The sequence below is a fragment of the Salvia splendens genome, chromosome 13 (assembly GCF_004379255.2).
Source record: "Salvia splendens isolate huo1 chromosome 13, SspV2, whole genome shotgun sequence".
Classification (NCBI taxonomy): domain Eukaryota; kingdom Viridiplantae; phylum Streptophyta; class Magnoliopsida; order Lamiales; family Lamiaceae; genus Salvia; species Salvia splendens.
Genome location: NC_056044.1, coordinates 3,429,891 through 3,500,796, shown reverse-complemented (window position 1 = coordinate 3,500,796; position 70,906 = coordinate 3,429,891). Strand labels below are relative to the sequence as shown.

Below are 70,906 nucleotides of genomic sequence, written 5' to 3'. Positions count from 1 at the left end.
GTCATCAACGGTAGTGATGGCCTTCCAGAAGTCATTCGCATTGTGACTGAAGCTAAACGGCTCTCTATACACCTCCCCTGAAAATCCAAAGATCTCCTTGAATTGTGCCATAGTCACTGTGTACTCAGCATTCCTCATACGAAACTTGATGGCAACTATCTCCCTCCTGTTCATGATTACCTCAAGGGTAGATAAGAACTCCAGTGTAAGCCTCTGATAGGAGGGGTTCCTCTGTGCCATGAAGAGCCCATTTAGTTGTCCCTCTTCACATAGCTCATTGAAGCACTGCTCAATGCCCAACCGTCGGATTGTGATAGGGCATGGATATCTAGCTACCCGGTAGGGTAGTTGTGAGAGTTCGGCCCATTTCTTCTTCTCTGCGGCATTCAAATTAACTCCAGAGTGGTTGGGTGCCATCGTTCACTACCTAAAAATTGAAAGTATTAGATCAATTCGACAAGAAACCAACAAGTTGCATTAATGAAGACACTCTCCCCCAAACATACTCTATACTAAAAGAACTTCTCATTCATACATTTATCAAGACTAGAATCAACCCCCCATTGTGTCACACAATGTCTCTTCCACAACAATAAACCTCAATCAAGCTTAACTCAAACATTCCACCAACATGCATCACTTAACTAACATTGCATCTATGTAGACATCAACAAATCAAAGCATGCTAGATCCCCACACTCAATAACCACAAGCCCATGAAGGAAATTGCACAATTCATGCTCAAAGCAACCATTCAAACCAAATTCATCCTCTAACTAGCAATTAGTCAAGAAATATCCAAATAAACGAAAAACATGCTAGTTTCCAACCATCGATTCACCAATAATCATCTAAACACCGAGCATAAGCAAGAGAAGAATGAAAACTCATACCTTTCGGGCTTAGAGTGATAGGAAACAAATGTCTCCCCTTTTTGCTTGTTCTTGAGTAAATCAACCGATTAATCGGTTCAACCCTTGAATTAGATGGATTGAGAGGATGGTGTGTGTGTGAAATCAGTCTATGTGGAAGATTTGAGGGTGGAGGGGCGAGAGAGAATAGAGAGGAACGAGAGAGAATTGGGGCTAGGGTTTTGAAAGTATAAAGACTGACCTCTGATGCGGTTTTTTTTAAACCCGTCGAAGTAAACGCTCGGTCGGGCGATTTAAAATTCAATAACGCCCGGTCGGGCGAACTTTCTGGATTCACGACGCTTTCAAAACGCCCGATCGGGCGATTTTAAGTTTATCAAACGCCCGATCGGGCGAACTTTCTGGACAATCTCGCTTTCAGCAATCGCCCGATCGGGCGAATTTACACTTTGCACAACGCCCAGTCGGGCGAACTTTCTGGACTCCGAGTCCGTTTCGCCATTTCTTCAGTTTTTGTCCGCTTTTCACCAATCGAAGCCTATTTTCCTGTTCCACTTAAAACACACAAAACACACCAAAAACAAGAACAAAATAAAAACACACCAAAAAACATAAAAGCAATAAATTTTACCTACTAGGGGTTGCCCCCCCATAGCGCAATTGTTTAACGTCATTTGCCCGACGCTTTGCAAGCTCCACTACTCAATCAAGGCAACCACAAAGACCTCGTCTTGTTGTTCCTTAGTAAAGAACCTCTTGAGATTTTGACCATTTGCCTTGAACGTGCTTCCATCGGGTCCTTTGAGCTCCATTGTGCCATTGCTCATGACCTCCTTGATAGTGAAGGGTCCCGACCACTTAGATTTTAGCTTGCCCGGAAAGAGTCTCAACTTGTGGTTGAAAAGCAACACGGCATCCCCCTTGTGGAATTCACGCCTCTCAATCATCTTGTCGTGATACGTCTTCATCCTCTCCTTGTATATTGAGGAATTAGCATAAGCTTCATTCCTAAATTCATCAAGTAAATTGAGGTGAAGCTTCCTTTCCTTGCCGGCCTTGGTGAAGTCCATGTTCATTTGCCTCACCGCCCAATATGATGAGTGCTTCAATTCAACCGGGAGATGGCATGATTTCCCAAAGACCAATTGATAAGGTGACATCCCGATTGGCGTCTTGTGAGCCGTCCTATACGCCCATAGAGCATCATCAAGCTTGAGAGCCCAATCTCTACGGTTAGTGTTGACACTCTTTTGCAATATTTGTTTGATCTCTCTATTGGCCAACTCGGTTTGACCATTAGCTTGTGGGTGATAAGGAGTTGTCACCCGATGCTTCACTCCATGCCTTGCTAAGACCGCCTCTAGCCACCTATTGCGAAAATGAGACCCTCCATCACTTATGATAGCCCGAGGTACGCCGAATCGCGTGAATATGTTCTTTTGAACGAATTTAATCACCACCTTTGAATCATTGGTTTGGGTAGGAATGGCTTCCACCCACCTTGATACATAGTCAACGGCTAGTAGAATGTATTGGAACCCACTAGATGGAGGAAAGGGCCCCATGAAGTCAATGCCCCACACATCAAACAACTCGACTTCAACAATTGATCATTGACATCTCCTTCTTCTTAGAAACACCCCCCATTCTCTGGCACTCGTTGTATCTTCTCACGTAGTCTTGGCAGTCTTTGGTGATGGTTGGCCAAAATAGACCACTTTGGAGCACTTTCATAGCAGTCCGGTTAGCTCCAAAATGCCCCCCACTAGGTGCGGTGTGGCAATGCATAATAACGGACTCCCACTCCTCTTGAGGGACACATCTTCTAATCACCATGTCGGCACATCTTCTAAAAAGACAAGGCTCGTCCCAAAAATAGAACTTCACGTCGTGGAAGAACTTCTTCTTTTGATAGTCCTCAAGTCCTTCGGGAATCACCTTAGCAACAAGATAGTTCACAATATTGGCATACCATGCCACTTGACCCTTGGCCACATAAAACAAGTGCTCATCCGGGAATTCTTCATTGATGGCCAACTTCGACTTCTCATCTTCATTCTTATGCTCTAACCTTGACAAGTGGTCCACCACCACGTTCTCACATCCTCTTCGGTCTCGGATCTCCAAATCAAACTCTTGAAGGAGCAAGATCCACCTAATTAGCCTTGGCTTTGCGTCTTGCTTCGCAAAGAGGTGCCGGATTGCGGCGTGATCTGTGAAAACAATGGTCTTGGCCCCTATGAGATAAGGTCGGAACTTGTCAAAGGAGTAGACCACTGCTAACATTTCCTTCTCAGTAGTGGTGTAGTTAGCTTGAGCAGGGTCCAACGTCCGACTTGCATAATAAATCACCCGGAATAGCTTATCTCTCTTCTGTCCCAAGGCTGAGCCCACCGCCACGTCACTCGCATCACACATTATCTCAAAAGGTTGAGACCAATCCGGCGAGATGAGAATGGGAGCGCTTACCAGTGCTTCCTTCAGCTTCTCAAAAGCCTGCAAACAATCAGGGGAGAATTCAAATTTCACATCTTTAATCAAAAGATTACAAAGAGGTTTAGCAATCTTCGAGAAGTCCCTGATAAATCTTCTGTAGAACCCGGCATGCCCCAAGAAGCTCCTTATTCCCTTCTCATTTGTTGGTGGAGGCAGTTGCTCAATAGCAATGATCTTTGCCCTATCGACCTCCAAACCACCTGCAGAAATTCTATGCCCAAGTACAATTCCATCTCTAACCATAAAATGACATTTTTCCCAATTGAGCACAAGGTTAGTCTCCTCACACCGCTGCAGCACTTGAGATAGATTGTCAAGACAGTTATCAAAAGAACCACCAAATACAGAAAAATCATCCATAAACACTTCCATAATATTCTCAATCAAGTCATGAAATATGGACATCATGCATCTTTGAAAGGTAGCGGGGGCATTACACAGACCGAAAGACATTCTCCTATAGGCAAAGACACCGTAGGGGCATATAAAGGCAGACTTGTGTTGGTCCTCGGGAGCTATAAGGATTTGATTGTACCCTGAATACCCATCTAGGAAGCAGTAATACTCATGCCCAGCTAACCTATCCAACATTTGGTCAATAAAGGGAAGTGGGAAATGGTCTTTCCTAGTAGAAGCATTTAGAGCACGATAGTCGATACACACTCTCCACCCGGTGACCGTCCTAGTGGCTATCATCTCATCATTCTCCCCCTTCACTACAGTCCTACCCCCCTTTTTGGCTACCACTTGAGTGGGGCTAACCCACTCACTATCAGAAATAGCATATATAATACCGGCATCTAACCACTTTATCACCTCCTTCCTCACCACATTCTGCATAATAGGATTAAGTCGCCTTTGGTTTTGGACCTTAGGCTTATAACCCTCCTCAAGATGGATCCTATGCATACAAACTGTTGGACTTATTCCCTTCAAGTCCGATATTGACCACCCAATTGCCCCTTTGTATTTCCTAAGAACCCTCAATAATTTATCCAATTCAGAGTTTGAGAGGGATGATGATACAATTACCGGCAGGGTGTCATTTTCTCCCAAAAATGCATACTGCAAATGTGGAGGTAGTGGTTTCAACTCCTCTTTCATGTCTCTATCTTCCTTCTTGCCCTCTTCTTCTTCATCCCTAAGAGGTAGGAACTGTTGACGGCGTGATCTGGGCATCTCCTTGCCTGAATCTAGAGCACCTACAAACTCAATTAATTCAAGGTTAGTACTCAACAACTCAGGAAGATGGGAAGAATAAATTGAATTAAAAATACTCCCCTCTAGTTGATCTTGTGAAGAGTTGATGTAGGCCATACTCCTAACACAATCATCCACCACGGTCACTACGTTGCAATGCTGCAAGCTTCCCCCTGTGTCTGTATCATGCCCCTTCAAGGCTTCATAGATAGAAAATTTCACACTTTCACCATTGAAGCGAAATGTGAGCTCCCCATTATCAACATCGATCAAGGCCTTCCCCGTGGCTAGGAAAGGTCTTCCTAAAATGAGCAGTACAGCTCTATCCTCCTCCATGTCCAATATCACAAAATCAGCTGGGAAGACAAACTCGTTCACTCTCACCAATATATCCTCCACAATGCCCATTGGATAGGACACGGATCTATCAGCCATCTGCAGCGTGATAGTGGTGGGCTTCAAAGGACCAATCTTCATCTTGTTGTATAAGGATAATGGCATGAGGTTGATGCTTGCTCCAAGGTCACATAGGGCATTTCCCACAAAACAGTCTCCAATCGTGCACTCTATAGTAAAACTCCCTGGATCCTTCATCTTGGCCGGGAGCTTCCTTTGCAGAATTGCACTATAATTTTCCGTCAAATTTACGGTCTCATATTGTCTCCATTTCTTCTTCTTGGAGACCGCCTCCTTGAGAAATTTAACATACCCAGGCATTTGCTGAAGTGCCTCAATCAGTGGGATGTTAATCTGTACTTTCTTGAAGATGTCCCAGAATCTGGAGAACTGTTCATCGTTCTTCCTCTTTTGCAACACTTGGGGAAATGGTACTCTAACCTCCGATGGCTTGACTAGTGTGCCCACCTCGGGTTGAACTGCGGTTGATGATGTTTCAAGCTCCTCCGCTTTCTCCGCTTCTACCTCTTCTAGTGGCTCAGTCTCGGGCTCAACTGTAGGTTTTTGTGAGATTTCTGGCATAGAAGGACCCTTATAACTCTTTCCGCTTCTCAAATGAATTGCCTTGCAATCCTTGGGGTTTACTTTTGGCTGTCCTGGGAACTGCCCCGGGGTATGCTGACTGCTCACAGCTTGAGCAATCTAACTCATCTGCGTCTCTAGGCTCTTCATATGTACTGCCATACTGTGCATATCATTCTCAACCTTCTCAAGCCTTTGATTGGAATGCTCCATGTTCTTGTGTGACTGTGTCATGAATGCATTCAATATGTCCTCTGTACTTTTCTTCTGCGGCTCAGTGATCATTCCTTGAGACACTGTGAACCCCGGTGGTGGCTGCAGGGCATTGTTGGGGTTCCCATATGATAGGTTAGGATGCGCCTTGTTCCCAAAATGATTATAACCTCCACCCCCTTGATTGGGGCGAGAGTTGTTATAATATCTGTTACCCCCTTGGTGTATGTAGCTCACATCCTCTACACCCTCTTGCTGCTCATGCACAGCCGGTCCCATCCCCATGAGATCAATCTTCTTGTGGAGGAGCTCCATCTGTTTATACATGTTGTCTATATGGCTGCTCTCTGCTGCAGAGGCTACCTTGTGTACTCTGCTCCTCTCGTTGTTCCAGCCTTCATCATTAGGAGTCACTCTCTCAATTACTTCCATGGCTTCTGCTTCTCCCTTCTTCAGCAATGACCCTCCTGCGCTCAAGTTCAGTTCGCGCTTTGCTTCAGGAAAACACCCCCTGTAGAATGCTAGGACTTGATGCGTCGGATTCAGCCCATGATTGGGGCACCTCTTCATCAGCCCCTTGAATCTTTCCCAAGCTCCTCGGATACTCTCTTGGGGAGTCATCTCAAACGAAATGATCTCTGACTGCCTCTTCAATGCCTCACTCGGTGGGTAGTATTTTTCTAAGAACTTTTCCACCATGGCATCCCACGTGCGAATGGAGTTGGGCTCCATACTATCCAGCCAATCCTTGGCATCATCCTCCAGAGAGAAAGGGAAAACCCTTAATCTGATCTGCTCATCTGTAACTCCATTTATCTTCGTCGTGTTGCAGATTTGGATGAATTTAGTGAGAAGCTTGTTGGGATCCTCTGTGGCTCGGCCTCTAAAAGCATTGTTCTCGGCCATCTGCAGTAATCCTCTCCTGAGTTCAAACGTGTTGGCATTAACATTGTTGCCAACGGGTGGGTTTGCCACCCCATGATAGGCATACATGTTCTGGACAGGTACCACGTTTTGCCTTTGATTTAACTGCCTTTGCAGGTCTTCGAGTTGTTGTTGAAGCTGAGCATTCGTTGGAGGAGGTGGTGGAACATCATTCCCCTCTACGTTCTCCATCAGAATAGGAGAATGTGGCTCAAACTGAATAGGGGAGTGAACTGGTGACGGAGTAGGTGACGGTGATTCTTGAACTGGTGAAGGTGATCGTCTTTGGACCGGAGAAGAGACTCGGATCCTTTGATTTAGCCTTCTCAAAGTGTTTCTCCTTCTGTTGGATGCTTCGATCTCAAGATCGATAGGCTCTAAAGGTAGACCCCTAGAGCGTGTGTGCATACAACCTGAAACAAGAAAACTCAATGTGAGAGCTCAAAAATAAAATAAAAATTAAAGCAATAAAGTCTAAACTAGTAATCTCTATCTTCACCACGATATTGAGCTAAATTAACACAAATTGTCCCCGGCAACGGCGCCAAAAACTTGACTCAACTTATATTAACACAAGAAATTCCCGCAAGTGTACGAGGCAAGTGTAGCACAAAGTAAGCAAGAGTATCGTATCCCACAGAAACAAATTGTGTAAACTCAAGTACCACGAACCGATTTCAACTACTATTTAGACAAAGCAAATGTTGGTTTTGATATTTAACTATTAAACAAGTAAACATAAACAAATTAAAATCACGCAACAAAAGAAAGGTTTCAAATAAGAGAAAGAAGTAGAGTGTTGGATCCAACTACAACGAACGCAATGTGAACAATTCAACAACTTCGATTACCCAATTGAAGTCTCTAGGATTACTAGGAAAGCCGCGAGTCTAGGCTAAGCCCTCTCTCGAGGTCACCCAACCCGTTGATTAACCATTAATATTGAAGTCTCCTTCTAATACTTCACAATTAACTCCTTAAAACAAAAGGCTCAAGCCCTCACTCTAGAATTCCTTCTCTCGAATGTAAATTATCTAGGTGTTGTTCATTCTTTTATCAATCCTAATTAGGTATCTCTCGATTACTCAAAACTAGGTCAACAAACCCAATTGGTAGCTAAGCAATTGAATTGAAAAAGCTCAAGAATAACACAAAGGAATCACAAGAGCATAGGTAATCAAAAGTCCTTGAATTAATCAACAACGTTCATTGTAGTCATCACCAAAACTCTACAAGAGATTTAGCTACTCATATTCAATGCAAATTCACAAGATAAATCCATGGGAAGTGAACTAAACATAAGAAAACTAATAAAGATACTCCCAAAGGTGGATTGAGTGGGCAAATCGTCTTCGTCTTCAACCTTGCTGATGAATTGGACTCTTCGTCGCCTCAATCTACTCTCCAATGTGAAAAACTGCACTTGGGGGCGTGTCTGGTCTCCTTGGGCACGAAAACCTAGCTCTCCTTTTATACCCGGGGCGGAAATAATAGCAATTAACTCTCGCAGAACACATCGCCCGGCCGAGCGATTTTAAGTCGCCTAAACGTCCGGTCGGGCGATCTCTCGATGGCCCCGATTCTTCACATCGCCCGGTCGGGCGATTCTTCCGAGGGAGAACGCCCGGTCGGGCAAACTCTCTGGATTCGTTCCTTCTTTGCACAAACGCCCGAGCCGGGCGTTTCTCTTGTACATGAACGCCCGGTCAGGCACTTCTTCTGTAATCCATCTTCAAGCTCGTTTTCAAGTAATTTTCACCTGTTTTAGCTCCAAACACTCGACAAACTCGTCAAAATACTTATGTAGTGGATAATGGATGTAAACTCAAGTAGTATGCTACAAAAACACTGAAATGTTCACGTTAAACATCCAAAATACTTGCTAAACCACGAGTTTATCAAGACCTTATTCTCAAATTATATGTTTCATTAAAATAAATGAGCATGGATGAAATAGGAATATTTTTATTAATAGATGAAGCTGATACAGACCAAACGGGAGAACTCATCCCAAAAGATTAGTCTATTAGGAGAGAGAGCCCATTTAGTCTATATACCCCACATCAGTTGTTCTCACAACCGATGTGGGAATTGAGTCCGTAACATTCGACCCTCTTTTAAGGGCCAACGTCCTCATTGGTCACGGCCACGTTGGTCACGGCTGGTTCTTTGCCAGGCCACCACTCCGAGTTCTCGTTGGTCACGACCACGTTGGTCACGGCGGATTATTTGCCCGGCCACCACTCTGTGGGTCACCACTCCGAGCGGCCCCAAACGTACTCGTTGGTCACGACGAGTTCGTTGCCCGGCCACCACTACGAGCCGTTTGGGCTCTCAATGAGAGCACCAATTGATACAGACCAAACGGGAGAACTCATCCCAAAAGACTTGCCTGTTAGGAGAGATAGTCCATTTAGTCTATATACCCTACATCAGCTCACAACCAGTGTAGGAATTGAGTCCGTAACAGAAGCCACTGTCGGATTCCCAAAACTGGCAATTTGCCAAATTATTTGATCTATTAATAAGACTGATAATTATCTAAATTTATGTAAGTTTACTCTTCCAACAGTATAATTTCTAACTAGTGTTCACTCATCTGGTAAGGTATTTTACAAATTAATAAATCCTTTTAGCTAGAATTTGTATTTTATTTTCTCAAAAACATATTAGAGGAAGACTCTAACAAAGACGGTTTGCCTCTTATATTAGGTTAACTTTGAATTTAAATTAACTTTATATCTATAACGAATATTCAAAATTTTATTTTATTAAAGTCTCAAATATGTGTAAAGGTATTAACTCTTGTAATCGAGAATAGTAAGCGATATAAACTTTTCTACAGCTAACTTTAAGAATTAATTGTGAACTAATTTTTGATATAAACTCCTACAATAATATCAGTTTGATATAGAATTTTTTTTATATCGATTAAAAGTTGTAATTCCTATAGTTAAGACAGAATCAAGAAAACTTTGTTATAACTCTAAAATGGTTGGGCACTTTTAGCCATATATTCTATCTACCCTAAATTTATAAAATCAAATAAAATTGGAGGTGAAAATAGCTTCCTAAATTTTTAAGAATCATTAATTCTGACTTTGTATTAAGAGTAGACATCGATTACTTATGTATTTAAATAAATTTTCTCTTGACATTATGTATTCCAGAATTAATATAGCAACTATATACGTTTATTACAACAATATATAATTATAATTTAAACCCATATAATTAATTACTTTTATCAAATGCATAATTGTATATACTTATCCCTAAATACATTTATAGTTTTAGACTCATATGATTAAGAATTGGATTGGTTATGTGCTCATAATCTCCTGCATCCACTATTCTTCCTAACTGCCCCATTCTTTTTAATCTCTGAGAATGGATGCTATAGAGGAGGCAGAAGTGGAAGAGACTTCAATGATCGTTTTGTTTCTCAACTGTGCCAAAAACCTAGTCACACCTAGTCATGTTGCTGCTATCACAAAAAACTTGTTGAGTGTCTCTCATTCTGCTAAATGTATAATATTGTGTTTTTGAATTTCACCCGTTTTGTGAAGAATCTTCTCGCCAAGTAAATTATCTTGATCGGGGGCTCTACTCTACTGTTTCCTTGTGCACAAACCACCACTACATGTTCTTCTTTTTTTAGTATCTCATTCGAATTCCAAGAATATCCCTATTGCTGTTCATATCTTAGATCTTTGGCACAAAAGATTTGGCCATGGAGAATATGATGCAGCAGAGAAAGCTTTAAGAAGTTGTAACATTTCTTTTCACCCAATGAAATTCAATATCTTGTGTCAACCTGCTGCATTGCAAAAGCTCACAGACTATCCTATATATCATCTTCTTCCAAACAATAATTGGACCCTAACATTGCTCCCTCCAGGCAAAAATTTGATCGCCAATCAAACGACTATCAGATTGTACCATTGCTCGCTACCAGGCTTGCGTCAGGGATTTTCCTGGCTTCGACTTCTCTGAAACGTTTAATTCCTTAGCCTTGCTGCTTCCTCTGAGTGGTATGTATGTGAACAACAGCGATCTTGAGGAGAAGATACACATCGGGCTTTTGAAACAAACATCGAGAGCATGGTTTTTCACTGCCCTCGTTTCTTTGGGATTCTGTTAAGTCTAAAGCTGATCCCCCCCTCCCTTTATATCTATAACGAATATTCAAAATTTTATTTTATTAAAGTCTCAAATATGTGTAAAGGTATTAACTCTTGTAATCGAGAATAGTAAGCGATATAAACTTTTCTACAGCTAACTTTAAGAATTAATTGTGAACTAATTTTTGATATAAACTCCTACAATAATATCAGTTTGATATAGAATTTTTTTTATATCGATTAAAAGTTGTAATTCCTATAGTTAAGACAGAATCAAGAAAACTTTGTTATAACTCTAAAATGGTTGGGCAATTTTAGCCATTTATTCTATCTACCCTAAATTTATAAAATCAAATAAAATTGGAGGTGAAAATAGCTTCCTAAATTTTTAAGAATCATTAAATCTGACTTTGTATTAAGAGTAGACATCTATTACTTATGTATTTAAATTAATTTTCTCTTGACATTATGTATTCCAGAATTAATTTAACAACTATATACGTTTATTACTACAATATATAATTATAATTTAAACCATATAATTAATTACTTTTATCAAATGCATAATTGTATATACTTATCCGTAAATACATTTATAGTTTTAGACAAATATGATTATATTATTTCTAACTTCAAATAAATATTGGATAATTTGACATTTATATAGTACTACTATAATATACAAGAGGGAGAGGAAGAAAAAACGAGAGATTGTGAAAACGTTAATCTTCGATGGCACTCGCGGGAAACGCTAATTTGTCGATGGGTGAAACAACTTGTGTAAAATCCCCTAATTTGTGGATTGGAGAAACAGCATCGGATTTGGATTTGTGTGGTAAACGAAAAGGAGGAAACGAGATTCAGGGCGCCATGATGGCAAAGGCAAAGGAATCATCGCCATCGCGGCAGGTATCGGAATTCACAGATTTCGATGGTCTACTCGAAAACTTCAAAGATGGGTTTACGTTCGAAGAGGAAAATTTCGATTTGATGAGAGAATGTTTGGAAAGTAATGATACGGATTTGATAGCGGAAATGAAGGAAGGTCCTCCTTATGACCATCAGGCCGTTCTGAAATACATCGCTCAAGTCCGCAACAGCGGTGTAAGACTTCTTTATACTATATTTTCATTTAATTTAATTAGTTTTGCCTAATTGATTGGAATTGATATGGTAGGGTTTTGATCTGGATGTGAAACTTCCTACTTATCTTGGTAGTTTGTTGGTGGTTTTGATCCCCCTTGATCTATCTAAAGATAAGAATGAATTCCCCGGTGATAGTGATCCTGATGATGCCAATCATCAAATACCTACTGTGCGTGAATATGCTTATCAGAGAGCAAGGTTTGCTATTGATGAAATCAATGTTGACATGGTATGCTCTGCTATACGTCATTAATCATCAAATTAAGAATTGGGGTGATTTTGATTGAATCATGATTTAATTACAGAATGCCAAAACTTTTGAGCTTGTGGAAGTTGTCAGGGCTGTCAAGACGGCCTGCGGCGGCTTTTTCATGTTTTTGACCCTGGCTGTGAAAAAAGTCGGGGAGGCTGAAGAAGAAGCTGCTACTATCACTATCCAAGCAATTGTCTTACATGACCTGGGTAAACCTATGGAGCTCAAGGAGTGGAGGTTCAAGCCCGACGCCCAAGCTTGATTGCACTATCGTTTTTTTTATCCTACTGATATTAGACATGTTGTCGAATTGATATGCCTTATGAATATGTTCTCTGTAATGTATGTTTATGTTTTAACAAGTCGCATTTCCCCATCCTAAAATAGTTATGTTCTTCTCTTATTTGTTGATTAAATAGTTATGTTCTTCTCTTATTTGTTGATTAAGAATTGGATTGGTTATGTGCTCATAATCTCCTGCATCCACTATTCTTCCTAACTGCCCCATTCCCCCCCCAATTCTGTGGTTTTTCAAATAATGCGTTTTGGTTTTGCCTCTTGGATTTATTCATATTTTGGGATTTTGAGTTCATGATAAAATAATGATAATTTCTGAAGCCAGAGGAAGTAAGTTATTTGTGTGACAAAATTGGTGAAGTAAATGGATAGTTATCTAGGAACGTAATATAAAATACAAATACTACATGTTTTCATAATGGCGATTGAATGAAGGGTTTCTCCATATTCGTCGGTAGATATAGATTATTTTGATCGAATCACTTATATCTTTGTGTAATGAAGAATTTTCCCATTGTCATTTTCAACCCATCAATATGTATTGCAAGAGTAAAAATCAACATCTGGGGTCCTCTCTATTTATAAGAAAACTAATGCAACAAAATAGGAATAAAGAAGTTGAAATAACAACCTAACAATCTACTGACAAAATATAACACTGATTCTGGACTAAATAGTCAAGTAGTATATCATAAACTGTCACATTTTCTGGACTTTAACCAATTTATACTCAAAAGGACAGTGACGGAAAAGTTTTCCGGCACAGGATGACTCTTAGAGTCGGAAATAAGACATGAAAAATACTACTAATGTAAAGAGAGAATGGCATGTACCAGTGCAAATAGATCAGAGCCACTGAAATTTTCACAAGCGGCGTCTTTTCCTAGAGCCATCAGATCCACTTCGGCATCTATTGGTTTGTTTCGAGCAAGAACTTTTAACACCTCTCCTCTTTCCTCTGGAGTAGGAAGAGGAGCATACAAATCCTACCAAAATCTTCTTTGATGAGCGGGATACTTAATCATGTACCTACTTGATGTACCAATCACGTAAACACGCGATTCTTATTTTGAATTTCTGACTTGGATCCATATCTACAATAGAAGATATTATCATCCATATAAGCTAAATATGTAGATATGCTATGTAGTTAATACATTAAGTGCAAAGGAAACATTTGCAAAGTGTCATTTTATGACCTCTCTGTATTCCTCCGACTTCCATACATATTCATCCTCCTCTAGATCGCTGTTTGTGAAATCATCTCGGGACAACACGTCCACCTTATAAAAAAGGATGTTGGTCATAAGAGAAAGGAAAACAGAGGACGCCATGTCTAAGACCTATAAAATACTAGTGCTGGAGACAGAGAACCAAAAAGACCAGAGATCATTTTTAGCACAGGAATGTTAGGACTTTGTATCGACTAAGGAAACCTATATGAACATTTCATTACTTGAGTACAGCTTGATATCTCTATTTTTTTGTTTAAATACAAAGCAAACCACAAAGCCTTTATGGATACTATCTCCCTATTTTATTAGGTTGATTGTATGTCATTTATAATAAGTTTCTTTACAAGGAGGGTCAGCTTTTGTACATTGGAAATAATACCCATTATCAACAATATCGGAGCTAAGTAAAACAGAAGTACCTCATCAATCAAAACTACACATGGAGGGTGAGCTTTTGCACATTTGAAAATATTTTCCACAATACCTTGGTCCACACAAACTTCAATAGTTCAGTCCCCTATATGGAGAACAAAAGTAACACAATAAGGAATCAATAATAATTACTAACAATATTCAGATCAAATGTTACCTTGATATGAATGAAATTCGCTCCTGCTTCTTTAGTCAAAGCATTAAACTCAATGTCTTTCCACAACCTGAAGGACCATAAAGAAAAAAGAAGGTCGGCAAGTTCTTCACCCCACTTTCCCAAAGAGACTATAAAAGATAAGCTTATTTAGAAAATGCTAAGCTCCAAGAGTTGAGAAGAAAAAGGATGATAGGGAAATCTTATCTCGCCAAGCTTTTATTCTCGATGATTTTCAGCTGACTAGTCACAAGATATATGATGGATGTAAAATTGTGCAAGTTTGGCAGAGGAGCAAAAATATGATAATACAAGCATGCAAAAATTTGAAATATCAATTGCTAAATGAGACAATCACAATCGACTATCAATAAATTAGGAAAGGAACTACCTTATGAAGTTAAAAAACTATACATCCTATTATCCTTAACTATATGATGGCAATGTTCACAATAATTGAAGGCCTCCAAATATAAAATAGCTCAACAAAATGAAAGGGAACCACCTCATAAACTTGTGAAAACATTAAAAACTTAACAATGCGGCGTTCAAGTCCCAATTTCAACAACTGAAGGCCTCCATCACCATCCCAGTTTGTATATCGCGTGGTGGAAAAATCTCCCATTTTAGCATATGGCCAAACCGTCCATTAGCTTCCTGCCATAATGTATATACAATAACCAATAGGAGTATATAAAGTTCATATATATCAAATTTCAGGGGGAATTTGGAAATTTTGGGAGATACACTATGAAAATAAGGTTGCTAGATAAGACAATGTTAATTGGACAAGGTGAAACCTATGTTATTTTAACAAAACAATATGACACCGAAAAGCATTAAACCATGTACAATCCAACCAATTAACTCAATGCGATAAGCTAAAGAAGTTAGAATTGGATATCTAGTTGTCATCACACATCAATAGATCCTTCTCATATTTTTACATTACTCTTGTCAAGTAACTCAAAGAGAAAAAAAACTCTTTTTTAGGATACCAAAATAAGAAACAAAAAAAGTGGGAAATTATAAATTAATCAAACATCAATACTGATATAATAAATGAGGAGAACATGGAAAATTATCTACTGAATATAAGGAACACAACAAAACCACTGAACAAAGAAGAAAAAGACTCTAAATAGCACCTCCGTCACACTTTACTTTTGAGTCATTCAGTTTTGGGCACAGGGATTAAGAAAGTGGTGTTTAATGGTTAAGTACAAGACAAAATAAAGTATGAGAAATAATAGAGTAGGAGAAAAAATAAAGTAGGGGAAAAAATAGAGTAAGAGAGATCAAAGTATGTAATTTTTGGCATTAATGGAAATGGTTGAAGCAACATGGAACCCAAAATGGAAAAGAATCCAGTAACATGGGACAAAGGGAGTATAGTACTCCCTCCGTCCCATAAAAATATGGGCGTTGGGTATGGCATGAGAATTAGGACAAAATTAGTAAAGTAAGAGAGATGAGGAGAAAGGTATGGTAAAGTAAGAGAGAGGAGGAGATGGTAGTTAAAGTAGTGCTAGTGGATAGTGGGACCTACATTATTAAATTGATATAACTTTCCAAACACAAATGCACATATTTTTGTGGGACATACGAAAATGGAAAGTGCACATATTTTTATGGGACGGAGGGAGTATAAAATAATAGAAAGCAATTACTCCAAGATAATGCCTTCAGCATGGCCACACCTCCAAGGAGGGCAATACACAGCTTGGGCCAGCAAAACTCTACTAATATCTGGAGGCTTTAAACTGAGAAACATACTCTACTAAGACTCCTTTTGAAATAAAATTCTGAAAAACTAAACACTCCTAAACCTACTCAAATTTGGAAAGGATAACTAACAAACTATAAGATAAATTTGATAAAGTCTGTAGAGAAGGCATGAACAAGGTGTGTATCAAATACTCAATTCTTTTTTTACCAACTTGTAGGGAATCGTCGAGGGTCAATCCGAGATCCTCCAGTTCTTTCCACTGAAAATGGTTTCCCATAAGCTTCATACCCATCTTCAAAGCCCCATTTTGTAAGCTCTCATTCTAATGGCATCATTAAAAGAAATCATATGAGACTTATTTACTAGTTCTACCACATATCCTGCTACAAAACCCTAAGTCAACCTAGCTAACTCCTCAAAAACAAAATCATATTCGAACTTATATTTACTGTTAGAACTGATAGTATGCCATGCCCTTGATATTTTTTGGAACATCAACATCTAAAAGAAATTCACGATCAAACCGCTTCCCTAAGGCAAGGTCAAGAGCATTAGGTTTAATGGTTGCTCCAATAGTCAGCACACAGCCACCAGGCCCACTATTAGATCTTTCAGAATCAGAACCGTAAGTCACAGGTTGCACTGCCACAAGCTTTCTGATTCTGAAGTCAATGCATCAATTTCATCAATGAACACAATATATGGTGCTTTCTTGTATTCTCTGGAGAACAACATGGTTTAAAAAGGTCAAATGGGAAAGAAATGGAAACAGTGGATTATATAAAAATCTAGAGATTAGGCTGTAGAGAGTAAGAAAGCTTAGTGACACAGTGGATTAGCAAGAGAAATCGAAGTGAATCAGAGGAAGTCTTAGTAACAAAAATGAACAAGTAGAAAAGTTAGCCTAAGTGAAGCATTTAGTTGATTCACTGGGATTAAATGCACTCATGTGATTTCAGATATGGTGAGCACAGCAATATATAAGAGAGTGAAACCATCTGAGCTGTATTTGGTTGAATACAATTCTACATACATTCAATTTTGCAAACAGGTATCCCAATCATATACAGAAGAACCAAGAGTCCAAGATAGTATATAACCCACAAGCCCATATACGCCAATTTTTCAAAAAAAATAAGACTCCATAGGCAAGAAGTCATGAACATTCGCTTAAAACTGGTGGTAACGTATTTCTTAGGTCATGAGAATGAGAACACATCACACCATTGCACAGAGAAGTCATACATTGCAGTCCCTCTAAATAACTGCACGCAACATACACATGCATTCCGACAAACGCATCATACAATTTGCATAATACATCAAGTCATACGAATGCTCATTCAGTGGCCTAGAGAATTCCAACAAATGCATAATACGTACAATTTACACAATCAAGTCATACGAAGCAATTGCAATCCCTCTTTATAAGATGCATTCAATGGCCATTCATGTTCCAACAAAAGCTGTAAACAGTTCGCAAATGTAAGCAGTCCAATTAAACTGCATTTGATAGACACCAGCATTCCGCAATTCACACGACTATGTCAAACAATGCAGCCCTGAATAATCCACATCAGTAAACATTCATAATTCAACAACAACATTACACACAATGCAGTCTTGACATAAAACGCAATACCTGACACTCTAGACTTCAACACAACAGCAGATGTTTCATAGAGCGGCACCCGGGCCTCATTGCCAATGGATCGAGCCAGCATGGTTTTCCCACAGCCCGGTGGCCCGTGTAACAGAATTGCGGTTGTAGGTTTGCCTCCAAAGTGACGCAGTAGCTTCAACTGGTGCATCGGCGCAATCACCTTGTCTTTCAAATAACTCAAAATATAAAACAGCCCACCAATATCAGTAAACATTGGCCACTTAATTTATTCCCTCGCCCTAAATCCCTAATTACATCACCGCCAAATCTATATGACTCCTAGCAGAATCAAGTCCCAATCGTTAGAATCAGAAGGACTAGCTGAAGCAGAAGCCGTAGAATTGGGTAATTTTATTGCTTGATTATTCAGAATGTATAGTACAAGATATATAGGCTAGACTATAACTATACAAGGTAAGATATTCTCCCAATTAAATCTTGCTAATTATGTGGTAGAGATATTCCGTAATCTTCTTCATTCAATACGTAATATTCTCCTTTGATTTTGTAGATGCTCCGGATCTCTTTCCAACACTCCCTTCAAGTTAAGTGACGGGATTTCCAAAACTTAACATGCCCAGTACTTCTTGGAAATTCTTCGCGGAGACGGCCTTAGTCAAGACGTCAGCTAACTGGTCTTCAGATTTCACATACGGGATCTCCACTATCTTCTCTTCAAGGTTTTCCTTAATGAAGTGTCGATCAATTTCGACGTGCTTCGTTCTGTCATGCTGCACTGGATTCTCTGAAATGCTGATTGCAGCTTTGTTGTCGCATAGCAGCTTGCAAGTCTTCGGTGGTTCCAAATCCAACTCTCTCATTAATCTTCTAAGCCACAGTATCTCGGTTAGCCCACTTCGAATGCCTCTGAATTCAGCCTCGGCACTTGAGAGTGCTACTACCTTTTGCTTTTTACTTCTCCAAGTTACCAAGTTCCCACCAACAAAGGTGAAGTATCCTCCCGTGGATCGTCTGTCCATCACGTTCCCTGCCCAGTCTGCATCAGTATATCCGTGGATGTTTAGGTGACCATTCTTCCGAAATAACACTCCATGTCCAGCAGTTCCTTTCAAGTATCGTACCACCCTAAGCGCTGCCTCCCAATGTTCGTCTTGAGGACTGTGCATGAATTGACTGAGGACTCCTACAGCATAGGCAATGTCTGGTCTCGTGTGGGATAAGTAGATGAGTTTCCCAACGAGTCTCTGGTATCTTCCCCGATCCGTAGAGTTTGCACCTTTAGTGATTTGGAGCCCATGATTCTGGACTATAGGAGTGTCTACGGGCCTACAGTCCAGCATTCCTATCTCTGCCAAGAGGTCTAGTATATACTTGCGTTGGCTAATGAAAATTCCTTTTCCGGACCTAAGTACTTCGATCCCGAGAAAGTACTTGAGGTCACCCAGATTCTTCATTTCAAATTCCGCTGCCAGATGCCCCTTTAGTCGCTCTATCTCGGCGTCATTATCTCCTGTGATAATCATATCATCTACGTAAATTATCAAGCAAGTAATTTTCTCACCTTCTCGTTTGATGAAGAGGGTGTGATCGGAGCTGCTTTGTTGATACCCATACTTCTTCATTACTTCCGTGAATCTGCCGAACCATGCTCTTGGGGATTGTTTTAACCCGTACAGGGTCTTCTTCAACTTACATACCTTCTCTCGCCCGAACTTCTCTGAAAAACCTGGTGGGGCTTCCATGTAAATCGGGTCTTTCAATTCTCCATGAAGGAAAGCGTTAGTAACATCATACTGATGGAGAGGCCAGTCTTTATTTGCCGCTATAGACAGAAGTACTCTTACAGTGTTCATTTTGGCAATTGGAGAGAAGGTCTCAGAATAGTCAATACCTTGAGTTTGAGTGTATCCTTTCGCCACCAGTCGAGCTTTGTACCGTTCAATACTTCCATCTGGTCTCCTCTTGATGGTGAAGACCCATCTGCACCCTACGGTATGCTTCCCTTCAGGCAGTGGACTGATCTCCCATGTGTGATTTTTCTGCAAGGCTTTCATCTCAACCAGCATTGCCTCCTTCCAATGTTTGATCTTTATAGCTTCTTCAAATGTTCGAGGTATCTCCTCCTCGTACAAGGCGGTCTGGAATGCCCTCGCCATTTTAGAGATATTTGCTTCAGCAAAGCTTGCTATTGAGTATCTATTTCTCCTCCCTATTCTCTCCGGCGAATATCTCTTGGGAGGAACTCCCCTTGTACTGCGCGGCGGAAGTACATACTGTCCTGTGTCTTGATCAATAGTGGTATCTTCCTCTGTATCAAGGGGGTTAGGAATAACAGTCGTATCCTCAGAAGGTGTGCCAGAAATTACCTCGGATTCCGGTTCGGTTGGATCAGAGGAACGCGGCGGAAGCACTGAAGAGCTCATTTCTGCAGACAAATTCGGCTCATGAATGGTACCAACTTGCTCTGGTGGTCCCATATCAAAGTGACTTGGCACATGCCACCGAAGGGAGTCGCTTTCTTGGATCTCCCCCTGTCTCTCACTCTCCCCCTGAGTCCCAAGGTGGTAAAAGAATTCTGTTTCGAGGAAGTTGCAATTCATGGTAGTGATAATTTTCTTAGTTTTAGGGTCATAGCATCGATAGCCCTTCTGAGTAATCCCATACCCTATGAATACACACTTAATCGCACACGGAGAAAATTTGGTTCTTTCTTGTTTTGGAATGTGAACGTAGACGGTGCAACCGAAAATTTTGGGTGGAAGGGATAAGGCTGCAAGAATTTGTGTTAAGGTAGCCAGATGATCCAAGGGTGTTTTCCGATGTAGTGTTTTTGTGGGAAGACGGTTGAGAAGGTAAACCGAAGTAGCAACTGCTTCAGGCCAAAAAATGGGTGGGACTTTGGAATCAAAAAGGAGTGCCCTAGTCATTTCAAGGATGATCCTATTTTTCCTTTCTGCTACCCCATTTTGTTCTGGTGTGTGAGGGCATGAAGTTTGGTGGATCAACCCGTTATCCCTAAAAAACTGAGACATAGAATTGTTCACAAATTTCCCCCCGTTATCTGACCGTAGTATCCTAATGTTTGTTTGAAATTGGGTTTGGATCATTTTATAAAACATAGTAAATTTTCCACCAACTTCTGACTTATGTTTCATAAAATATACCCATGTAGCCCTACTGCAATCATCAACAAATATCACAAAGTATTTAAACCCGGAATTAGTACTAATAGGTGCCGGTCCCCACACATCAGAATGTATTAAAGAAAAAACAGTGTCAACACGTGTATCATTGGGTTTAAAAGAGTTACGGTGGCTCTTGGCCAAAACACACGATTCACAAGAAAAATCCTTTGGAACAAAAAGTTTGGGAAATAAAGTTTTTAAATAACCCGGAGAAGTATGACCCATTCTTCGGTGCCAGAGCCAAGTCTCCTGATTGGTGGGTCCGTGAGCAAGCATCGCCGTACCATCGTGTCGAGCGATCTCGTCCACAAAATAGAGTCCACAACGTTCAGTGCCACGTCCAATAATCTTCCCCGTCCGGATATCCTGTAAGAGACAAAAGTTCGGTTGCATCAGTAGGGTACAATTTAGCTCCTTAGTCACGTGACTAATGGACATCAATTTCTGAGATAAGTTCGGCACATATAGACAGTTCGTAATCTGCACATTTGGGAATATTTCTATAGTCCCTGCCCCCTCAACTGGAGTTAACCCCCCATTGGCTGTCTGAATGTGTGATTTATGGGTTTCGTAAAATTTCACAAAATCCCTTTTATCAAAGGTCATAGTATCCGTGGCACCACAATCAAAAATCCACCCGGTATCATCAAGTTCGTCACAATCTCGGGTTTCAAAAGCATATGACAAGTTTTCTAGGGGGGCAAACGAATTTTTACATATAATGGGGTCAAAATCGGAAATTTTCCTAGTCTGGGGGTCAAAATTAAAGGCTTTCTTTGTCTGGGGTTCAATTTTGACAGCATGCAAAATATGGGGACTAAATTGCAAATTAAGGGAATTGTGGGGGTTTAATTGAAAGGGTTTAGTATTAGGGCTAGGGTTCGACTCCCCCAGCCCATTACCTCCTTCCTCCTCCACGCCGCTGCCTAGCTTCAGCGAGGCCACCATCGCCTCTGCCGTCCTCCCTCCTCCGCCGTCGTCACCACGTCGCCCTCCGCCGGTTTGGAGGCCGCCGGCTTCGGGCTTCCGCTCCTGCACCGCTTCTCGGTTTCTTTCGACCCCTGTTCCATCTCCATTTCGTCCGCCATCTCCAACCGCCATTCTCGCCTTTGCCGATTTCTCCTCTTCCCACCAGTCGGGATACCCGGTCAATTGAAAGCATGTGTCTTTGGTGTGTTTGTGCATCCCACAGTGGGAGCACCAAAGCTTCGACTTGTCCGGTTTGATGTTTCCCCGGCGTGGGGCGTTCTGGCGTGGCGGCGGTAGTTGGCTGCGGTGTTGGGGTTGCGACTGGCGGTGTTCTCTGTCTCCATAGCCGAACCCTACTCCCGATGATGAGTCGTTTCCAGCGACGGTGGGTGATTCGGACGCCGGTGACATGATCTTTAATCGGGCTGCCTCCCGTTTCACCCACCCGTACGCTTCATCGACTGAGGGATATGGATCCTCCTTGAGGATCTCCCGCCTGACCCAATCGTATCTCTCGTGTAGTCCGGTAAGGAATTTGAACAGCCTTAATTCTGACTTGATGTTTCGATATTGTGAGACTCCCTTATCGCAGCAATCGACCGTCCTATGTGGGCATCAGTCGATATCCATCCATAACCCATGGAGTTTGCTCCAATAGGCTTCTAAACTTGAGTCTCCCTGGATGACTCTACTTGCTTTCTCTCGCAGGTCGTAAATCAGGTATGAATCTGCCGAGCTTGCGAACGTCACGGCGAGCGTATCCCACAGGGATTTCGCCGTCTGATGATGCGCAAAATCGGCTATGATATGCGTCTCCATGTTGTCGATGATCCACGAGAAGACTATTAAGTCTATCTCCTCCCAATCGGTGTATCCCTTCTCTCCCGGTTTTGGTTGAGTCGGGATGCCCGTGATGTGACGGTAGACCCCCCTACCGCCAATGGCTACCTTCATTAGGCGAGCCCACGGTGAGTAATTCGATCCATTAAGCTTGAACGCCACGGTAACGCTCTTGCTTGATCTGATTTTTTCGGCAATTGGTTCGATTCCGTCTTTGTTCTCGTCGGTCATGTTGATTCTGGTTGGTTCTCGCCGTCTCGGTTGAGAATTGTATAATTGGGGCTAGGGCTATGATGATATTTTTCTGAGCCAAACCTGCTCGGATGCCATATAGAATTGGGTAATTTTATTGCTTGATTATTCACAATGGTATAGTACAAGATATATAGGCTAGACTATAACTATACAAGGTAAGATATTCTCCCAATTAAATCTTGCTAATTATGTGGTAGAGATATTCCGTAATCTTCTTCATTCAATACGTAATATTCTCCTTTGATTTTGTAGATGCTCCGGATCTCTTTCCAACAGAAGCCTTAGCTGCCTCGATTTGGCGATTCGCATTCTGACTCTCGGCAAATTTGAGCCTTTTCGCAGCTGGCTCGTCCACGGCGCTCTCTCTCCTGCACCATAGCGGAGTTATTAGGAGGTTGCGGTTGGGGTGGAGAATACCATAGGGAAGGTGGAGCAAATGAGCTGCACGATTTGCGCGTCGCTAAATGCATAATTTTAGACTCTTCCAGAATTAATTATAATTATAATTATAATTTAAACCCATATAATTAATTACTTTTATCAAATGCATAATTGTATGTACCTATCCCTAAATACATTTATAGTTTTAGACTCTTCCAGAATTAATTTAACAACTATATACGTTTATTACTACAATATATAATTATAATTTAAACCATATAATTAATTACTTTTATCAAATGCATAATTGTATATACTTATCCGTAAATACATTTATAGTTTTAGACAAATATGATTATATTATTTCTAACTTCAAATAAATATTGGATAATTTGACATTTATATAGTACTACTATAATATACGAGAGGGAGAGGGAGAGGAAGAAAAAACGAGAGATTGTGAAAACGTTAATCTTCGATGGCACTCGCGGGAAACGCTAATTTGTCGATGGGTGAAACAACTTGTGTAAAATCCCCTAATTTGTGGATTGGAGAAACAGCATCGGATTTGGATTTGTGTGGTAAACGAAAAGGAGGAAACGAGATTCAGGGCGCCATGATGGCAAAGGCAAAGGAATCATCGCCATCGCGGCAGGTATCGGAATTCACAGATTTCCTTGGTCTACTCGAAAACTTCAAAGATGGGTTTACGTTCGAAGAGGAAAATTTAGATTTGATGAGAGAATGTTTGGAAAGTAATGATACGGATTTGATAGCGGAAATGAAGGAAGGTCCTCCTTATGACCATCAGGCCGTTCTGAAATACATCGCTCAAGTCCGCAACAGCGGTGTAAGACTTCTTTATACTATATTTTCATTTAATTTAATTAGTTTTGCCTAATTGATTGGAATTGATATGGTAGGGTTTTGATCTGGATGTGAAACTTCCTACTTATCTTGGTAGTTTGTTGGTGGTTTTGATCCCCCTTGATCTATCTAAAGATAAGAATGAATTCCCCGGTGATAGTGATCCTGATGATGCCAATCATCAAATACCTACTGTGCGTGAATATGCTTATCAGAGAGCAAGGTTTGCTATTGATGAAATCAATGTTGACATGGTATGCTCTGCTATACGTCATTAATCATCAAATTAAGAATTGGGGTGATTTTGATTGAATCATGATTTAATTACAGAATGCCAAAACTTTTGAGCTTGTGGAAGTTGTCAGGGCTGTCAAGACGGCCTGCGGCGGCTTTTTCATGTTTTTGACCCTGGCTGTGAAAAAAGTCGGGGAGGCTGAAGAAGAAGCTGCTACTATCACTATCCAAGCAATTGTCTTACATGACCTGGGTAAACCTATGGAGCTCAAGGAGTGGAGGTTCAAGCCCGACGCCCAAGCTTGATTGCACTATCGTTTTTTTTATCCTACTGATATTAGACATGTTGTCGAATTGATATGCCTTATGAATATGTTCTCTGTAATGTATGTTTATGTTTTAACAAGTCGCATTTCCCCATCCTAAAATAGTTATGTTCTTCTCTTATTTGTTGATTAAATAGTTATGTTCTTCTCTTATTTGTTGATTAAGAATTGGATTGGTTATGTGCTCATAATCTCCTGCATCCACTATTCTTCCTAACTGCCCCATTCCCCCCCCAATTCTGTGGTTTTTCAAATAATGCGTTTTGGTTTTGCCTCTTGGATTTATTCATATTTTGGGATTTTGAGTTCATGATAAAATAATGATAATTTCTGAAGCCAGAGGAAGTAAGTTATTTGTGTGACAAAATTGGTGAAGTAAATGGATAGTTATCTAGGAACGTAATATAAAATACAAATACTACATGTTTTCATAATGGCGATTGAATGAAGGGTTTCTCCATATTCGTCGGTAGATATAGATTATTTTGATCGAATCACTTATATCTTTGTGTAATGAAGAATTTTCCCATTGTCATTTTCAACCCATCAATATGTATTGCAAGAGTAAAAATCAACATCTGGGGTCCTCTCTATTTATAAGAAAACTAATGCAACAAAATAGGAATAAAGAAGTTGAAATAACAACCTAACAATCTACTGACAAAATATAACACTGATTCTGGACTAAATAGTCAAGTAGTATATCATAAACTGTCACATTTTCTGGACTTTAACCAATTTATACTCAAAAGGACAGTGACGGAAAAGTTTTCCGGCACAGGATGACTCTTAGAGTCGGAAATAAGACATGAAAAATACTACTAATGTAAAGAGAGAATGGCATGTACCAGTGCAAATAGATCAGAGCCACTGAAATTTTCACAAGCGGCGTCTTTTCCTAGAGCCATCAGATCCACTTCGGCATCTATTGGTTTGTTTCGAGCAAGAACTTTTAACACCTCTCCTCTTTCCTCTGGAGTAGGAAGAGGAGCATACAAATCCTACCAAAATCTTCTTTGATGAGCGGGATACTTAATCATGTACCTACTTGATGTACCAATCACGTAAACACGCGATTCTTATTTTGAATTTCTGACTTGGATCCATATCTACAATAGAAGATATTATCATCCATATAAGCTAAATATGTAGATATGCTATGTAGTTAATACATTAAGTGCAAAGGAAACATTTGCAAAGTGTCATTTTATGACCTCTCTGTATTCCTCCGACTTCCATACATATTCATCCTCCTCTAGATCGCTGTTTGTGAAATCATCTCGGGACAACACGTCCACCTTATAAAAAAGGATGTTGGTCATAAGAGAAAGGAAAACAGAGGACGCCATGTCTAAGACCTATAAAATACTAGTGCTGGAGACAGAGAACCAAAAAGACCAGAGATCATTTTTAGCACAGGAATGTTAGGACTTTGTATCGACTAAGGAAACCTATATGAACATTTCATTACTTGAGTACAGCTTGATATCTCTATTTTTTTGTTTAAATACAAAGCAAACCACAAAGCCTTTATGGATACTATCTCCCTATTTTATTAGGTTGATTGTATGTCATTTATAATAAGTTTCTTTACAAGGAGGGTCAGCTTTTGTACATTGGAAATAATACCCATTATCAACAATATCGGAGCTAAGTAAAACAGAAGTACCTCATCAATCAAAACTACACATGGAGGGTGAGCTTTTGCACATTTGAAAATATTTTCCACAATACCTTGGTCCACACAAACTTCAATAGTTCAGTCCCCTATATGGAGAACAAAAGTAACACAATAAGGAATCAATAATAATTACTAACAATATTCAGATCAAATGTTACCTTGATATGAATGAAATTCGCTCCTGCTTCTTTAGTCAAAGCATTAAACTCAATGTCTTTCCACAACCTGAAGGACCATAAAGAAAAAAGAAGGTCGGCAAGTTCTTCACCCCACTTTCCCAAAGAGACTATAAAAGATAAGCTTATTTAGAAAATGCTAAGCTCCAAGAGTTGAGAAGAAAAAGGATGATAGGGAAATCTTATCTCGCCAAGCTTTTATTCTCGATGATTTTCAGCTGACTAGTCACAAGATATATGATGGATGTAAAATTGTGCAAGTTTGGCAGAGGAGCAAAAATATGATAATACAAGCATGCAAAAATTTGAAATATCAATTGCTAAATGAGACAATCACAATCGACTATCAATAAATTAGGAAAGGAACTACCTTATGAAGTTAAAAAACTATACATCCTATTATCCTTAACTATATGATGGCAATGTTCACAATAATTGAAGGCCTCCAAATATAAAATAGCTCAACAAAATGAAAGGGAACCACCTCATAAACTTGTGAAAACATTAAAAACTTAACAATGCGGCGTTCAAGTCCCAATTTCAACAACTGAAGGCCTCCATCACCATCCCAGTTTGTATATCGCGTGGTGGAAAAATCTCCCATTTTAGCATATGGCCAAACCGTCCATTAGCTTCCTGCCATAATGTATATACAATAACCAATAGGAGTATATAAAGTTCATATATATCAAATTTCAGGGGGAATTTGGAAATTTTGGGAGATACACTATGAAAATAAGGTTGCTAGATAAGACAATGTTAATTGGACAAGGTGAAACCTATGTTATTTTAACAAAACAATATGACACCGAAAAGCATTAAACCATGTACAATCCAACCAATTAACTCAATGCGATAAGCTAAAGAAGTTAGAATTGGATATCTAGTTGTCATCACACATCAATAGATCCTTCTCATATTTTTACATTACTCTTGTCAAGTAACTCAAAGAGAAAAAAAACTCTTTTTTAGGATACCAAAATAAGAAACAAAAAAAGTGGGAAATTATAAATTAATCAAACATCAATACTGATATAATAAATGAGGAGAACATGGAAAATTATCTACTGAATATAAGGAACACAACAAAACCACTGAACAAAGAAGAAAAAGACTCTAAATAGCACCTCCGTCACACTTTACTTTTGAGTCATTCAGTTTTGGGCACAGGGATTAAGAAAGTGGTGTTTAATGGTTAAGTACAAGACAAAATAAAGTATGAGAAATAATAGAGTAGGAGAAAAAATAAAGTAGGGGAAAAAATAGAGTAAGAGAGATCAAAGTATGTAATTTTTGGCATTAATGGAAATGGTTGAAGCAACATGGAACCCAAAATGGAAAAGAATCCAGTAACATGGGACAAAGGGAGTATAGTACTCCCTCCGTCCCATAAAAATATGGGCGTTGGGTATGGCATGAGAATTAGGACAAAATTAGTAAAGTAAGAGAGATGAGGAGAAAGGTATGGTAAAGTAAGAGAGAGGAGGAGATGGTAGTTAAAGTAGTGCTAGTGGATAGTGGGACCTACATTATTAAATTGATATAACTTTCCAAACACAAATGCACATATTTTTGTGGGACATACGAAAATGGAAAGTGCACATATTTTTATGGGACGGAGGGAGTATAAAATAATAGAAAGCAATTACTCCAAGATAATGCCTTCAGCATGGCCACACCTCCAAGGAGGGCAATACACAGCTTGGGCCAGCAAAACTCTACTAATATCTGGAGGCTTTAAACTGAGAAACATACTCTACTAAGACTCCTTTTGAAATAAAATTCTGAAAAACTAAACACTCCTAAACCTACTCAAATTTGGAAAGGATAACTAACAAACTATAAGATAAATTTGATAAAGTCTGTAGAGAAGGCATGAACAAGGTGTGTATCAAATACTCAATTCTTTTTTTACCAACTTGTAGGGAATCGTCGAGGGTCAATCCGAGATCCTCCAGTTCTTTCCACTGAAAATGGTTTCCCATAAGCTTCATACCCATCTTCAAAGCCCCATTTTGTAAGCTCTCATTCTAATGGCATCATTAAAAGAAATCATATGAGACTTATTTACTAGTTCTACCACATATCCTGCTACAAAACCCTAAGTCAACCTAGCTAACTCCTCAAAAACAAAATCATATTCGAACTTATATTTACTGTTAGAACTGATAGTATGCCATGCCCTTGATATTTTTTGGAACATCAACATCTAAAAGAAATTCACGATCAAACTGCTTCCCTAAGGCAAGGTCAAGAGCATTAGGTTTAATGGTTGCTCCAATAGTCAGCACACAGCCACCAGGCCCACTATTAGATCTTTCAGAATCAGAACCGTAAGTCACAGGTTGCACTGCCACAAGCTTTCTGATTCTGAAGTCAATGCATCAATTTCATCAATGAACACAATATATGGTGCTTTCTTGTATTCTCTGGAGAACAACATGGTTTAAAAAGGTCAAATGGGAAAGAAATGGAAACAGTGGATTATATAAAAATCTAGAGATTAGGCTGTAGAGAGTAAGAAAGCTTAGTGACACAGTGGATTAGCAAGAGAAATCGAAGTGAATCAGAGGAAGTCTTAGTAACAAAAATGAACAAGTAGAAAAGTTAGCCTAAGTGAAGCATTTAGTTGATTCACTGGGATTAAATGCACTCATGTGATTTCAGATATGGTGAGCACAGCAATATATAAGAGAGTGAAACCATCTGAGCTGTATTTGGTTGAATACAATTCTACATACATTCAATTTTGCAAACAGGTATCCCAATCATATACAGAAGAACCAAGAGTCCAAGATAGTATATAACCCACAAGCCCATATACGCCAATTTTTCAAAAAAAATAAGACTCCATAGGCAAGAAGTCATGAACATTCGCTTAAAACTGGTGGTAACGTATTTCTTAGGTCATGAGAATGAGAACACATCACACCATTGCACAGAGAAGTCATACATTGCAGTCCCTCTAAATAACTGCACGCAACATACACATGCATTCCGACAAACGCATCATACAATTTGCATAATACATCAAGTCATACGAATGCTCATTCAGTGGCCTAGAGAATTCCAACAAATGCATAATACGTACAATTTACACAATCAAGTCATACGAAGCAATTGCAATCCCTCTTTATAAGATGCATTCAATGGCCATTCATGTTCCAACAAAAGCTGTAAACAGTTCGCAAATGTAAGCAGTCCAATTAAACTGCATTTGATAGACACCAGCATTCCGCAATTCACACGACTATGTCAAACAATGCAGCCCTGAATAATCCACATCAGTAAACATTCATAATTCAACAACATTACACACAATGCAGTCTTGACGTAAAACGCAATACCTGACACTCTAGACTTCAACACAACAGCAGATGTTTCATAGAGCGGCACCCGGGCCTCATTGCCAATGGATCGAGCCAGCATGGTTTTCCCACAGCCCGGTGGCCCGTGTAACAGAATTGCGGTTGTAGGTTTGCCTCCAAAGTGACGCAGTAGCTTCAACTGGTGCATCGGCGCAATCACCTTGTCTTTCAAATAACTCAAAATATAAAACAGCCCACCAATATCAGTAAACATTGGCCACTTAATTTATTCCCTCGCCCTAAATCCCTAATTACATCACCGCCAAATCTATATGACTCCTAGCAGAATCAAGTCCCTAAGTGTCGATCAATTTCGACGTGCTTCGTTCTGTCATGCTGCACTGGATTCTCTGAAATGCTGATTGCAGCTTTGTTGTCGCATAGCAGCTTGCAAGTCTTCGGTGGTTCCAAATCCAACTCTCTCATTAATCTTCTAAGCCACAGTATCTCGGTTAGCCCACTTCGAATGCCTCTGAATTCAGCCTCGGCACTTGAGAGTGCTACTACCTTTTGCTTTTTACTTCTCCAAGTTACCAAGTTCCCACCAACAAAGGTGAAGTATCCTCCCGTGGATCGTCTGTCCATCACGTTCCCTGCCCAGTCTGCATCAGTATATCCGTGGATGTTTAGGTGACCATTCTTCCGAAATAACACTCCATGTCCAGCAGTTCCTTTCAAGTATCGTACCACCCTAAGCGCTGCCTCTCAATGTTCGTCTTGAGGACTGTGCATGAATTGACTGAGGACTCCTACAGCATAGGCAATGTCTGGTCTCGTGTGGGATAAGTAGATGAGTTTCCCAACGAGTCTCTGGTATCTTCCCCGATCCGTAGAGTTTGCACCTTTAGTGATTTGGAGCCCATGATTCTGGACTATAGGAGTGTCTGCGGGCCTACAGTCCAGCATTCCTATCTCTGCCAAGAGGTCTAGTATATACTTGCGTTGGCTAATGAAAATTCCTTTTCCGGACCTAAGTACCTCGATCCCGAGAAAGTACTTGAGGTCACCCAGATTCTTCATTTCAAATTCCGCTGCCAGATGCCCCTTTAGTCGCTCTATCTCGGCGTCATTATCTCTTGTGATAATCATATCATCTACGTAAATTATCAAGCAAGTAATTTTCTCACCTTCTCGTTTGATGAAGAGGGTGTGATCGGAGCTGCTTTGTTGATACCCATACTTCTTCATTACTTCCGTGAATCTGCCGAACCATGCTCTTGGGGATTGTTTTAACCCGTACAGGGTCTTCTTCAACTTACATATCTTCTCTCGCCCGAACTTCTCTGAAAAACCTGGTGGGGCTTCCATGTAAATCGGGTCTTTCAATTCTCCATGAAGGAAAGCGTTAGTAACATCATACTGATGGAGAGGCCAGTCTTTATTTGCCGCTATAGACAGAAGTACTCTTACAGTGTTCATTTTGGCAATTGGAGAGAAGGTCTCAGAATAGTCAATACCTTGAGTTTGAGTGTATCCTTTCGCCACCAGTCGAGCTTTGTACCGTTCAATACTTCCATCTGGTCTCCTCTTGATGGTGAAGACCCATCTGCACCCTACGGTATGCTTCCCTTCAGGCAGTGGACTGATCTCCCATGTGTGATTTTTCTGCAAGGCTTTCATCTCAACCAGCATTGCTTCCTTCCAATGTTTGATCTTTATAGCTTCTTCAAATGTTCGAGGTATCTCCTCCTCGTACAAGGCGGTCTGGAATGCCCTCGCCATTTTAGAGATGTTTGCTTCAGCAAAGCTTGCTATTGAGTATCTATTTCTTCTCCCTATTCTCTCCGGCGAATATCTCTTGGGAGGAACTCCCCTTGTACTGCGCGGCGGAAGTACATACTGTCCTGTGTCTTGATCAATAGTGGTATCTTCCTCTGTATCAAGGGGGTTAGGAATAACAATCGTATCCTCAGAAGGTGTGCCAGAAATTACCTCGGATTCCGGTTCGGTTGGATCAGAGGAACGCGGCGGAAGCACTGAAGAGCTCATTTCTGCAGACAAATTCGGCTCATGAATGGTACCAACTTGCTCTGGTGGTCCCATATCAAAGTGACTTGGCACATGCCACCGAAGGGAGTCGCTTTCTTGGATCTCCCCCTGTCTCTCACTCTCCCCCTGAGTCCCAAGGTGGTAAAAGAATTCTGTTTCGAGGAAGTTGTAATTCATGGTAGTGATAATTTTCTTAGTTTTAGGGTCATAGCATCGATAGCCCTTCTGAGTAATCCCATACCCTATGAATACACACTTAATCGCACACGGAGAAAATTTGGTTCTTTCTTGTTTTGGAATGTGAACGTAGACGGTGCAACCGAAAATTTTGGGTGGAAGGGATAAGGCTGCAGGAATTTGTGTTAAGGTAGCCAGATGATCCAAGGGTGTTTTCCGATGTAGTGTTTTTGTGGGAAGACGGTTGAGAAGGTAAACTGAAGTAGCAACTGCTTCAGGCCAAAAAATGGGTGGGACTTTGGAATCAAAAAGGAGTGCCCTAGTCATTTCAAGGATGATCCTATTTTTCCTTTCTGCTACCCCATTTTGTTCTGGTGTGTGAGGGCATGAAGTTTGGTGGATCAACCCGTTATCCCTAAAAACTGAGACATAGAATTGTTCACAAATTCCCCCCCCCCCCCCGTTATCTGACCGTAGTATCCTAATGTTTGTTTGAAATTGGGTTTGGATCATTTTATAAAACATAGTAAATTTTCCACCAACTTCTGACTTATGTTTCATAAAATATACCCATGTAGCCCTACTGCAATCATCAACAAATATCACAAAGTATTTAAACCCGGAATTAGTACTAATAGGTGCCGGTCCCCACACATCAGAATGTATTAAAGAAAAAACAGTGTCAACACGTGTATCATTGGGTTTAAAAGAGTTACGGTGGCTCTTGGCCAAAACACACGATTCACAAGAAAAATCCTTTGGAACAAAAAGTTTGGGAAATAAAGTTTTTAAATAACCCGGAGAAGTATGACCCATTCTTCGGTGCCAGAGCCAAGTCTCCTGATTGGTGGGTCCGTGAGCAAGCATCGCCGTACCATCGTGTCGAGCGATCTCGTCCACAAAATAGAGTCCACAACGTTCAGTGCCACGTCCAATAATCTTCCCCGTCCGGATATCCTGTAAGAGACAAAAGTTCGGTTGCATCAGTAGGGTACAATTTAGCTCCTTAGTCACGTGACTAATGGACATCAATTTCTGAGATAAGTTCGGCACATATAGACAGTTCGTAATCTGCACATTTGGGAATATTTCTATAGTCCCTGCCCCCTCAACTGGAGTTAACCCCCCATTGGCTGTCTGAATGTGTGATTTATGGGTTTCGTAAAATTTCACAAAATCCCTTTTATCAAAGGTCATAGTATCCATGGCACCACAATCAAAAATCCACCCGGTATCATCAAGTTCGTCACAATCTCGGGTTTCAAAAGCATATGACAAGTTTTCTAGGGGGGCAAACGAATTTTTACATATAATGGGGTCAAAATCGGAAATTTTCCTAGTCTGGGGGTCAAAATTAAAGGTTTTCTTTGTCTGGGGTTCAATTTTGACAGCATGCAAAATATGGGGACTAAATTGCAAATTAAGGGAAATGTGGGAGTTTAATTGAAAGGGTTTAGTATTAGGGCTAGGGTTCGACTCCCCCAGCCCATTACCTCCTTCCTCCTCCACGCCGCTGCCTAGCTTCAGCGAGGCCACCATCGCCTCTGCCGTCCTCCCTCCTCCGCCGTCGTCACCACGTCGCCCTCCGCCGGTTTGGAGGCCGCCGGCTTCGGGCTTCCGCTCCTGCACCGCTTCTCGGTTTCTTTCGACCCCTGTTCCATCTCCATTTCGTCCGCCATCTCCAACCGCCATTCTCGCCTTTGCCGATTTCTCCTCTTCCCACCAGTCGGGATACCCGGTCAATTGAAAGCATGTGTCTTTGGTGTGTTTGTGCATCCCACAGTGGGAGCACCAAAGCTTCGACTTGTCCAGTTTGATGTTTCCCCGGCGTGGGGCGTTCTGGCGTGGCGGCGGTAGTTGGCTGCGGTGTTGGGGTTGCGACTGGCGGTGTTCTCTGGCTCCAAAGCCGAACCCTACTCCCGATGATGAGTCGTTTCCAGCGACGGTGGGTGATTCGGACGCCGGTGACATGATCTTTAATCGGGCTGCCTCCCGTTTCACCCACCCGTACGCTTCATCGACTGAGGGATATGGATCCTCCTTGAGGATCTCCCGCCTGACCCAATCGTATCTCTCGTGTAGTCCGGTAAGGAATTTGAACAGCCTTAATTCTGACTTGATGTTTCGATATTGTGAGACTCCCTTATCGCAGCAATCGACCGTCCTATGTGGGCATCGGTCGATATCCATCCATAACCCATGGAGTTTGCTCCAATAGGCTTCTAAACTTGAGTCTCCCTGGATGACTCTACTTGCTTTCTCTCGCAGGTCGTAAATCAGGTATGAATCTGCCGAGCTTGCGAACGTCACGGCGAGCGTATCCCACAGGGATTTCGCCGTCTGATGATGCGCAAAATCGGCTATGATATGCGTCTCCATGTTGTCGATGATCCACGAGAAGACTATTAAGTCTATCTCCTCCCAATCGGTGTATCCCTTCTCTCCCGGTTTTGGTTGAGTCGGGATGCCCGTGATGTGACGGTAGACCCCCCTACCGCCAATGGCTACCTTCATTAGGCGAGCCCACAGTGAGTAATTCGATCCATTAAGCTTGAACGCCACGGTAACGCTCTTGCTTGATCTGATTTTTTCGGCAATTGGTTCGATTCCGTCTTTGTTCTCGTCGGTCATGTTGATTCTGGTTGGTTCTCGCCGTCTCGGTCGAGAATTGTATAATTGGGGCTAGGGCTATGATGATATTTTTCTGAGCCAAACCTGCTCGGATGCCATATAGAATTGGGTAATTTTATTGCTTGATTATTCACAATGGTATAGTACAAGATATATAGGCTAGACTATAACTATACAAGGTAAGATATTCTCCCAATTAAATCTTGCTAATTATGTGGTAGAGATATTCCGTAATCTTCTTCATTCAATACGTAATATTCTCCTTTGATTTTGTAGATGCTCCGGATCTCTTTCCAACAGAAGCCTTAGCTACCTCGATTTGGCGATTCGCATTCTGACTCTCGGCAAATTTGAGCCTTTTCGCAGCTGGCTCGTCCACGGCGCTCTCTCTCCTGCACCATAGCGGAGTTATTAGGAGGTTGCGGTTGGGGTGGAGAATACCATAGGGAAGGTGGAGCAAATGAGCTGCACGATTTGCGCGTCGCTAAATGCATAATTTTAGACTCTTCCAGAATTAATTATAATTATAATTATAATTTAAACCCATATAATTAATTACTTTTATCAAATGCATAATTGTATGTACCTATCCCTAAATACATTTATAGTTTTAGACTCTTCCAGAATTAATTTAACAACTATATACGTTTATTACTACAATATATAATTATAATTTAAACCATATAATTAATTACTTTTATCAAATGCATAATTGTATATACTTATCCGTAAATACATTTATAGTTTTAGACAAATATGATTATATTATTTCTAACTTCAAATAAATATTGGATAATTTGACATTTATATAGTACTACTATAATATACGAGAGGGAGAGGGAGAGGGAGAGGAAGAAAAAACGAGAGATTGTGAAAACGTTAATCTTCGATGGCACTCGCGGGAAACGCTAATTTGTCGATGGGTGAAACAACTTGTGTAAAATCCCCTAATTTGTGGATTGGAGAAACAGCATCGGATTTGGATTTGTGTGGTAAACGAAAAGGAGGAAACGAGATTCAGGGCGCCATGATGGCAAAGGCAAAGGAATCATCGCCATCGCGGCAGGTATCGGAATTCACAGATTTCCTTGGTCTACTCGAAAACTTCAAAGATGGGTTTACGTTCGAAGAGGAAAATTTCGATTTGATGAGAGAATGTTTGGAAAGTAATGATACGGATTTGATAGCGGAAATGAAGGAAGGTCCTCCTTATGACCATCAGGCCGTTCTGAAATACATCGCTCAAGTCCGCAACAGCGGTGTAAGACTTCTTTATACTATATTTTCATTTAATTTAATTAGTTTTGCCTAATTGATAGGAATTGATATGGTAGGGTTTTGATCTGGATGTGAAACTTCCTACTTATCTTGGTGGTTTGTTGGTGGTTTTGATCCCCCTTGATCTATCTAAAGATAAGAATGAATTCCCCGGTGATAGTGATCCTGATGATGCCAATCATCAAATACCTACTGTGCGTGAATATGCTTATCAGAGAGCAAGGTTTGCTATTGATGAAATCAATGTTGACATGGTATGCTCTGCTATACGTCATTAATCATCAAATTAAGAATTGGGGTGATTTTGATTGAATCATGATTTAATTACAGAATGCCAAAACTTTTGAGCTTGTGGAAGTTGTCAGGGCTGTCAAGACGGCCGGCGGCGGCTTTTTCATGTTTTTGACCCTGGCTGTGAAAAAAGTCGGGGAGGCTGAAGAAGAAGCTGCTACTATCACTATCCAAGCAATTGTCTTACATGACCTGGGTAAACCTATGGAGCTCAAGGAGTGGAGGTTCAAGCCCGACGCCCAAGCTTGATTGCACTATCGTTTTTTTTATCCTACTGATATTAGACATGTTGTCGAATTGATATGCCTTATGAATATGTTCTCTGTAATGTATGTTTATGTTTTAACAAGTCGCATTTCCCCATCCTAAAATAGTTATGTTCTTCTCTTATTTGTTGATTAAGAATTGGATTGGTTATGTGCTCATAATCTCCTGCATCCATTATTCTTCCTAACTGCCCCATTCTGTGGTTTTTTTAATCTCTGAGAATGATGCTATGGAGGAGGCAGAGCTGGAAGAAACCAATGATCGTTTTGTTTCTCAACTGTGCCAAAAACCTAGTCACATCTAGTCATGTTGCTGCTATCACAAAAAACTTGTTGAGTGTCTACTGTTTCCTTGTGCACAAACCACAACATCATCTGCTACCTGTTCTTTTTTAGTATCTCATTCTAATTCCAAGAATATCCCTATTGCTGTTCATATCTTAGATCTTTGGCACAAAAGATTTGGCCATGGAGAATATGATGCAGCAGAGAAAGCTTTAAGAAGTTGTAACATTTCTTTTCACCCAATGAAATTCAATATCTTGTGTCAACCTGCTGCATTGCAAAAGCTCACAGACTATCCTATATATCATCTTCTTCCAAACAATAATTGGACCCTAACATTGCTCCCTCCAGGCAAAAATTTGATCGCCAATCAAACGACTATCAGATTGAACCATTGCTCGCTACAAGGCTTGCGTCAGGGATTTTCCTGGCTTCGACTTCTCTGAAACGTTTAATTCCTTAGCCTTGCTGCTTCCTCTGAGTGGTATGTATGTGAACAACAGCGATCTTGAGGAGAAGATACACATCGGGCTTTTGAAACAAACATCGAGAGCATGGTTTTTCACTGCCCTCATTTCTTTGGGATTCTGTTAAGTCTAAAGCTGATCCCCCCCTCCCTTATACAAATATAGTAGTGCCTCCTTTATCTACGTAGATGATGTCCTCTATCACAGGAAGATGTGGTACAATGGTAGCACTTTGATATCTTTTATACTAACTCTTTTTGTTTTTCTATGATTGTTTTACTTACATTTCTGACATTGGACACAAGCAAAACAATAAATCCCACCTTAATTAGGAATAGTATTAATACAATATGCATTTTGAGTGAAGAAATTAGAGTGTCAAGTGGTTACAAGATAGTCTCTGTAAATGGATAGTTATCTAGGAATAGAATATAAAATACAAATACATGTTTTCATAAAGGCGCATTGGCACCCTTATAAATATACATATAAATAAGTGGATTTGAAGACACAACAGATTGCTGTGAGCTTTCAATTCATCGATCAAATCAGTAGAGTTTTTCATTCATTCTTTGTGCATAAATTAGTTAGACTAGAGAGAGCATATAGATAAAACTCTTCTTGTGGTTTTGAGTTTATTTAACCAAGTTCTCTAGAGTTGTATTTATAAATATAAACAAAATACAAATCCGCAAACACGTTGGGCTCACTTAGGTTTTATTATTTTATTTCTTTTTCATTTTCGGATATTAGTTTAGAAGGAATAGGCCCAGCCCATATTTGAGTCAGACCCATATTCTTAAAAGTTGGGACACAAAATTATACTTTTCCTAATTAAATTATATAACATGAATAATACGATTGTGCTTATCACATTCACCAATTTTACATCTATTTCGCTGAGAAATTTATGGTTTCTCCAATGCACTAATGCTAATTTGATAATATAGGTGGTATAGTCAAAATAATTCATCTCTTCGTCTCATTACAAATAATATATTTGAAGTAGATTAAAACGTTGTGTTTTGTAAGTTAAGTGGTAGATTAAAACACATTGGAACAAAATTGCATATTTGTGTTTTTATAGATGTTTTTTCTAGCAAAGATTAATGTGATGAATGGCCAAGCTTTTTTTTATGGGTCGTATATGTGGGTTTTAATTATAAATTATAAATTATTAATATGCATTGCAAACTTGGTCACGAGACATCTGTCTTATTAATGTTAAGAATGCGACACCAAAAAAGGTAGTAAGAGTATGATTTTTTGTCACCCCAAATTTAGGATATGCTTACTTTAATATTGTTGAATGTCAACGTACATTTATAAGCGTACAAAAATTGAGCTTGAATCATTGATGATGCAAAGTAGTACTCCCTCCGTTCCAAAGAAGATGAACCCTTCCTTGGGTAATACGGAGTTTTATGCAGTTTTATTTTTTGTGTTAGGTGGAGAGAGTAAAGTAAGAGAGAGAATAAAGTAGAGATAAAAGTGTTTTCATTTATATAAATGAATCATCTTGAATGAAATAAAGCAAAAGGGAAAGTGAGTCATCTTTAATGAGATGGAGGGAGTAATAGAAGTGAAAGGTTGAAAACGAGTCTTCGGTTCCCTACAAAAAAATTTCACATCATCAATCACTATTCAACAATAATAAGCCGACCCATAAAAATGACTTGAAGATGGTCAAGTGAAAGGATCGATTTTTAACTTCATACTATCAAACTTCATAATTTATTGTGTCCACATTAGAATTGAAGAGAGTGAGGTGTTGAGTTTTTATTTAATTATTATTTTAATTTATTTTCAATTTGAACATTTTTTTCCTTTTAAGTAGGGGACCTCATAGTTGATGGTAGAAAGGAATTGATGTGATGGTGATGACCACTTACGCATGTTTCAAAATTGACACTTGGATGGTAAAATTTCATAAATATACGCTCCAAAATATACACACGTACATATATATTGGGAATTCCATGAGTCAAATAAAATAATCGTTAAATTAAAATAATAAACATAAACTTATAAAAAAAACTATAAACAAAAATAGATGTTGTAGCCGTTCTGAAAGAGTCGAAAGGGATATTGTATAATTTCCTAACATCGATATAATATTCTTTATATTCTAATAATAAAAATTAATCGAATAGTTTAAAGTAAAGATTTTCTTTAAACTTTATATAGAAATTAATAATAGGGTCGCCAGAAGAGATCAGAATATAAAAGATTTTCCTTCCTATTTCTTTTTGACTTGTAGATTAAGAATTACTTTATGTGTTAAATGGAGAGAATAAAATATTGAAGAGATAAAATATTAGAGTGAATAAAATAAGGAAGACGGAAGGAGAAAGTACGAGAGAATGTATTACTCATACTTTTTTAATCAAAAATAAAAATGACTCTATTATGTTGGAACGTCCAAAAATTAATACAGCTTTATTAACATAAAACCGAGAGAATGTAAAATGGGAATTAATTGATGAGTATATTTAGGTTTGGAAATGTAAACCATAATCGTTTTTATTAACCAAACCTTTATTGTTCTACGATATTAGAATTATGAATCCTAAAGAAGAGTGAGCAAAAATTTAAGAACAATGTACCATTCTTCAAGGCGTAGCTGCGTTAATGAAGTAGTACAATCTCTTTTATAAATAAATAGGAATTTAAAGTTCACATCATGGTGGACGTGAATCTAAGACCATCCATATCCGTGTTTCAATACCGTCTCTTAACCATCTCATTCATTCACTATTCACGTGCCCCACCGCAGTTTTTACCATATCACTTAACTAAGAAACAACATCTGCATCCCTCCATTTCTTAACCATCTCATCCCTTAACTATTCATTCAATTTCATTTTTTATTTTTATTTCCAACAAAATCAATTAATAAAACACACTTCATTAAATAAAAAAATACATAATTAAAATCCTAAGAAAATAAAAAAACACATACTTAAAATCCTAAAAAAATAAAAAAACACATACTTAAAATACTAGAAATTAAAATACTAAAAAATGGTGGGGGAAGTGTGTGTAGTGTTATTTAAAGATGAATGTGGGAAAAAAATAAAAAAATTTAAAAAAAGGTAAAAAAAATAACGGAAGAAAAAAATGGTTGATTTTTGTTATTATTATTCGGATTTTTTTTTAAAAAATAATTAAAAATAGCCTAAATCGACGCCCACTCACACAGCCGGCGAGTACTAATAACGAACATATCGCAATTTGAATAACGAACATATCGCAATTTGAATATCAGGGCAAAATAATTACCAAACATTTATAATTGTTGATTTAAAAATAGCCTAGAATTTGTATTTTATTTTCTCAAAAACATATCAGAGGAAGACTGACAAAGACAGTGGGCATCTTATATTAGGTTAACTTTGAATTTAAATTGACTTTATATCTATAACGAACATTCAAAATTTTATTTTATTAAAGTCTCAAATACTATGTGTAAAGGTATTAACTCTTGTAATCGAGAATAGTGAGTCATATAAACTTTACTACAACTAACTTTAAGAATTAATTGTGACCTAATTTTTTATATAAACTCCTACAATAATTAAAAATCAGATATGAGAAAGTATTACGGTTGTAGGATATAATTTTTTTCAAGAAAACTTTGTTATAACTCTAAAATGGTTTGGCAATTTTAGCCATTTATTCTATCTACCCTAAATTTATAAAATCAAATAAAATCGGAGGAGAAAATAGCTTCGTAAATTTTTAAGAATCATTAAATCTGACTTTGTATTAAGTGTACACATCGATTACTTTTGTATTTAAATAAATATTCTATTTACTTATGTATTCCAGAATTAATATAACAACTATATACGATTACTACTACAATATATAATTATATTTTAAACCATATAATTAATTACTTTTATCAAATGCATAATTGTATATACTTATCCCTAAGGCCATGTTTGGTTGTCAGGATTCTGTCTGGGAAAGTAATTTGATTCCTTAAATTTTAAATTCCTGTGTTTGTTTTCGGTTTTAATCAAACTGGGAAAGTAATCAAAATCCTGAAACAAGGAAAGTTAGTACAACTTTCCAGGATTCTGAATCCTAACTTTTCTTAGGTATTCTTATTCCCAGTTTTAGGATTCTTACATATTTAATGCAATATAGTACAGTTTATTATTATTATTATTATTATTATTATTATTATTATTATTATATATTATTATTATTATTATTATTATTATTATTACTCCTACAATGTTTTAAAAATAATTTAAAAGTATAAACCATACTTAATTTCAGGATAATAAATAACTATAATTCAAATTATCATAATTATAACTATATTATTAATATTTATTTTTATTTTTATTATCATAATAATAATAATAATAATTTATTAAATAATTTAAATTTAATTATAATTATATAATAATAATTAATTTATAAATTAGTAATTAACAATAAAACTGTAGTGAAATTTTAAATTATAAAATTTATTCAATTAAAAATTAAGTAAATATAATGATAATGATAATAATAATAATAATAATCTTATTTATTATATATTATTATATATTATGATGTATAATCCATATTTAAACTATCCATTGTAATAATAAATAAAATAATATAATTATTATCATTTGTAATTAATAATTTACTAAATAATATGTAATTATTATTCTTTATAAATAAAAAATGATAAGTATATTTTTAGTTTAGTGTTTAAATCAAATATATATTTTCAAATCTTGATATTTTCCAAACACGGGAAAGTAAAGTTATTAGAAATCATATTCCCGGGATTCATTTTCCCAGGAATCATTTTCCTTGCGAACTTTACTTTCCCGCAAACCAAACATGGCCTAAATACATTTATAGTTTTAGACTCATATGGCTATATTATTTCTAACTTCAAATAAATATCGGATAATTACTACAAGGGTAAAATGCTTTAAAAGTAACTTTGCCAAAAGTTAGGTTTTTCCCATTAACTTTAAAAGTTGCAAGAAAAATCATGAACTTTACCGGGTGTTGCAAATTTCCCATCCCCCGACCCGGTATATTTCCGGCGCAAACTAATCCTACATGTCTTGCCGGAGGCGTGACATGACATAATTTTCGTTGGCGGCGTCGCAGATCGGGAATTGGAAACGGGAGTGGGAATCTCTAGCCCTAAATCATGTGGTCGTTTAATTCAATCGGGCTCTAAATCTCGAAATTTAGTTTAATTTAATTCAATCCGCATAAAACGACGTCGTTTTTAACAGTGCAAAACAACGTTGTTTTATGTACCGCCGGAAAAATATGGCATGTCACACCTCCGGTAAGCCATGTAGGATTAGTTTGCACCAAAAATTTACCGGGTCGGGTCAGATGGGAAATTTGCAACACCCGGTAAAGTTCGTGACTTTTCATGCAACTTTTAAAGTTGATGGAAAAAACAAACTTTTGGCAAAGTTCATGACTTTTGAAGCAATTTACCCTTACTACAATATATAATTATAATTTAAACCCATATAATTAACTACTTTTATCAAATGCATAATTGTATATATTTATCCCTGAATACATTTATAGTTTTAGACTCATATGATTATTATATTATTTCTAACTTCAAATAAATATTGGATAATTTGACATTTATATATTAGAGCCTACTTAGCGTGATACTTGTGATAGTACTACTATAATATACGAGAGGGAGAGGGAGAGGGAGAGATTGTGAATCGTATAATCTTCGATGGCAAACGCGGATTTGTCGATCGGAGAAACAAAATCCCCTAATTTGTGGATTGGAGAAACAGCATCCGATTTGGATTTGTGTGGTAAACGAAAAAGAGGAAACGAGATTCAGGGCGCCATGATGGCAAAGGCAAAGGAATCATCGCCATCGCGGCAGGTATCGGAATTCACAGATTTCAATGGTCTACTCGAAAACTTCAAAGATGGGTTTACGTACGAAGAGGAAAATTTCGATTTGATGAGAGAATGTTTGGAAAGTAATGATACGGATATGATAGCGGAAATGAAGGAAGGCCCTCCTTATGACCATCAGGCCGTTCTCAAATACATCGCTCAAGTCCGCAACAGCGGCGTAAGACTTCTTTATTCTATATTTTTATTTAACTCTGCCTAATTTAATTAGTTTTGACTAATTGATTGAATTGATATGGTAGGGTTTTGATCTGGATGTGAAACTTCCTACTTATCTAGGTAGTGCGTTGGTGTGTTTCATCCCCCTTGATCTATCTAATGATAAGAATGAATTCCCCGGTGATAGTGATCCTGATGATGCCAATCATCAAATACCTACTGATCGTGAATATGCTTATCAGAGAGCAAGGTTTGCTATTGATGAAATCAATGTTGACATGGTATGCTCTGCTATACATCATTAATCATCAATGAATTGGGGTGATTTTGATTGAATCATGATTTAATTGCAGAATGCCAAAACTTTTGAGCTTGTGGAAGTTGTCAGGGCTGTCGAGACGGCCTACGGCGGCTCTTTCATGTTTTTGACCCTGGCTGTGAAAAAAGTCGGGGAGGCTGAAGAAGCTGCTACTATCACTATCCAAGCAATTGTCTTACATGACCGGGGTAAACCTATGGAGCTCAAGGAGTGGAGGTTCAAGCCCGACGCCCAAGCTTGATTGCACTATCGTTTTTTATCCTACTGATATTAGACATGTTGTCGAATTGAGGTGCCATACGAATGCACTTCTATGTAATGTATGTTTATGTTTGAATAAGTCTAATTATCAGCATTTTCCCATCCTAAAATAGTTATGTTCTTCTCTTATTTGTTGATTAAGAATTGGATTGGTTATGTGCTCCTGCATCCACTATTCTTCCTAACTGCCCCATCCCCCCAATTCTGTGGTTTTTTAATCTCTGAGAACGATGCGTTTTGGTTTTGCGCCTTGAATTTATTCTGATTTCATATTTTGGGATTTTGAGTTCATGCTAAAATAATGATAATTTCTGAAGCTAGAGGAAGTAAATTGTCTGTGAGGTATTAGACATTTTGTTGAATTGATAAGCCATGGTTTTAGGTACATGTATGCACCTATGTAGGATATGTTCTCTGTAATGCATGTTTTTGTTTGAACAAGTCTAATTATCAGCATTTCCCCTTCCTAAAATAGTTATGTATTTTCAATCATCGAAGAATTGGATTGGTTTCTTTCTCTTTCTCTTGTTTGTTGATTAAGAATTGGATTGGTTATGTGGTCATAATCTCCTGCATCCATTATTCTTCCTAACTGCCCCATTCCCCCCAATTCTGTGGTTTTTTTAATCTATGAGAATGATGCTATAGAGGAGGCAGAGGTGGAAGAAACTTCAACGATCGTTTTGTTTCTCAACTGTGCCAAAAACCTAGTCACACCTAGTCATGTTGCTGCTATCACAAAAAACTTGTTGAGTGTCTCTCATTTTGCTAAATGTATAATATTGTGCTCTTTGAATTTCACCCGTTTTGTGAAGAATCTTCTCGCCAAGTAAATTATCTTGATCAGGGGCTCTACTGTTTCCTTGTGCACAAACCACCACTACCTGTTCTTCTTATTTTTAGTATCTCATTCTAATTCCAAGAATATCCCTATTGCTGTTCATATCTTAGATCTTTGGCACAAAAGATTTGGCCATGGAGACTATGATGCAGCAGAGAAAGCTTTAAGAAGTTGTAACATTTCTTTTCACCCAATGAAATTCAATATCTTGTGTCAACCTGCTGCATTGCAAAAGCTCACAGACTATCCTATATATCATCTTCTTCCAAACAATAATTGGACCCTAACATTGCTCCCTCCAGGCAAAAATTTGATCGCCAATCAAACGACTATCAGATTGAACCATTGCTCGCTACAAGGCTTGCGTCAGGGATTTTCCTGGCTTCGACTTCTCTGAAACGTTTAATTCCTTAGCCTTGCTGCTTCCTCTGAGTGGTATGTATGTGAACAACAGCGATCTTGAGGAGAAGATACACATCGGGCTTTTGAAACAAACATCGAGAGCATGGTTTTTCACTGCCCTCGTTTCTTTGGGATTCTGTTAAGTCTAAAGCTGATCCCCCCTCCCTTATACAAATATAGTAGTACCTCCTTATCTACGTAGATGATATCCTCTATCACAGGAAGATGTGGTACAATGGTAGTACTTTGATATCTTTTATACTAACTCCTTTTGTTTTTCTATGATTGTTTTACTTACATTAACACTAATAAATCTGAACCTCACATTTCTGACATTAGACACAAGCAAAACAATAAATCCCACCTTAATTAGAAATAGTATTAATACTATATGCATTTTGAGTGAAGAAATTAGAGTGTCAAGTGGTTACAAGATAGTCTCTGTAAATGCATAGTTATCTAGGAATAGAATATAAAATACAAATACATGTTTTCATAATGGCGCATTGGCACCCTTATAAATATACATATAAATAAGTGGATTTGAAGACACAACAGATTGGTGTGAGCTTTCAATTCATCGATCAAATCAGTAGAGTTTTTCATTCATTCTTTGTGCATAAATTAGTTAAGACTAGAGAGAGCATATAGATAAAACTCTTCTTGTGGTTTTGAGTTTATTTAACCAAGTTCTCTAGAGTTGTATTTATAAATTTTTATTGGTGATGGAATGAAGGGTTTCTCAATATTCGTCCGTAGATATAACAGTGTGAATCTTTGGCTTGCAGCTGGGCTGAATGGAATGGAATGGAATATACAGTGGTGAGTCGGTGACATTAATAAATTCATGAAGGTGTGCCGCACGTGGAGAAATTCTCAATAAGGGGAGTAACATATATTGAACTCATCTGTACGGCTTGGATTTCGTTCATTTATATATCATCTTTTCTGCGGTAGCAGAATCATTTCTTTACGGCAGGTAATTTTTAAAAAATTATATTAAATGAGTTAAGTAAATTAATAATAAGATAGGAAATGAAAAGGAGAGATGGAGAGAAAATAAAAGGTTAAGCAGTGAGAAGAAATTAGTTGACTTTACTAAAAAAATATTGACCTTTGCTATTATCGAATGTACCACCATAACAAAATGACTCTACTTCTATGGTACAGAGGAGTACAATAGAATAAGAATTAAGATGTGCAATATTTGGGAACTTTCAATATATTGACTAGAGATAAATAGTTTAGTATTTCCTTTGTTTCCTTACAGTTGAGTCATTTTTTCATTTTGGAAAGTTTCCTAATAGTTGAGTCATTTTTGTATATATTAACATTTTTCTCTTTTTTTTTACTTTATTCTCTTTATTTTATTCTCTTTATTTTATTCATTTTTTACTTTCTTCTCACTCTTACTTTTTTTATTTTTTATTTAACACATTCTATATTCCGTCTTAAACTTTGTGACGTGAGAAAATGGAGGGAGTATATTTCAACTATCGGCTACAAAGTAATGATAACGCAATTTATACTGCAGAGTTACTTTTACTTGAATAGTCATGTCAAACTTGATTAAATTTGAGAGTAGGGAGAGCATATTCTCCCAGGCTAAGAGGTACAATCACTTTTGCCACCTTCTAAAACCGCGGGCCAAGATGCTTTATTAAATACCCCTCCGTCCTAATTTAAGAATCTTGTCATTTTAATCCGTTTCAGTTTTAAAGTCACATTTAGAATCTTCCATATTTGTACATAAAATTTAACCTCATTTTTCATCAAAATTACACTCATATGCCATTATTTACATAAAATCAAATCAAAAGAAACACTTTTTATATCCAAAAAGTCAAACTCACTCTACCAACTCACTTTATTTATTACACACTCTACCAACTCACTTCATTTAATACACACTCCACTAATTTCCTTAAAACTCGTACCACAACTAAGAGCACCCACAACCGTGCTCTTGCCAGCGAGCACGGTTGTGGGCCAGGCCCCACTTTTTCTGCCTGTTCTTAGGCAAGAGCACAGCACCCACAGTTGTGCTCTTCCGCAAGGACGAGCACAATTCAATTTAAATAAAAACATTTTCATAATATTAAAATTCATTTAAAAAATTGAAATAATATTACAAATTACAAATAAAATAAAAAAGACATAATTAAAATCCTAAAACTTAAAAATTACATAATTAAAATCCCAAAAATTAAAAATTACATAATTAAAATCCTAAAAATTAAAAAATACATAATTAAATTCGTGAAATTAAAAAAAGCCACTACGCGTTGCCGAATTTCGCCCACATGTGTTTGATTAGGTCTTCTTGTAGCTCAACGTGGGTTCGGGTATCTCGCATTGTGTGCCTTGTTTCGATTCTCTCACCCACCGTCGTATGCACACCTCGGCGTGGGGGAGACCTCGCGCTTGAGCTTCCGGCTTCATCCTCGTCGGAGAAGCTAGCCGCCCTCGGTCCTTCGTCGGCTATAATCATGTTGTGTAAGATAATACACGTGTATGTGATGTCGGCGATATTGTTCAAGTACCACAGCCGAACCGGGGCCATCACAATGTTGAATCGGGCTTGAAGGACCCCAAAGGCTTTTTCGACGTCTTTCCGCACGGAATCTTGACGCTGCGCAAAAAGAACCCGTCTCGGGTCTTGCTGGTTGCGGAGCATCTTCACGAAAGTCGACCACCTTGGGTAGATACCATCAGCGAGATAGTAACCCATGTGGTATGTATTTCTGTTGACGGTGAAGTCGATCGTCGGTGCTACACCATTCAACACATCATTGAAGAGGGGTGAAGAATAGAGCACGTTCAAGTCGTTGTTGGATCCGGCAATGCCGAAATATGCATAACAAATCCATAGGCGGTAGTCGGTGACCGCTTTAAGGATAAGTGTTGGGCCGCCGCCTTTGTGGCCGCTTAAGTGTTGCCCCCTCCAAGCAGTCGGACAATTCTTCCACCTCCAATGCATGCAGTCAATGCTGCCAAGCATTCCGGGAAAACCATGGACCGATTCTTGAAGACGAAGCAACCGTTGGCAATCATCGGTGGTGGGTGCCCGAAGGAATTCATCACCGAAAGCTGCACGAATGCCCTCGCAAAAATGTTTAAGACAAAGGATTCCAGTGGACTCACCGACATGCAAATACCCGTCGAAGAGGTCGGCCGTCTGCCCAGTAGCGAGTTGTCGGATGGCACACGTACACTTCTGCAACGCCGAGATACTTTGCCGACCGGCTGCATCTGGAACTGTTTGGAAGAATTCAACACGAGCGGACAATGTGTTGACAATACGCATAAACAAGCGCTTTGACATGCGAAAACGGCGCCTGAAGTAATCTGCAGGAAACCGCTGCGGGTCGACAAAATAGTCGGCAACGAGCCTTTCGTGGGCTCCCTCCCGGTCACGATGGATGTAGCGGCGAGTTGACCTAGTTGGTTGAGGAGGAGGGGCGGGGTTATTCGTTGCGACATATGCTTCATAAGCGACACGATGTTGTTCGTAGTATTCTTGTTCTTCGCGATCGGCTTCCGCAATGAGATGGGTGAAATTCATTTGAGGTTTTGAGTGAGAGATGAAGGTGTAGATAAGTTGTATGAAAAATATGAATGAAAGATGATTTGATGTGAAAAAATGGATGATGAATGTGTGTATTTATAGATGGTTTTGGGGAAAAAATAAAAAATAAAATAAAAAAATGCAGAAAAACGGGCATTTTTTGGGATTGGGATTTTTTTTGGTATTATTTTCGATTTTTAAAAAAAAATTCCAACGGATATGCCGTTGGCCAATAGGAAGCTGCCACGTCGCTTGCTCGCTGGCACGGACGTGCTTGATGCATCGAGTAGCGTCGTGCCAACGGCGGACACCGTCTCCGTGCCGCTGGCACGGACGGACGGACGGTGGGTTGCTCACCGTTGTGAGTGCTCTAAATCTAACTCCTAAATTGGGACGGAGGGAGTATTTGGCTTAAATTACCAACTCTTGGCTCGAATTTTGGTAAATGCAAAATTGACCAACTCACTAGACACAAGCATACTTGGAGGAGCCAACTAGTGATTTATAGCGAATGCCATTTGCTTAAATAAGATAAAAAAATGTAATATTGTGTTAAAAAAAATAATCATGTTTATCCAAGCCATAGTTTGTCCGCCAATATTAGGAGTAATAAACTTTTATGATTTTGGATGTGAGTTGGCCAAGAGATAATAATTTTAATGACTGAGGCCATAGATTTCAGGTTTGAGTCCTCCGTAACGGAGTTTTTATATATAAATTCAATAACCTCTCATGGCGTCACTACAAAATAATTTTATGTTGACGGAGATAGTTTTATTTAATTAAAAATAAGAATTTTTTGTCAGTTTCATTAACTTTCAAATTCATAAACACAGTACAAAATAAAAAGTTATACCATGGTTATGCAAGGTAATACTCCTCTATCCCCTGAAGGTCGTTACATTCTGACCCAACATGGATTTTTAAAAAATACAATGGAAAATAGATAGAAAGATAATGAGGCAAGATGAATAATTCGTCCAATGATTTTTGTCCGTATACATACATTACTGCATTCAAGAATTGGCACATAGACTTTACGTAGCTCCCATTCTAGGGAGGAAGAGGAATCCAAACAATCGATATATTATTGCCATCACCCTTCCGAACATGGCACTGTGAAGTTAATTTTGATACGGATGTCAACTCGATTAACTTGAAACTTCCTAAAATAGTAAAATGACTCTATTAACGTAGAACGGAGGGAGTATATAGCTGTATTATTACATGTTCTGATTTCTAAACACAATCGGTGCACTTACTTATGTGCACACACATTTTCACACTTAAAAAACACACCATCAGGAAATTGAGTTCCTAACTCTCAACACTATAAACACATAGAGGCACAAACCATCGGTTAGTGATGTATCTATTCCACTCACTTCAGCAGGATCCTAATTTGAAGAATTTTCACCACAATCCAATTTTATTGGGATGTAAGGTAACTTTTTCCCTTCTAACACCTTCATTAGTGGATATCAATCTGTTGTGATATGTCACTGGCCCAAGATTTTAGGATCCAATGGACTAAGATTTTGTTATAGTCCTCCTATGTGAGTTAGGTTGCTTGTCTAAGCTACTTTTTTTTTTAAGTTTGGTTTGGTAAATTGGTTAATAATGAGAGAGAATAAGCACTTAATCTTGAATTGGGGGAGATAACTTTGATTGTAAATGTGAAATGTGAGAAATGATATTTTTTATGATTCGTTCCAATGGAAAAAATTCAAGGAAGTTTCAGGTGATAATAATATCACTTTAGTCATCATCTACATTCTTTATTTGGGATTTGCCTTCATCACTAGGAAAACAAAATACATAAAGCATTAAAAAATACAAATAATATGAAAATAATAACACACAACACACACTTTATAATCATGCACTCTCTTGTAAAATTCTTCTTCACCTTTCTCCAGCCTCCAGGGAGAAACCTGGTCAGTAGGTGGTAATAATATCACTTTAGTCATTATCTACCCACTGACCAGAATGTAGATAATGACTAAAGTGATATTATTACCACCCACTGATCAGGTTTCTCCTTGGAGGCTGGAGAAAGGTGAAGAAGAATTTTACAAGAGAGAGTGTCTGATTATAAAGTGTGTGTTGTGTGTTATTATTTTCGTATTATTTGTATTTTTTAATGCTTTATGTATTTTGTTTTCCTAGTGATGAAGGCAAATCCCAAATAAAGAATGTAGATGATGACTAAAGTGATATTATTATCACCTACTGAAACTTCCTTGAATTTTTTCCATTGGAACGAATCATAAAAAATATCATTTCTCACATTTCACATTTACAATCAAAGTTATCTCCTCCAATTCAAGATTAAGTGCTAATTCTCTCATTATTAACCAATTTACCAAACCAAACTTAAAAAAAAAAGCAGCTTAGACAAGCAACCTAACTCACATAGGAGGACTATAACAAAATCTTAGTCCATTGGATCCTAAAATCTTGGGCCATTGACATATCACAACAGATTGATATCCACTAATGAAGGTGTTAGAAGGGAAAAAGTTACCTTACATCCCAATAAAATTGGATTGTGGTGAAAATGCTTCAAATTAGGATCCTGCTGAAGTGAGCGGAATAGATACATCACTAACCGATGGTTTGTGGCTCTATGTGTTTATAGTGTTGTGAGTTAGGAACTTAATTTCCTAATGGTGTGTTTTTTAAGTGTGAAAATGTGTGTGCACATAAGTGCACCGATTGTGTTTAGAAATCAGAACATGTAATAATACAGCTATATACTCCCTTCGTTCTATGTTAATAGAGTCATTTTACTATTTTTGGAAGTTTCAAGTTAATCGAGTCATTTCTATTTTTGGCAAAAAAGTAACTATTTCTCTTACTTTATTCACCATCCACTTAACACACTATTCTTAATCTATATGACTCCTAGCAGAATCAAGTCCCAATCGTTAGAATCAGAATGACTAGCTGAAGCAGGAGCCTTAGCTACCTCGATTTGGCGATTCGCATTCTGACTCTCGTCAAATTTGAGCCTTTCGCAGCTGACTCGTCCACTATTAGATCTTTCAGAATCAGAACCGTAAGTCACAGGTTGCACTGCCACAAGCTTTCTGATTCTGAAGTCAATGCATCAATGAACACAATATATGGTGCTTTCTTGTATTCTCTGGAGAACAACTCTAGGATACCTGAACATGGTTTAAAAAGGTCAAATGGGAAAGAAATGGAAACAGTGGATTATACAAAAAAATCTAGAGATTAGGCTGTAGAGAGTAAGAAAGCTTAGTGACACAGTGGATTAGCAAGAGAAATCGAAGTGAATCAGAGGAAGTCTTAATAACAAAAATGAACAAGTAGAAAAGTTAGCCTAAGTGAAGCATTTAGTTGATTCACTGAGATTAATTGCACTCATGTGATTTCCGATATGGTGAGCACAACAATATATAAGAGAGTGAAACCAACTGAGCTGTGTTTGGTTGAATACAATTCTACATACATTCAATTTTGCAAACAGGTATCCCAATCAAATACAGAAGAACCAAGAGTCCAAGATAGTATATAACCCACACGCCCATATACGCCAATTTTTCAAAAAAATAAGACTCCATAGGCATGAAGTCAGGAACATTCGCTTAAAACTGGTGGTAACGTATTTCTTAGGTCATGAGAATGAGAACACATCACACCATTGCACAGAGAAGTCATACATTGCAGTCCCTCTAAATAACTGCACGCAACATACACATGCATTCCGACAAACGCATCATACAATTTGCATAATACATCAAGTCATACGAATGCTCATTCAGTGGCCTAGAGAATTCCAACAAATGCATAATACGTACAATTTACACAATCAAGTCATACGAAGCAATTGCAATCCCTCTTTATAAGATGCATTCAATGGCCATTCATGTTCCAACAAAAGCTTTAAACAGTTCGCAAATGTAAGCAGTCCAATTAAACTGCATTAGATAGACACCAGCATTCCGCAATTTACACGACTATGTCAAACAATGCAACCCTAAATAATCCACATCAGTAAACATTCATATTTCAACAACAACATTACACACAATGCAGTCTTGACGTAAAACGCAATACCTGACACTCTAGACTTCAACACAACAGCAGATGTTTCATAGAGCGGCACCCGGGCCTCACTGCCAATGGATCGAGCCAGCATGGTTTTCCCACAGCCCGGTGGCCCATGTAACAGAATTGCGGTTGTAGGTTTGCCTCCAAAGTGACGCAGTAGCTTCAACTGGTGCATCGGCGCAATCACCTCGTCTTTCAAATAACTCAAAATATAAAACAGCCCACCAATATCAGTAAACATTGGCCACTTAATTTATTCCCTCGCCCTAAATCCCTAATTACATCACCGCCAAATCTATATGACTCCTAGCAGAATCAAGTCCCAATCGTTAGAATCAGAAGGACTAGCTGAAGCAGAAGCCTTAGCTACCTCGATTTGGCGATTCGCATTCTGACTCTCGTCAAATTTGAGCCTTTTCGCAGCTGGCTCGTCCACGGCGCTCTCTCTCCTGCACCATAGCGGAGTTATTAGGAGGTTGCGGTTGGGGTGGGAGAATACCAGAGGGAAGGTGGAGCAGATGAGCTGCACGATTTGCGCGTCGCTGAGGTTTTTGGCTCCGGAATCGATGAGACAGCGGAGTTTGGAGAGACCTGGCGACGCGATCGCTTAATCCGGACATGCTCAATTCTTCACCGGTAATAGGAGCTTCCCAGTGACCGGAGGCCATGGTTAGGTTAGGTTAGGTTAGGTTAGGTCAGGTTAGGTCAATTCAATTGTTCGATATTTGGATACTACCTGCTACCTACGTCGGCAAATTAGGAGTCTTAGGTCATCCACAACGCTATTCCTATACCGTTCCTATACCGTTCTTTAAACCACTATTTGAGGGCCCCACTGTACTTTTTTACTCCATTCCTTAACTAAGGAACGGAACCTGCAACCCTCCGTTCCTTAACTGTTCCTTAAATTACTATTCATTCAATTTCATTTTTTATTTTTATTTCCAACTAAATTCAATTAAAAAACACACTTTATTAAAAAACAAACACACTTTATTAAAAAATACACAACATTAAAAAAAATTACAACTTAAACTTAAAAAAATAAAAAGCACACAATTAAAATCCTAAAAAAATAAAAGTACACAATTTTAATAATTTCATCCGCCAAAATTTGCCCAAATGTGCTCAATTAGATCCTGTTGGAGTTGGGTGTGGGCACTAGAGTCGCGTGTCCTTGCACGAATAGATAATCGTTCTTGTATAGACGGATGCGCTCCACTTCGAGACGGACTACTTGCGGTTGAGCTTCCGGGGGATTCGTCGTCGAACCAATTTCCCGCCTCGGGTCCTTCGTCTTGGACAATCATGTTGTGCAAGATTATGCACGTATACATGATGTCGACCATGTTTTCCATGAACCACGTACGAGCCGGGGCTTTGATGATGTTGAAGCGCGCTTGGAGAACCCCGAACGCCCTCTCCACATCCTTGCGAGCAGCCTCCTGCTTCTGCGCAAAAAGAGCCTGCTTTGGGTTCGCAGACCCACTGCACGTCTTCACGAAGGTAGGCCACTTCGGGTAGATGCCATCGGCGAGATAGTACCCCATTTTATAAAGCCGGTTGTTGGCGACGAAGTTGATGGCCGGCGCTTTACCATCCAAAACTTCGGTCAAGAGGTCGGACTGGTGGAGCACGTTTACGTCGTTGTTCGACCCGGGGACCCCGAAGTACGCGTGCCAGATCCAAAGGCGGTAGTCGGCAACGGCCTCAAGTATAACGGTTGGGTGGGTACCTTTGTGGCCGCTCGTGTAGGACCCTTTCCACGCCACCGGGCAATTCTTCCATTGCCAGTGCATGCAATCGACGCTGCCGAGCATCCCGGGAAATCCGTGCACTGTTTCGTGAAGGTCGAGCAGGAACTGACAATCGGTCGTGCTTGGCCTCCGGAGAAATTCGTCGGTGAAGGCTGTCCGGACGCCTTTGCAGAATTTGAGCAAGCACATTCGCCCACTGCTGTCTCCGATGTGGAGGTATTCGTCAAACATGTCGGTCGTTTGTCCAGTCGCAAGCTGACGGATTGCTGCAGTACATTTCTGCAGCGTCGTGTGGCTGGGACGGCTGTGATGAAACCTATCTGAAGTGGTTTTGCCATGCATGTTTAATCGAATTTGAGTCCTTGTAGGACTGCAAACTCTACTCGGACTAGTGTACACCAAGTAGATTGGGCATCATATCTTTTGAGTTGGTGGATCTAGTGATTTGGAATGTGGCCACATTTCCTATAATGTATGTTCTGATATGGTATGATAATAATGGTTGTTGATGGATGATGGGTTGTGCAACCATCCTAACTTGATAGAACGGGCGTCGTGTACCCCCTCCCCAAGTATCCAATCAAAGAAATTTATAAATTTCCTTTTCGAAGAGTCTTCCTACATACTGTTGGTTAGCATAAGAGCATCCACGATAAGGATAGGCTAGCAATAGCCTAGCCAAAAACTTCTCATGTCACATCATCATGACATTCCCACAGGCTAGCCATTGCTCTCGACAAGCAAATAAACTGACAAATACGAAATTAAAATTGGACAAAAACGGAGAAAGTGCAAACATAATTCAGTAAAATAAAAATAATAAACATAATACAAAAAAAGTCTACTACAAATAAACCATCTCAAAGCTTCAACACGTGGCCATCCCCGTCTCAAACCCAAATTTTTTGTTGAAAAAATTTATGTGATTTTGGTATGTTCGGATTAGAAATTTAGATAATGGAGTAAGCTAGAAAGAGAGTGTCATACCTTATTTGAATGGACGAGGAGCAGAGGAAGACTCTGACAAAGACAATAGACATCTTATATTAGGTTAACTTTGAATATAAATTGACTTTATATCTATAATGAACATTCAAAATTTTATTTTATTAAAGTCTGAAATATGTGTAAAGGTATTAACTCGTGTAATCGAGAATAGTAAGTGATATAAACTTTTCTACAGCTAACTTTAAGAATTAATTGGGAACTAATTTTTGATATAAACTCCCACAATAATTAAAAATCAGAATGAGAAAGTGTTACGGTCGTAGGATATAATTTTTTTTAGGGATAATATCAGTTTGATATAGAAATTTTTTTATATCAATTAAAAGTTGTAATTCCTATAGTTAAGACAGAATCAAGAAAACTTTGTTATAACTCTAAAATGGTTAGGCACTTTTAGCCATTTATTCTATCTACCCTAAATTTATAAAATCAAATAAAATTGGAGGTGAAAATAACTTCCTAAATTTTTAAGAATCATTAAATCTGACTTTGTATTAAGAGTAGACATCGATTACTATGTATTTAAATAAATTTTCTCTTGACATTATGTATTCCAGAATTAATATAACAACTATATACGTTTATTACTACAATATATAATTATAATTTAAACCCATATAATTAATTACGTTTATCAAATGCATAATTGTATATACTTATTCCTAAATACATTTATAGTTTTAGACTCATATGATTATATTATTTCTAACTTCAAATAAATATTGGATAATTTGACATTTATATATTAGACCGTACATAGCGTGATACTTGTAATAATATACGAGAGGGAGAGGGAGAGGGAGAGGGAGAGGGAGAGGGAGATGGAGAGGTTGTGAAATCGTATAATCTTCGATGGGAAACGCTAATTTGTCGATCGGAGAAACAAAATCCCCTTATTTGTGGATTGGAGAAACAGCATCCGATTTGGATTTGTGTGGTAAACGAAAAAGAGGAAACGAGATTCAGGAAAGCGATGCCGCCGTGATGGCAAAGGCAAAGGAATCATCGCGGCAGGTATCGGAATTCACAGATTTCGATGGTCTACTCGAAAACTTCAAACGAGGGTTTATGTTCGAAGATGAAAATTTCGATTTTATGAAAGAATGTTTGAAAAATAATGATACGGATTTGATAGCGGAAATGAAGGAAGGTCCTCCTTATGACCATCAGGCCATTCTCAAATACATCACTCAAGTCCGCAACAGCGGTGTAAGACTTCTTTATAGTACTATATTTTTATTTAGCTCTGCTTAATTTAATTAGTTTTGACTAATTGATTGAATTGATATGGTAGGGTTTTGATCTGGATGTGAAACTTCCTACTTATCTAGGTGGTGAGTTGGTGTGTTTCTTCCCCCTTGATCTATCTAATGATAAGAATGAATTCCCCGGTGATAGTGATCCTGATGATGCCAATCATCAAATACCTACTGTACGTGAATATGCTTATCAGAGAGCAAGGTTTGCTATTGATGAAATCAATGTTGACATGGTATGCTCTGCTTGACATATTAATCATCAAACAATTGGGGGTGATTTTGATTGAATCATGATTTAATTACAGAATGCCAAAACTTTTGAGCTTGTGGAAGTTGTCAGGGCTGTCGAGTCGGCCTGCAGTGGCACTTTCATGTTTTTGACCCTGGCTGTGAAAAAAGTTGGAGAGGCTGAAGAAGCTGCTATTATCACTATCCAAGCAATTGTCTTACATGACCGGGGTGAACCTATGGAGCTCAAGGAGTGGAGGTTCAAGCCCGACGCCCAAGCTTGATTGCACTATGCTTTTTTATCCTACTGATATTAGACATGTTGTCGAATTGATATGCCATATGAATATGTTCTCTGTAATGTATGTTTATGTTTGAACAAGTCTAATTATCAGCATTTTCCCATCCTAAAATAGTTATGTTCTTCTCTTATTTGTCGATTAAGAATTGGATTGGTTATGTGCTCATAATCTCCTGCATCCACTATTCTTCCTAACTGCCCCATTCCTCCCAATTCTGTGGTTTTTCAAATAATGCGTTTGGGTTTTGCATCTTGGATTTATTCATATTTTGGGATTTTGAGTTCATGCTAAACTAATGATAATTTCTGAAGCTAGAGGAAGTAAATTGTCTGTGAAGTATTAGACATGTTGAATTGATATGCCATGGTTTTAGGTACATGTATGCGGATATGTTCTCTGTAATGCATGTTTTTGTTTGAACAAGTCTAATTATCAGCATTTTCCCTTTCTAAAATAGTTATGTATTTTCAATCATTGAAGAATTGGATTGGTTTCTTTCTCTTTCTCTTGTTTGTTGATTGAGAATTGGATTGGTTATGTGCTCATAATCTCATGCATCCACTATTCTTCCTAACTGCCCCATTCCCCCCTAGGGGTGTGCATTCGGGCTTCATGATCACGATGCACCACTTGTCGACGGTGGACAACTGGTCGTGGGCGAGGTGCCGCCGGCTGCATATAACTCTGCATCCATCGATCAACCTCACGGCTCGTATAGACATCTAGCTCTTCGTTCATCATACGCTCGTACTCATCCGCATCCCCACCACTACCACCGGCATTACTCATTTCTTAAATTGATCTTAAACAGAAAGTAAGGTAGAGAGAATACTCGTTAAAACAAGTGGTGCGAATGAAAATGAGGTTCAACGCGCGTATATATAGTGTTTTCGAAAAAAAAAAATTTTAATCCGACGCCGGTTTGGCGCCGATCCGGGACGCACAATGGCGCCCGTGAGGATCGGCGTCGGAACCGGCGTCAGCGCGGGAATCGGCATGGCGACGCCGATTTTGACGCCGATTTCGCCGACGCCGGTTCCAATGGTTCAGCGTCAAACCGGCGTCGGCGAAAAATCGGCGTCGCGGTGGTGACGCCGGTTATTGGAGATGCTCTTATTGATTTATGCGATTAACAACCGTTGCTAATTTCATTTCTTATTTAGCGTGATTATTAGTTTAACAATATATTACTACTTCTCCTATCTCTAAAATTGTTTAAAGAATCAATTACTACTAATAAAAATAATTGTTTGTCTCATATTTAATTACGATCCTTATGCCAATACATATTAATTTACTGATAAACCCACGGTACATTCATATTTTATTATAAAATTAATATATAAAACGATTCATTATCTACTAACTTTTTCTATTCCTTCCGTCCACCATTAGTGAAAAATGATGTTTACTAGTACTTATTTATAGTAAAAGTGAACTAAGACTCATGAACTTCTAATGGCGGACGAAGGAAGTACCATTTTGAATTTATATTTTTAACATTTGAAACGAGTCAAAGTAGGATAAGTAATCACAGATGGTTGGAGGCCATATTTATGTCAAAGTAATATTTTAACAACTCAATTTGCGAACTCGTAGGATATCAAGATACACTCTAATATATGAAGATATTAGTATACTTGTGTATACTAATATTTTCTTAGAATTCACAAATCAAAAATCCTAGATACACCACTTCGTACCACGAGAAAAGGCAAGCAAGCCGCTTCTGGAGATTCTAGGAGCATCGCGCTTCCTACCGTACTTATTGTTACATTTCAGCACCGGCTCATTTCAAGTTCTGGTTCCGTCCCTGCATAGAGGAGTTTGGTTTATCTAAAGATTGTTCCAGATTGAATTGTCAAATTGATTTGAAAGTATCCGAGATTTCTAAGATTTAATTTTTTAATCGACGCACCTTTTGTTTAGCCAACAAAAACAGATCGAATTGAAAATTTATCTAAAGAATTTAGTTTTTATTGTTCAATTGTAAAAATGATCAGTTGATAATCTCAGAGATTATTGATATGTTACTCCATTTCGCAAGTGACGATGATGATCAATTGCTAAACACAATAAAATATTTTTGTATTTACTAAATATCTTAATCACTTAGTTATTAATAAATAAAAGGATAAATATGTGATTTCAGAAAATGACATAGGAGCATAATCTGACGGTTTTGAAATGCTTGATATATTATGGGGTATTTATTGATTTTAACGAAGTCGGTGGCCCATCATTCAGCCCATTGTTTTGATTAGCCCAATATTTATAAAATACATTTATTGATTTAAAGGAAATCGGTGGCCCAGGCCCATCATTTTATCCCCCAACACATACGCTGGAGGAAAACAAAGAGAATAAGAGATCGTGAAATCGTATCATCTTCGATGGGTTTATTACAACAACGACCCACGGCAGACACAAGTAAATTGAGATATTCAAACTTCATTTGGAAAAAAAAAATTAAACTTAATTCTTTTTATTTGTAACATACTTTGTGCAATTGAAAATGTTCATGTAGAATCTAATTTAATAAATCTATATTCACATTTTTTTACTTAATTTTAATCTTAGACATTAATATATCAGCAAAATGCACATCAAATGAATGATCTGAAATTGTAATCATGTTATTGATGTCACAGATAAGGAATCCATTTGGACTATTTGAAGTTGATGAACTTTTAAGTAGTGTCATTTTTCCAAATGTAAAACAAATATTGAAAACTGCTGATAAAAGTGAAATTTCAATCATAATTGGCTGCAGAGAAAATAAAATGATTTGCTACCCAATATGGTAAGCTCATAACAAGTTCATTGTGCAGCTTTAAGGTATAAGCTTCCCACATACAAACTACATCAGAAAACCTGGACCTGAACCTCTCCTTGAGTGGCTTCTGCAAGTTGATTCGTCCAATTAGTGTTTCTGCGAGCTGAAGATCCTTCACAAGCACGGCTCTCAAACGAGTAATCTTCTGTCGCTGCAATTCAGATAGAGGTACTGACACTGTATCGGTAGATTCATCTGTGTCGAACTCTGATGCCTTCCAATAGTAAAACTGCACCACCTGTTTTACAACACAATAAAAGTTTGATTCACATTCAGAAACAAAGCTCTAACGAGAAATATGTCATGACGCTTATGATTCAGTCAATCTACAACTAGCTATGCTTGGTTAAAACTTAAGAGTGATTAATTCAGGAGTTGATGCATAAAACAAAGAAAATGGATTTCATGGAATGACAAAATTGTTAAACTTCAACAAAAACAGTTAGTATATGTTTATAATTTTACAGCAATCACATTTCTCAGTTTGTGAAGTTTTGAACATGATAGAGCAGGAAGAGATACCTGAAGGGCATGCAATATGTTGACGAATTCCCATGTTAATAATGCATCTCCACATGTCAAATACAAAGGCTCTTCCAATACTTTCAGATTAATGGAACATGAATCTCTTGAAGTGAATTGGCATTCTTTGACAGAGTTGTCGGAGAAACAAACATCGAATCCAAGAGTACATAATCTCGCAGAGCATATGTTGAATCCTCTCTGGAACCTTGAAGCTTCTTCGGGAGGAAACCAGTACATATTAGTTGATGCTAGCACAGGAAAACAAGATGCAATAGACTCCACGGGACTGCTTAGCGAGCAGTTGGAAAGAGATTTCAGGAGATTAGCATCCTCATCATGAGAGGCATCTCGACTAAACCACAAAGCAAGGGTAATTCTTTCTCCTTCACTAATCTGTTGAAATGATCATTTACAGAAAACAAAGATTAAAATGAACTCAAAAAGTACAGAACCCCAAATGTTGGGTAATTTAGTAGCAGCAAAAAACCTAAATTTCTAGTACAAGAACAACAATTCTGTAAACTAGTGCTTTTATTAGAAATTAGATTATTCAGAGAGCAAAGAGTGAAGTAAATAGAGAAGCTACCTCACTAACAGAGTGAGTATTTCTTTCATCTGCGGTGTAGATTACAACGTCCTATTAACAATGCAACCTCATTAGTTGAAAATACCAAGTTATTTGACAATGTATAAGAATTCTTGGACAAGATAGAAAAAATGTCATCACAAAATGCTTAAGAATTTTGGGCAAGACTATCTTGAATAGTATGCCAATAAGAATACTAATATATGTTGCACGTATAAGTGTGTGAACATACTGCAGCGGAGACATGTTTTTAAACAAACAAAGGCTGAGAAATATAACCTACCAAAAAATGCAGAACAGGATTGAAATAATGATATTATGCCTATTAATATACATTAAGAAATCGCATACCCCAGCCATAGATGCAATAGTAGAGGGTTCCCCATCCTGGAAGTGAAACAGACCTCCAAAGAAATCCACCTCGTAATCATTCAAATAGCAAACAGCATGCAAGCAGATAGAAAATATTATCATGAATAACATTCACCAGGCGCTAAACGGTGATAATTATTTGAAGGGAGACAAAACCAGCTGAAATTTCCATAGGACCCTGGGGTTACCCTGAGCTGAACTTCTAGAGCACATACAACAAAGCAACAATTATAGACTCAGTTGGTGCGAAAGCATATTCTAAAGTGTGACTTAAATGCTTGTAATAACAGTAGCAAATGGAAGTCCATTTTACATGTTTAAGCCATTTTGATGGAACCACATGCCACAGCAGCTTACAGAACAAGAAAAGGTCCCAAAACAAACTACAAAAAGATATGCAGAAGAAGTATACAAAATCCAACTTGGACATGTGATTGAAGCTTATTTATCTTCAAAAGAACTGTAGATTACATAAATCCATTCTTATGTTGAAACCACAAACAAGAATAGAAAATAAAGCAAGCAAGGAATCATCAAATTGCCTTAGAAAATGTGACAGTCATGACTCATTCATAATGGTAAAGAAATGTATTCAAAACATGAAGATAAACATCAAGGATGGAGCACGGATGCATCAGAAGAAACTCTGTTGATAATGGCAATTTGCATTACAGTATCATTAACTATATATCCATTAAACTGTAACTGCTAAAAAATAGTAATATTACTCCATTTACCCAACTGCTCCTTCTGTGAAAGTTTTTGGACATACTACTTTTCCAAATCTACCAATACTCCATGACACTTTCTGACATTTTCACCTCCAGAAAGACAATAGCATGAAAATGAAAAATTATATCTTAAGCATTTCTCGAGACATTCAGAAGTCCAGCTAAATATCGCAGCATGAGGAATACATATCAGCACTAAATGAATGATTGTGATGAATAACATGTCAATAATGATAAGATACATGCACTTTCATGTTTTCAATCCGAAATGCAATTTTTTCATATTTTCAAAGTCAACAGATATACTCTTTCAGCAGCTCTGTATAACTAAACTGTCAAAATAAAGAATATCCAGGCAGAAGAAATGTTAAAGTGAAACATAAAGCCATGAAACTGATAAGGAAAACGTCCATATCAGAGATCAGCGGCTGGATTCTGACAAAAAAATGGGAAGAGGGAGCTTCGCAGACTCAAAATCCGCCGAACACTCTTGTGTTTGTAAACTTTTCAATGAGAGAAAACAAAGAAAACTGAAATAGAGCTTGTTATTTTATATATATTCCCCTTAGTAAACAAGTCAAGTCTCTATTTATACTAAGGACCCTAGGGTGGTTCGACTCTCTTTTGCGATCCGGGAAAGAACCACATAGAAAACCCGGAAAGGAGCTTATAAATATATGCTCGACGCTCTATCCTATTACAACTTACATAAAGAAAATAAAACAGAATACTTATATAGAAATATGACTAATAACAACTTCTATCGTCGAACATAATCCTGATAGCGTTCTGGCGGCTTGATTGCACGACGAGGCCTCTGGTTCTTCATGTTGGCTTCCAGCTCGGTCGTCTCCGTTGGTGGCTGTGTAAGGTCTTCATCTCTGTCCTGTGGTGGAATGGTTATAGACGTATCAACTCCTCCCCCGTTGGGAACGTCCTTGTCCTCAAGGAGCAATGAAGGAAAACGCCTTGAGATCTCTTGAAGTGGTTCTCAAGTAGGTGTCGGTTGTTCATCGCCGGACCAGCGGACTAAAACTTGATCGACCGGCAGGTCATCATGCAGTACAATACGACTCCCCAGGATCTGAATAGGCTTTGAAACCGGCAGATTTGCAATGAATTCCAAGGGAAGATCTACAGCAGATGGACCTGGTTGTCCTTGGACGAATTTCCGCAGCAAACTCACATGGAAAACGTCATGTATGCGAGCACCAGGAGGTAATTCCAAACGGTAAGCAACAGGTCCGATGCGTTCAAGTACCTTGAAAGGACCATAATATCTTCGAGCCAACTTAGCTGATAAAGGGCGTGCCACAGAATGTTGACGGTATTGCTGCAACTTCAATAAAACCAAATCTCCTATCTCAAATTAGACATCACGACGATGGCTATTAGCGTGAGAACGCATACGCTGCTGAGCTCCTTCCAGATTCCGACGGAGATCAACTAAAAGACTCCTGCGCTGACGTATCAAATCGGCGACAGCAGGGGGCGTTGTACGCGACGGAGGAGCAGCGATCAAGGCCGGTGGCTCGCGGCCATACAAAGCATGAAATGGAGAAGTCCCCAATCCCTCATGATAAAAACAATTGAGGGCTAACTCAGCCCAAGGAAGTAAGTTCGCCCATTTCGACGGTTTGTCCGCTGTAAATACTCTCAAGTATTGTTCGAGACCCCTATTCCGGACCTCTGTCTGACCGTCTGACTGTGGATGATATGCTGTGGTAAAATGCAATTTTGTGCCACTCAAATTTAACATATTCACCCAAACAGCATTCAAAAAGACGGTGTCACGATTGGAGACCAAAGTTTTTGGAAAACCGTTGTGCTTGACTACGGTATCAACAAAAAGGAGCGCGACACGCATAGCATCAAAACGTGTAGGTAGAGGAGCGAAGTGCGCGTACTTAGTAAGTCGATCAACGACTACCATGATTGTAGTATAACCTCTCGACGGAGGAAGACCAGTTATGAAGTCCATCGAAACATCTTCCCAAACCTTAGAAGGAATAGGTAGCGGCTGAAGTAGTCCTGCGGGCTTTTGGGTAGAATATTTAGTTGTTTGGCAGTCAACGCAAGTTGCCACAAATTTTTCTACATCTTTGCGCATCTTCGGCCAAAAGAATGACATGGCCAAACGACGAAACGTACGCTCTACCCCTGGGTGACCAGCTGTGAGCGTGGAGTGATGCTCATGCAAGAGGTCTAGCCGTGACGGGGACGAGGCATCCACATAAACTCGACGATTATAATAGATAAGACCATCACAATAAGATAAATGAGAAGGAGCTGTGCCATCACTGATTGAAGCTACTATCTGTTTCAGTTTTGGAGAACTTGTTGTCTCACGTCGAAGCTTGTCAAAAATAGCAGGTAATGGATGAGCCAAGGCTGTGAATAATGATGCAGTTTCTGTTTCAAGCATTTCAACACGAGAAAGAGCGTCTGCTGCTCTATTGGTGGAGCCCTGTTTATACTCGATTCGAAATTTAAAACCCATCAATTTTCGAATATAAAAATGTTGGTCAGGAGTCTGGACTACCTGCTGTAGGAGTTCCTTTAAACTCTTCTGATCACTGCGTATTACAAACTCTCGTCCCAATAGGTATTGTCTCCATTTTTGCACCGCTTCAACAATGGCATACAATTCTTTGTGATAGGTAGAAGCACTTCTACGACGTAGGCCCAATTTCTTGCTATAAAATGCCAATGGATGCTCGTCCTGAAGTAAAACAGCCCCGATACCGACGTCCGATGCATCTGTCTCTAAGTAGAAGGGCTTGTTAAAGTCTGGTAGATGGAGAACGGGTGCTGTTGTCATTGCAAATTTCAAAGCAATGAAGCTATCCTCGGTTGATGTAGACCAACGAAATGCATCTTTTTTAAGCAGCTCAGTGAGTGGTGCTGCAATCATAGCATAATGTCGGATAAAACGACGATAATAACCTGTAAGACCGAGAAATCCACGCAGCTGCTTAATATTTTTTGGCGTCGGCCAAGCTGACATTGACTCAATCTTCTTAGGATCTGCTTTGAGCACACCATTCATAATAAGATGTCCTAAATAATCAACGGAGTTGCTGCAGAAGGAACATTTTGAGAGTTTTACGAAGAATTTATGTAAAGCCAAAATTGATAAAACCTCCGAAAGATGGAAAGCGTGCTCCTCCAAAGTTGCACTATAAACAAGGATGTCGTCAAAAAAAGGCAATCACAGATTTCCGCAAGAATTGGTTGAAAATAATATTCATTGTTGCTTGGAACGTTGAAGGCGCATTTGTCAAGCCAAACGGCATCACCAAGAACTCATAATGACCCTCGTGAATACGAAAGGCCGTCTTGAAAACGTCGTTGTGATGCATCCGGATTTGGTGGTACCCTGATCGAAGATCTAGCTCTGTGAAAAAACGTGCCGCCCCTAACTCATCAAATAATTCATCGGCGGTAGGAATGGGGAAATGATCCGGAACGGTGGCTGTGTTTAGAGCTCTGTAGTCAACACAGAATCTAAAAGTGCCATCTTTCTTGCGAACCAAAAGGACAGGAGATGAAAACGAGCTCTGACTATGGCGAATAATACCTTGATCCAACATTTGTTTCACTTGATGCTCGATCTCATTCTTTTGAAAGTACGGATATCTGTACGGACGGACATTGACCGGTTTCGTGTTGGGTAGGAGATGTATACGGTGGTCAAATTGTCGAGGTGGTGGTAAGCCTGCAGGTAACTGAAAGACTTCACAATGAGACTGCAAAACATTTCTGATTAAAGCAGGCAGATCAGTTGGAAAACAGATATCGGTGTTGCTCTGCGACGACGTGGTGTCTTCGGTCAATGAGAATAGCTCATAAATATCATAGTCATATGGCTGGCTGAAAATCGCGGACATTGGATTGAGAGAGATCCGACGCGGTCTCGGATAGTCTGCCTTTAATCATATATGAACATCTCCTCTAAGAAATTCCATAGTGCGTTTTACATAGTCATGAGTGACCCGTCCCAATGATTCCAACCAAGTCATGCCCAATATAATATCCGGTCCGTGGATAGGCAAAATATACAAGTCAACAAGAAAAAGAACATCCTGTATCTTCAACTCAGTCACGCGAGTGACGTGGGAACAGAGAAGTGAAGCCCCATTTCCAACGTACACTCGAAATGGTGAAATGGATGTTAAAGGAAGACTGAGTTGTTCGGCAATCCGAGGGTGTATAAAGTCATGAGAGCTTCCTGTATCGACTAACACCCGTACCGTAGTACTTCTGATGTCGCCAATGAGACTAATGGATTTAGACCGTACCAGGCCGTCGATGGAATGGACGTGAGAAATATCGTCTGTGATCAAGTCAACCTCATCTTGATCCACATCTGTAGGTGGGTCTATTTCTTGAATATCATCATCTGTTCCCATATAAGCCAAAAAATTGCGTTTGCACGAATGACCGGGAGCCCATCGTTCATCACAATACCAACAAAGGCCTTTTTTGGATCTATCCGCCTTCTCTTCACGTGACAGACGAATGACAGACAATTTAGAATGATCCGAACCCAATTTTGGTGAATACCCCGATTTGCCTTGATGAAGTCCGGCAGACTGTGGAGGACCTTGAGTAGATGATGATCCAGTATTGAAACGCGAATCTCTAGATTGCCATGGTCGACGTTGAAAACCAGAAGAATGTGTCAACCGATCGTCATTGCAGGCTGATAATTCCTGTGCCAATGCAAAAGCCGAAGCAAGTGTAGGAGGACGATGCAACTTTACTTGTCGTTGAGTCGGTTGCTTTAAGCCAGCTATATAAGTTGGCAATAGGGTTGACTCTGGTACACCAGAAATCCTATTCAATAATTTCTCAAATGTCGCTTGGTATTCGACAACACTTCCCGTCTGGCAAAGTTTGGATAGAAGGCCAATATAACTCTCATAGCAATGGGGATCAAAACGTTGACGAACGTCCTCTAAAAAATCATGCCAGGTAACAAACATATTGTTAGCACGATAGTTAAATATCCAGTCAGCAGCCGGAGGGTCGAACATCATGACCACGTAATGTAGTCGTTGCACATCGGGCATCTGCACATGATCAAAATAATATTGAACGCGTGCTATCCAGTTTGTTGCATCGGAACCGTCAAAACGCGGTGGATCCATTCGGACACGAGGTGTGAAATCAAATCCCTGTATATTCTGTGGTCGAATGGGTGGCAGATCCCAACAAGATGGTTGGCATCCCGAAGGCTGGTCATAAAGAGGTGGTCCAAACGAGGGGTTCAGATCCGGCAAATCCCAACTAGTATGATGGCGAAGAGAACCTGGTGTAGATTGTGGAAGAGTAGTAGTTGAATTCCACCCAGAGTGAGGATGATTTCCACCGTAACTGGGATGTGGGCGGTTACTGGTGGAGTATGGTAGTGGCGGTTGAGTGTGGGAGTCAGTATTGATGTTAGAAAAACGGTTTGGAATCATATCTGAGTGGGCAGTTGAGCGTATAGGATGCCGGTTACTTGAAAAACCGTAAGGTTGTGGAAACCCAGAAACTGAAGCATTGTCTGGTAAAGGCCACTGATCGGAATGTCTGAACCGCGCTAATCCGTAAGGTGGATCAGGATCGGGCAATGCCAACGGACGATTGATCTCGATGCGACGATCGGTGTTATCCATTCGAGCTTCTAATTGTCGAATAGTGGAGAGAATTGTGTTCATCGTGACAGCGTTAGAGGCTGAAGATTGACCTTCTTCAAATGAAGAAACTGGTGGGGGACGCCCTGTTTCCGGTGGTTGTGGCATTCCCACCTGTTCGATGCGGCCAACTCCTGAATTTGGCTGAGACATAAGAATCAATGAAAGCACCAAAATGATAAGGAAAACGTCCTTATCAGAGATCAGCGGCTGGATTCTGACAAAAAAATGGGAAGAGGGAGCTTTGCAGACTCGAAATCCGTCGAACACTCTTGTGTTTGTAAACTTTTCAATGAGAGAAAACAAAGAAAACTGAAATAGAGCTTGTTATTTTATATATATTCCCCTTCAGTAAACAAGTCAAGTCTCTATTTATACTAAGGACCCTAGGGTGGTTCGACTCTCTTTTGCGATCCGGGAAAGAACCACATAGAAAACCCGGAAAGGAGCTTATAAATATATGCTCGACGCTCTATCCTATTACAACTTACATAAAGAAAATAAAACATAATACTTATATAGAAATATGACTAATAACAACTTCTATCGTCAAACATAATCCTGATAGCGTTCTGGCGGCTTGATTGCACGACGAGGCCTCTGGTTCTTCATGTTGGCTTCCAGCTCGGTCGTCTCCGTTGGTGGCTGTGTAAGGTCTTCATCTCTGTCCTGTGGTGGAATGGTTATAGACGTATCAGAAACACATGGAAGTGGAGGCACCGAGAAATCCCTTTGTTTGAGATGATCTCTGTTGTCATCACTGTGCCATCCAATGCTAGCTCCCTTGCACCAGCTGACATGTAAATGGCATAAAGATCAAACCAATCTCCCAATAGCTAAATACAACTACTTTATATCCTATTTATCACAACCGGATCATTAAATAGATAGAGTCAGCTATATGTTAGTATAAGCAAATATTCTCAAACGTGACAAAAAAACCCTAATTTTAGAGACCACGTGAGATTGGAGGATTGATTAGCATGGAGAAGTGTTCATCATATCATAATGAATATACCTAATGAGTCCAGTGAACTCCACAAACAATTCGTACTCACATCCAAAATATTCCTCCACTCTCTCCTTCAGTCTCTCTACAAATAACAAACAGAAGTTCTTTTTTTAGCTAATTGAAGAAGTACTAATAAAATAAGAGATGAATTTAATAATGAGCGTGCCTCGGATGGGGACGAAGGGCACGATGAGGTGGAGAGAGTTGGTGGCGATAAGATGAGAGAGAGTGGTGGAGAAGAAATTGGGTCTGTGTATCCAATTGTGCAACAGCTTTTGTGTATGAACTCCAATTCCTACAATCACAACATTGTTTTTCCATCAGGTGAGATTGATAAATAGAGATAGAGGCGTTGGTGGAGGAACCTTGCAGATTTCTGGCGAGAGGAAATTCCGGAGGAGTAGTCGGCGGCGCTCCGTCATAGCGGAAATGTCACGCCCGCATTTCCTAAGGATAGGAAGTACGGTGGACCGCGACTAGGGGAGGAATAAAGAAGCGGGGAAGAAAGGGGAGAACAAGAATACTTGACCCGAAAACGTTTAATTAGAGGAAGTTCACTTCAAAACAATGTACTGTAGCGACATTTCTAAAGTTAAAGTAAACAGAGTTTAAATGAAAACATTGTATCAGATTACAAAGCAGCGGAAAAGACCAAGAGATAGATAATGCCGGGTATGACGACACGACACCATCCAAAAGGCAAAGTAAAAACACAATTTTGACTTTAATTGCTCAACATCCGTCATCCCCATCGTCGCTCAACCTGCACATTAAGAAAACAACATGCAGGGCTAAGTACTTATTGCACTCAGTGGACACACGCCAAAATCATAGTTTGTCATGCCATAACAGTGTAACCTTGGGGTTTTAAGTGTAAAGAAAATAACCCAAGTACACTAAAACATATTTCATAAATTCGACTGCGCAGTCATTTTCAGATATTGCCACCCTTATTCCCACCATCGTACACTATCTGATCCAACGGGTGACAAGGGGCGTGGCCACACCCCAGGTCAACTAGACCGGCCAACTTGCTCTCAGATGGCTCCCGATCTCGTGTACACTAGCCTGAGGGTTCGCAGCCCAACAGACCCGAATTCGATTAAACATATGTGGTAAACCACTTCAGATAGGTTTCAAAACAAAACAGTTGGCAAGACAAACAGTTCATCTCCATAAACATTTCCGGAACAACGTCCGTATTAAAGATAACCCACAAAATAGTAGGGTAGAAAAGTCCACCTCGATTGCTTAGCTTTTAAACAGTTTCCTTCTTCAACCACAATTTCCTCGTAAAAGATCACCCTTTTGAAAGATAAATAAGTATCATAATTAGAATCAGGAAAGACGGGGTTTAAACGACAATGCATGAATCCTACGTGGATGACTTCGACATCTAGCACGTTACACGTACGCACACTTAACAACATCTTATAAGTCAATCACACAAAAACACACGTCCGAAACACACCACGCACGCACCCGACACGCATACAACGTACTCAAGACGCGCACACGACACACACGCAACACTCATACCCCCGGCATACCCTCACTGGGCAAACGGCTCACTTGGCTCGGAAAAGGTTCGGAAAAAGGATCGGCGTCTCGGCCTGGCTCGGTGTCTCGGCCGCCTGGCTCGGCACCTCGGCCGGCTGTCTCGCCGCCTGGCTCGGTGTCTCGGCCGACCGTCTCGGCTGCCTGGCTC

General features: G+C 39.1%; 6 protein-coding genes, 3 long non-coding RNA genes and 1 pseudogene across 17 annotated transcripts; 5 read left to right on the top strand and 5 right to left on the bottom strand.

Moving 5' to 3' along the window:
* Window positions 1-5,666: 5,666 nt before the first annotated feature.
* On the bottom strand, window positions 5,667-7,091 carry LOC121760353. The gene has a single exon (XM_042156035.1). It carries the CDS (start codon window positions 7,089-7,091, stop codon window positions 5,667-5,669), a length of 1,425 nt encoding a protein of 474 aa, XP_042011969.1.
* Window positions 7,092-11,477: 4,386 nt separating this feature from the next.
* Window positions 11,478-12,609, top strand: LOC121760085. Its single transcript, XM_042155690.1, has 3 exons — window positions 11,478-11,911; window positions 11,985-12,182; window positions 12,259-12,609. Exons 1-3 carry the CDS (start codon window positions 11,540-11,542, stop codon window positions 12,466-12,468), a joined length of 780 nt encoding a protein of 259 aa, XP_042011624.1. The 5' UTR covers window positions 11,478-11,539; the 3' UTR covers window positions 12,469-12,609.
* Window positions 12,610-13,044: 435 nt separating this feature from the next.
* LOC121761017 lies at window positions 13,045-18,095 on the bottom strand. Of its 4 annotated transcripts, none has more exons than XR_006041892.1 (6): window positions 17,696-18,095; window positions 17,437-17,615; window positions 14,328-14,981; window positions 14,158-14,255; window positions 13,703-13,786; window positions 13,045-13,597 (listed from the first exon to the last, which is right to left on the bottom strand). It is a non-coding gene; the product is annotated as an uncharacterized LOC121761017 (long non-coding RNA). The 4 variants fall into 4 exon arrangements; XR_006041891.1 differs by lacking the exon at window positions 17,437-17,615 and adding an exon at window positions 16,261-16,375 and having other exon boundaries at window positions 17,696-18,094; XR_006041893.1 differs by lacking the exon at window positions 17,437-17,615 and adding an exon at window positions 16,265-16,375 and having other exon boundaries at window positions 17,696-18,094.
* A 5,624-nt stretch (window positions 18,096-23,719) lies between these two features.
* Window positions 23,720-24,855, top strand: LOC121760082. Its single transcript, XM_042155683.1, has 3 exons — window positions 23,720-24,157; window positions 24,231-24,428; window positions 24,505-24,855. The coding sequence occupies exons 1-3, from the start codon at window positions 23,786-23,788 to the stop codon at window positions 24,712-24,714; spliced, it is 780 nt and encodes a 259-aa protein (XP_042011617.1). The 5' UTR covers window positions 23,720-23,785; the 3' UTR covers window positions 24,715-24,855.
* A 435-nt stretch (window positions 24,856-25,290) lies between these two features.
* LOC121762549 lies at window positions 25,291-30,214 on the bottom strand. Of its 6 annotated transcripts, none has more exons than XR_006042248.1 (6): window positions 29,939-30,214; window positions 29,683-29,861; window positions 26,574-27,227; window positions 26,404-26,501; window positions 25,949-26,032; window positions 25,291-25,843 (listed from the first exon to the last, which is right to left on the bottom strand). It is a non-coding gene; the product is annotated as an uncharacterized LOC121762549 (long non-coding RNA). The 6 variants fall into 6 exon arrangements; XR_006042247.1 differs by lacking the exon at window positions 29,683-29,861 and adding an exon at window positions 28,507-29,020; XR_006042249.1 differs by lacking the exon at window positions 29,683-29,861 and adding an exon at window positions 28,507-28,621.
* A 5,365-nt stretch (window positions 30,215-35,579) lies between these two features.
* LOC121762547 lies at window positions 35,580-36,715 on the top strand. Its single transcript, XM_042158451.1, has 3 exons — window positions 35,580-36,017; window positions 36,091-36,288; window positions 36,365-36,715. Exons 1-3 carry the CDS (start codon window positions 35,646-35,648, stop codon window positions 36,572-36,574), a joined length of 780 nt encoding a protein of 259 aa, XP_042014385.1. The 5' UTR covers window positions 35,580-35,645; the 3' UTR covers window positions 36,575-36,715.
* Window positions 36,716-43,008: 6,293 nt separating this feature from the next.
* On the top strand, window positions 43,009-44,139 carry LOC121762548. Its single transcript, XM_042158452.1, has 3 exons — window positions 43,009-43,431; window positions 43,514-43,711; window positions 43,784-44,139. Exons 1-3 carry the CDS (start codon window positions 43,078-43,080, stop codon window positions 43,988-43,990), a joined length of 759 nt encoding a protein of 252 aa, XP_042014386.1. The 5' UTR covers window positions 43,009-43,077; the 3' UTR covers window positions 43,991-44,139.
* Window positions 44,140-49,764: 5,625 nt separating this feature from the next.
* Window positions 49,765-53,383, bottom strand: LOC121762551. Its single transcript, XR_006042250.1, has 2 exons — window positions 52,908-53,383; window positions 49,765-51,991 (listed from the first exon to the last, which is right to left on the bottom strand). It is a non-coding gene; the product is annotated as an uncharacterized LOC121762551 (long non-coding RNA).
* Window positions 53,384-56,453: 3,070 nt separating this feature from the next.
* Window positions 56,454-57,566, top strand: LOC121760189. Its single transcript, XM_042155826.1, has 3 exons — window positions 56,454-56,875; window positions 56,961-57,158; window positions 57,231-57,566. The coding sequence occupies exons 1-3, from the start codon at window positions 56,519-56,521 to the stop codon at window positions 57,435-57,437; spliced, it is 762 nt and encodes a 253-aa protein (XP_042011760.1). The 5' UTR covers window positions 56,454-56,518; the 3' UTR covers window positions 57,438-57,566.
* Window positions 57,567-60,208: 2,642 nt separating this feature from the next.
* Window positions 60,209-69,620, bottom strand: LOC121760352 (annotated as a pseudogene).
* Between the last annotated feature and the right edge of the window lie 1,286 nt (window positions 69,621-70,906).

Bases quoted from the DNA above. Each gene is read 5' to 3' on its own strand.
- LOC121762548 (XM_042158452.1), top strand. From the start codon at position 43,078: ATGGCAAACGCGGATTTGTCGATCGGAGAAACAAAATCCCCTAATTTG. The intron at 43,432-43,513 runs GTAAGACTTCTT...TTGATATGGTAG, and splicing joins CTCAAGTCCGCAACAGCGGC to GGTTTTGATCTGGATGTGAA. The intron at 43,712-43,783 runs GTATGCTCTGCT...ATTTAATTGCAG, and splicing joins ATGAAATCAATGTTGACATG to AATGCCAAAACTTTTGAGCT.
- LOC121762547 (XM_042158451.1), top strand. From the start codon at position 35,646: ATGGCACTCGCGGGAAACGCTAATTTGTCGATGGGTGAAACAACTTGT. The intron at 36,018-36,090 runs GTAAGACTTCTT...TTGATATGGTAG, and splicing joins CTCAAGTCCGCAACAGCGGT to GGTTTTGATCTGGATGTGAA. The intron at 36,289-36,364 runs GTATGCTCTGCT...ATTTAATTACAG, and splicing joins ATGAAATCAATGTTGACATG to AATGCCAAAACTTTTGAGCT.
- LOC121760189 (XM_042155826.1), top strand. From the start codon at position 56,519: ATGGGAAACGCTAATTTGTCGATCGGAGAAACAAAATCCCCTTATTTG. The intron at 56,876-56,960 runs GTAAGACTTCTT...TTGATATGGTAG, and splicing joins CTCAAGTCCGCAACAGCGGT to GGTTTTGATCTGGATGTGAA. The intron at 57,159-57,230 runs GTATGCTCTGCT...ATTTAATTACAG, and splicing joins ATGAAATCAATGTTGACATG to AATGCCAAAACTTTTGAGCT.
- LOC121760082 (XM_042155683.1), top strand. From the start codon at position 23,786: ATGGCACTCGCGGGAAACGCTAATTTGTCGATGGGTGAAACAACTTGT. The intron at 24,158-24,230 runs GTAAGACTTCTT...TTGATATGGTAG, and splicing joins CTCAAGTCCGCAACAGCGGT to GGTTTTGATCTGGATGTGAA. The intron at 24,429-24,504 runs GTATGCTCTGCT...ATTTAATTACAG, and splicing joins ATGAAATCAATGTTGACATG to AATGCCAAAACTTTTGAGCT.
- LOC121760353 (XM_042156035.1), bottom strand. From the start codon at position 7,091: ATGCACACACGCTCTAGGGGTCTACCTTTAGAGCCTATCGATCTTGAG.
- LOC121760085 (XM_042155690.1), top strand. From the start codon at position 11,540: ATGGCACTCGCGGGAAACGCTAATTTGTCGATGGGTGAAACAACTTGT. The intron at 11,912-11,984 runs GTAAGACTTCTT...TTGATATGGTAG, and splicing joins CTCAAGTCCGCAACAGCGGT to GGTTTTGATCTGGATGTGAA. The intron at 12,183-12,258 runs GTATGCTCTGCT...ATTTAATTACAG, and splicing joins ATGAAATCAATGTTGACATG to AATGCCAAAACTTTTGAGCT.